We start from the raw sequence: 72,089 nt of genomic DNA, 5'->3' as shown, positions 1-72,089 counted from the left end.
AAACTGGAGGCAAAAACGGTTTTGCCTCTAGTTCGCTTTTTGAAACCTTGATCTCACCAAAGACAAGCTTTGTGCAGTGTGATTTGGATCTCACATCTACATTTTCTAAATTTTTGAAAAAAAAAATGACTTGTAAATTTGTTTTTATTTTTAATAGCTTAAGTGTTATCTTTATTTAATATTTTTGTTAATGGATTAATGACATGTTATAATCTAAACTATTGGTCAAAAAAATGAAAGGTCAAGATTCGAAGAACTCTATGTTGTATGGTATTCTAGAAATTCTAGAAGATCTGGGTTTTGGCTAAAATGGTCATCTCGATGGACCTAATAATTTCTCTTGAACTTGACTATTTATAAGCGTAGTGCGTTGGCAAGTTACATAGAAAATTAATAGTTCCAATAAATTTAAAAGGGTATAAAATTTGTAACTCTTAGGCTTTTAAAATACCAATTAATGCAATTGCATATCAATATGTTCTTAAATTAATGCATATTTAAAAACTTGTTACGTTCTACCCTGTAGTTATATTCGATAAATAAAACATAGATTGTAAGTTATATTTTTATAATAATAAAAATACCCCTCCCAACACTATATAAGCTCAAACCACAAATATCTTTTGCAATAGGACACATTGTAATTTTGGGTCCAATCCTGCACTTAGAAATAATGGCATCTTTCAAGTGCTTCATCTTAGCTTTGTTCATTACAATGTTCATTTGCAGCATCAATATTAGCTTGGCAGCTCGTCACCTTCTACAATTTCCTCAACCGGTTGTACCAACCTTGCCAATCATACCCACTTTGCCAAACCAGCCATCTTTGCCTTCAATTCCAAAGTTACCAAATCCCACAATTCCAACTATTCCCACTATCCCAACCATGCCTCAGCCCACATTGCCAACCATGCCACAACCCACATTGCCAAATCCCACTATCTCAACTCAGCCACAATCCATGATACCTTTCATACCAACGTTGCCCAAGTCGATTTTGCCAATGCAAATATCGGCAAAGCCCTCAATTCCACCCATTCCCACAACTTCAACCATCCGGCGAATATTACCTAAAGTTACAATGCCTCCACTATCTGGCGAGCCTAAAATCGGCATCGGCACTATCCCAAAGCTATGGTTCCACCATAACCGTTCCATCAATCTCAAAGATTTCTTTTGCTTTAGCTTGCGTATCAAATTATGTTAAAAATATTAGTATGAAAATCTACTTTTTTCTATCTTATACAATCACTTTTAAAAAACACCCACTCTAGATTATCCTTTCTGCTTATTTAAATAATCATTTTTCTTATTTGTTTATTAGTATCTTCATAGAGAGAGAGAGAGAGAGAGAGGAATTTGATGAGACAAGAGTTGAGAGAAAAAAAAATGATATACAAAGCTATAATAATAGTGTATATTTACCCAATTACTGTAACAACTTTGAAAATTTACACATATTTAGCTCAATTGATGTGGGTAATTTTGAGGCTTGAATGTGTAAATTTGATATATTTTTTTATTATACGCTTACCAGTGCAAATGCTTTTACTTGTCAACTATATTTTGGAAGCTATGTACTTTTTTTTTTTTTTTTGAAAGCCAGTTATGTACTTTAACTTTGATCTCTTATTGTTATTGCTTATTCATGTTAAAGTTTCAATAATATTATATCATCAACCTTCATAATTTGTCTTCTACTTTCAAATTTGAGATTTTCATTTTTTTTTTCTTTTTGGCGATTAGTGAGAATGATGTTGTTAATTTATTTTAGTGATTGTTTTGGTTTGTTTATTAGACCATTGGAATGACATATTTCAGTATTAATATGTTCTATTATTACAAGAGTATGTATATATATATATATATATATAAATTTATTGTGATTTCGTGAGGTGGATGATGATAGGATGGAATTGAAACTATATAATAAAATTCAGAGAATGAAATGAAAAAGAAGAAAAATTAAGGACCAAAACGTATGCACCCCTTATTTATTGGGGTTAAAAGTGATTTTTTGCCTAGAAAATATAAACATAAGTAGTACAACCATAGTTATTAAACCCGGATCAGACATTAGCTCGGTTTATGACCTGGATCACTAGGTCACTAGTTCAACTAGTGTCTCAATAGTCGAACTGCATGGTCAAGTAAAAAAGATTTTTAAAATTAAATATATAAAAAAGTAAATTTGAGAAATCATAACATGAATATGTAATTTTTAAAAAAATTAAACTTGCTATTATAATTCAAAATCAAGGTTTCCCAAGCAATAGCATTAGAAATTCTGTAAAATTTCACAAGCAAAATAAACGAATGTCATAAGATTGCAACAAAATTTTTACTAAATAAAATATTATTACATGTCTTAAAATTTTGTATATATAAAAATGCAAATCTCAAACTACATAAACAAAATAAGAGCAAAAGGGTTAGAGGCTTAAACTTAAAACAGTAAACAAATAAAACACAAAACATAAACAAAAGAAGAGAAAAGAAGGTTTAAGCATTAACTATATAATATATATTGATATACTTATACTTACATGCTAATTGGCTACATGAAATTGAAAAGAACATTTTTTTTAAGGATTTTCTCTTATTTAAATTACCATATTATCACATATGAAACAGTAAAAAATTTCAATGGGATGGACCTATTAATTTAATTTTACACAATTCATAAACCCAGTTGGGGTTATTAAAATCCAGTCAAGTCATACGGTTTGCTTAAAACCCGCTGAGTTTTATAGGTTCTGACTAGGTCCTGTGCACATCCAATCCAATTGATGACCTGGACTAATCTATGTGTCGTGTCACTAGGTTACTAGTCCAACCGGCCTGGCTTAGCTAGGTTTAATAACACTGAGTACAACTAATAGAGTACTTAGAGAATTCGCATCAACATCTTCAAATATTTAGTCTAATTAAAATTAAAAAGTCAATTCTTTTATTATGAATATTTCCCAAATTGTCTCCATCGTTTTCTTCTTAATTTAGACTCTACTTTCATGTCACACCCAATAGACAAATTTACTATAATTAACAATTTCCAGCATTTATCAAATAAGTCATTGCGAATTTGTCATCTTAAGTTTGCTTTCTTTTGTTTCAATTTGATAAGTTCTTTGATTCAACAAAAAAAAAAAAAAAAAGATTTGATAAGTTCTTTGATTTGTGTTGATACCCGTTTGTTCACTATATATTTATTTATTTATTTATTTTTTGGTGGGGAGTTCACATATTTATTGCTCAACAAAAAGTCCAAAAGCCCAACGAAGTAAGGCCTGAGGGCCTAGCAAGAAAGCCGTAAGTATGAAAGATCAATGGGTCAAGCCCAAAACAAAAGGAAATAAAAGCCTTAACTTGCACTTAGACTAAGAGATAAATATAAGAGAAAACAACTTACGGTAGAATAAATGGGACTCGAGGATGATATAGGAATAGAGCCAAAGAGATGACCTTTGTGAGATACAATCTTTCAAGAAGAGTAAATTTGGGTCTAGCATAGCCCAAATACCATGAGAAAAGGACAAAACTCAAAACAGGTTTGCTGCAGAACAACTTGGGTAAGATTAAATAAAGGGGCCCAAGACCCTATTGATCAAGCAGTGAATATTTGACCCATAAAAGCCCGAATCCTTTTGTATTAGGAGGATAAGAGGAACATGTGAAAAGCAAGAATGCATGAAGCAGAAGAAGGTCAAAATCCAAGCAACGCAAGCAAGGTTAGGTCTGGGCTCTGCCTTTCTGCATCGCAGCCATGTAAGGGGAGTAGAACTCATAACTATGGAAACCACGTCTCAATTAGATTATTGTGCTTTTAGTAGTCCGCCTGTGGACGTGTTAGAAATCTTTAGGAAAGACCTGGATGGCAGGTTTTGTAATAGTCTCTATCCTGAGGGAGCTGTGCGTGTTTAGTTTGTTTTAATGAATCATTTTTAAGCAAAAAAAAAAAAAAAAAAAAAGATGATGTTTAGCTTATATATTTGTAATATGGTTATTTCCTTTGTCTTATTTTGTTGCTTCCGCTTTATTCCACAATAAATTTCCATGTTACAAAACAAATACACACAATTAGAGGAGTTTCTCCAAAATACCTTAATTTTTTCAGAGAATTTTTTTTTTTAGGTTGAATAGAATAAACCAGATGAAAAATTGGTAGTTTTGGAATATTTGTTTTATATGTATTTGAAGCAAATTATGTCCTGATCGACATGGGAATCTAATGCAGATGTTGATGATATGAATATATAGGCAAAACTTGAGTAGGTTAAAAAGAACAAAAATATTACAACAAGACTGAACATAAAGGCGTACATCATGCTGTTAAGCTCTAATGGTATATATGAAGTTTCAAGTTTATGAGTTCTGATATATGATCCCAAATCCCAGTTATCTTACTTTTATTACATCATTTCGATTATTTTTGACCTATTCACGTACCGTTACTAAAATCTAACAAATTTTGTGGTAAAACTTCTAATAAAATTTGGTTAAAATTATATATTTGAGATCATAATTTCTAGTTGAATGTTTGTACATTTTATCTGGTAAAAAAATGTAAAATAGATACATTGACTACATAAATCAAATACTAAATTCAGATACTTTCATAAATATTGAAATGATATATTTGAAAGAAATCTAACCAACTTATCCTGAGAAAATTTTCTTAGCTATAAGTACGTTATAGTTAATGTTCTTCCAAGTATTGTTTGTGTAGTTAGTGTTTTTATGTCTTTAATTATATAATTTAGTTGGAGTGAGGCTGTGAGGGTATTTGGCAGGATATATCTGAACTTAAGTTTTTTTTCTTTGTATTAATGAAATCTGAACCTACGAGCTTTATTCACACACCCCACACCTTTACATTAATAAACCTTTTTATTTTTTTTTATTTTTTTTATACATTAATAAACCTCAGTTTCGTTTGATATTATTATGTTTTAATGGATTTATATATTTCAAGGTTTAATTAAAAGTTTATTATTATTTGTGGGTGAGGCTTAAGGTATAGTCTTCATATAAGTAAAATCAATCAATAAATTTTAAACGATTGTTTTAGACTTCTTTCTAGCATTCATTTTGTTCTTTTCAAACTATTAATTAGAATTTGCATAAATTCATGTCTTGTGAAAATTTATATCTTAATTTCTTCTAGGAACTTAATTAGCGTGTTTTTTATTTTTTTATTTAAGTAAAATATATATATATATATATATATTTGGAGTTGGGAAAACAAAAAAGCTAGAGAAGAAAAATATAATTTTATTTAAATTTCACAGATAATTAACTATCCGATAACAATTTTTTTTTTGTCCAAAGCAAGTTTAGTAACATAATTATGAACTATTTTATACTTTTGTGGATATTTAAAAAGAGAATACTAATTCTAAAAACTTAAGCCTCACCCTTCAAAAAGCTTAAGTACCCCTTTGTGAGTGTTTGGATCACGTCCATGTTTGGACGTTTTGTGTTTCAACCTTTGCTTTTTTTTTTTTTTGGACCAGTGCTTGGTGTACTGTTCATGGGACATGAACAATACATCAAGACATATGAATAATGTTTTTTAGTGTGAGAACAGTAATTGGAAATTTTTTTTTTATTATTTTCAACAAAATAAGCAATATTTAAATGCACCATTTGTCCTATTGTGCTTCACATGTTACCATGTTATTATGTATGCCTAATTAAGTTTTATACAAGCTTAAAAGAAAATTGTAAAATATTTGATTTTTGTGAGACATTTTACAACAATACAATAACAATATGCTAAGTTTTTTTCTCACACGAGGTTTTTAAAAAGCTCTAACGAAGTTAATTAAATGAAAAAAAAAAAAAAAAACTTTTAGCTAGGAATGAGTAAGCAGAAGCATTTAACATATGTATATAAATAAATCATTTTGCCGGTGTACTTTTGAAGCAATTGGATGACAACCCTAAAAAGTATAAAACCAAAGGGAACACATATGGGTCATGGTTTTCGAAGAAAGGGAGCATAATGATGTATTAATTGGACCATTATGTAGTACTTTTTCTTTTCTAAATGAATGAATTTGTTTGTAAGTCTTAAATTAGTTTGCTATAAAGTTATTTTGATCAAATAAACCATGTTAATATAGCTCTTGATACTTGTAACACTATGCTAATACTAATTTAAAATTACGATTAATCATTAAGACAAAGAGGGAAACTTAATTAAGGAAAACTATATTGAATTATTAAGAAAAAAAAGGCAGAGTTATGGGATCGGAGGAAAAAGGCATAGAATCAAAACAAGCTTTTCAGCCACAAGTGGTATTAAATCCCATCAGTTTCTAACCCCACATTATAGTTCATTACATAAAAATTAATATACCATCTACCAAGAAAAATAATACTAATAATTAATGGAAAAAGAGAGAAGAAGCACAACAAAGAAATTAAACCATATACAAATGCTATTTAATTATTTACAGTTCATCCCTCAGGCCATGTGTTCCTTAATTAGGATGGGAATTTATTCTTCACAAACAGTAAGATCTCTTTGGTTGCATATTTATTTCAACGCAAAATCTGACAATATATCACAACTCAACTCAAGTAGAGCAAATTTGATCAGCAATTCTTGTCATCACCTTTACCTGAGTGCTGAGGCACTTTATATAATGAAAGGTCTCATCTAACAAGCTGCATGTATCCATTGCTTCACCACCAGGCACTAGCTTTCTAAGCATCTTGGCATTGCCAGCAATACCTACCTCCTTTGTAGACTTTTTTCCATGATATATCTTTCTTTTTCTCATGGTAAGAGAGCTCGTGCTTCCAGCACGAACACCGTGTCGAATCTTTGCAAGCATAGCACGACTCCAAGCCCTCCTTGGACCCACAGCAGAAGCCATGGATACATCAGCAGCAAGCTTAACTTTTAGATATCGCTGACAGATCTCCATGGGGGAAGATGGGGTACGAGTTCTTTGCCTATTTATTTTCAAGAAGGCTCGAAGGAAGCGGCAGGTGAACCTAGATTTTATTGTACTAGAGGGAGGAGAGAAGCGCTTAGAATTCATAGTTGGGAAGAGATTAGGGTACAAAACTCAAAAGGGTATTGATATTGGGCAAAAGGGTCTCTCTAAAAACACTCTGTGAAGAATATTATGTGTGAAAACTAGTGTGGGTGATGCAGATATATTATGGTTGTACGTGTAACCAACTAGTCTAGAAGGGTTGCCTTTTAGGGATAGATCCAAAGAAAAACAATAGTTGGAGATGGGGATTTTCTTCTGACACAAAAGGGTCCGCTTGCTCAGAACTCAGGAGGACAAAAGGGGAATGTATTTTCTGACACAATATCTACATTGTAAGAGAGAGAGAGAGAGATTAATTAGGGAATATAGGATGAAAAAAAATGTGAAGAATAAGAAGAGATTGGAAATGGGAGGTGTTAAAAAGAGGGAGGAGACTTGAGGTCAGGGAATCAATGCTTTTTTTTTTTTTCTTTTCTTTTTTTAATTTTTAATTTTAATATATATATATATATATATATTTATATAATTAGAAATAATTGAATTAGAGAGGTTCTTTTCCTTTCGTTTTCAGTTTGAGGTTTTGGAGGGGAAAGGTAAGTCTAGTGGGGCAACATAGGGGCCAACCACCATATGATCGCACATGGTTCCATTTCCCACTTGGATTAATGTGGGACCCCTTTTCTCTCTTCATTTTGTTTTGTTAGGGTTCTTCCTATACTACCTACTTAGTAACTCTATGTATCAGCTATATATGTTCTATTTCTATCAACACTTTAATTTGTTTGAGATTTATTATATTACTTCATCTAATATATATCCAAATTAATTAGTGTACTAATTTTGACATTTTATATAAGTGGATAGTTTTCCATTATAAAGTATTAGGGTATGCACGTTAATGGCATTGTTGTTGATGAATAGCATTGCTCAGCTAACTCTTTCATGAGGAGAATTAACTTTAAATTCTCATATATGCTAAGAAGCCTCATGGTTCAATAGCATTGTTCAATTTTTCCATAGAGGAGAACTACTTTAAAAAAAAAAAAAAAAAAAAAAAAAAAAAAAAAAAAAAAAAACTATTAGAGTATATGCGATGTGCGCACTTAATCATTCAAATTTTTGCAATTAACATCATAGTTAATTAAATATCAATATGTCAATTAATTTACATGGTAGGATGGATATGACAAATTCACATTGAATTAAAGTGTTGAGTATAAGATTTTGTTGTTTAAAGTGTATATTGTAAATGTCTTTATGTGTAGTTTTAATTATATAACTTTATTTTTTAATGAATCATGGGACTTGTTTAAAAAAAAAAAATACATAGATAGTATTATAAATTTTCTTTTACATAGTGAGTTGAAGGAAATAATTAATAACCCAAACTAGTTTAGAACTAAACATGCATGAAAATACAAGCTAAAACTATCTTTTATTACTTTATGCATGTATGATTATCAGATTCGCCTCCATCCCCTTGGTCAGGACCAAATGGTTGATGCAACGGTGCCTATAGTATAGTGTATATCAATGGGTTGATGATAGTGGCCATAGTGGCAGCAGCCTGATACGAAGTGATAGTGATTAGTGAGGTAAAGGTTTGGTGGTGGCACGGGCAATAGTTGCTAATAATGAAGATGGTGGAGAAAATGGTGTCATCGTTGTCATAAAAATGTTATATTAATATCAATCTGATGAATTATATATATTCTCCACTCTTTGACCTAAAAAAAAACAACAAAGGAATTATATTCCATACTATTAATTTGCTCTACATCCAAAAATCAAAAAACAAAAAGTGTTCGGTGATATGGCCCTTCCAAAATATATAATTATCTCTCTCTCTCTCTCTCTATTACTCGCAAGGGGTCTCCTAGCTTTTGGTACATATAGCTAACCACCTCCACAGCTAGCTGTCTTTCTTTTATTCCAATGAAGTTTGAGCCTGCACCATGCATATATACGTTACCAAAATGTTGTTGAAATTCTTTACTCACAGAATTCTTAACACATATAACTAAAAAGAACTTCCCAAAACTTTAGTATTTAATTTGTGAGTTGAATTTTATTGGGACTCATTATTATGCTCAGTTTTCTCATAATCCTAGTTGACTGGAGAACTTTAAACTGAAAAAGAAGAAGAATAGAGTCATATATTTCATATAATTAATTAGAATACATAAACTCCAGTAAAAAAAAAAAATTAAGTAAAAATAATCAAATATATAATTAAAAAAAATTAACTCAATAAATCAATATAGATATAAATTTTTTTAATTTGTAATTTAATTATTTAGTAATAAATTAGAAAATAAGTCAATATAGGCGAATTGAGAGTATTATGGAATTATTAATGCTTGTATAATAGAAAAGTACCACATTTTAGTCAATTAAGCTCAAGATTCACTTACATTAGTCTATATATAGTTGTGTAAAAATACATGGTTATTATAGTAATTATGTTAATTTACATTGACACTATTTATTTTGCATTTAGTTTTTTATTCTTTTTTAAAATATTTTGAGGATGAAGGAAGAGAGTGATTGGTAGTTATTATGTGTGAAGAAAGAGAAACAATTAAAAAGATCATGAAAATTTATATTTTCATTAAATATAGTGTAAAATAGATATTCTGATGTAGGGTGTTTTGAAAAGTGAATATATATAAAATAGAAAAAAGTAGGTTCTTATGTTAAAATATACATGAATTTTTGCAGGAGCTTATGTGAATACTCCTACCCTATACTTGAACAGTTCTATCTTTGGTTCCACCCCCAATTATTCAAATTTTAAATTGTTTCATTCATAATCCTTAATAAGTTTCTATTAACTAAAAGTAATAGAAATTTACATATGTTGTGACTAAAACCTATCTAATGCAAAATATTATTTTCTACCAAATTAAGACATCTGATCTCTATATAAAAATTTTGAAATTTTGTAGTAATCATTAATTTAGTTATTGTCATCAAAACATTAACAGTAAAATTAATATTTTATAAGTTTTTCGTTTTGGCTTTTAGATGTGTGTTTTCTCTTAAGGTATTCACATCTTTCTTTATTCTTTTAGGGTTTTTAGATGGCTGTAATACTGCAAAATATGTAGTTCTGATGGTAAAATAGCTTGTGATATGTTTTATTTATAAGATTTTTGTACAAACCTTAAATCAGGGATTGGTCGTTGGAAAAGTTTGCGTAGAAAAATTCCAAAGCTCTAGGCCATTACGATAGAAAGTCAAATGGAGCATTTGTTGAGGTTAAAATAGAGTCTGCTTGTGCAAAGGTTTTGTAGATATGTAGTTGTAATTGTATTTTTTTAGTGAATTTTCTATGGGTTTAGATCCCCAAAATGGTTTTCCATTGAAGAGATTATTCATTGATTTTCCATTTTAGTACCAAACTTGTGTGTCTTTTTATTGCTTTTATTATTGTCTTTAAATTTGATGATTAATAACTGTGGTTGAGACAACAATTCATAATAATCTATTTGGAACAAATCATAACTTGATTATTAAATCCTTTGCTTTGGGTATAAATCTAAAAAAAAAAATTCAATTGGTTAATAAGCTAGAGCTCTTAGAACACATAGGGGTCTAATTCGAATATTTAAATATATTTAAAATAATATTGATTATTTATTTAAAATTATTTTATAATCTATTATAGTAATTTTATTTTTAATAAAAGCATGGGCTATATGATGAGTATTTTTCATGTAATTTAAAATATGTATGTTCTTTTATTCGATTATTTATTATGTTATTGAAATATTTTCTTTAATTTATATATGATTATTGATTAAATCATGAATTTATCACATGATCAGCATAATATTCCTTCATGTAATTAACATGAGAGAAATATCACTTTATTTTTACATTTTCACATTTCCTTTTTGTCCAAAATCAAAATGACAACGTCCTTCAAAATAATTGGCTTTCTAGAGAAGTAGAGTAAAATGTTTTTCTTTCTCCTTTCTTTGAGAAAGTTTAGCATATTCACTAATTATTTTAGCATAATTCTAACTGCTGGTAGGTATTTGTTCACATCATTTTCGGGTCTACTTTCAATTAACTCACTGTAGCCTTCCCTTCCATCTAAAATTCGTCTTTTTTGTTGTTGTTGTTGTTGTTGTTGGCATTGAAGCCCCAAAATCCAAAGATTTTTGTTTTTTTCTTTCCCATATTAAAAACGCATGGAATTGACAGCTCCCTCATTGAAAAGAAAGCCAAATACAAATTGCTATCAAGGATTGAGTTTGGGTTTATTAGCTAGGTGCTTTGAATATTAATAACACAATATAGATGAAGGAATAGGACCATTCAATTTATATCTCAGAAGAAGCATGTGATTCAGTCGCATAGCCAAGGTTGTGATATTGAATGAAGATTAAAGGACAAAGTTCACAACAAAATTGTAGGGGAGTTTTTTTTGTTGCTCTGGACAAGTGCTTGGTTGACAATGCATACTCTTTTGGTTGGGGCTAAAGCTGATATGGTTCAGAGAGTTGGGTCTAGTTCTCTTCATAGAATGGACCAATCGAACCAGTCTAGGCACAAAATAGCACACTCCAAAATCCAAAAGAACAATACAAGCTAATAATTGTTAGCTTACAACTGTTAGCACATGTATTCCCATTATCCCATATATATATTGAAAGTGCAAACCTAATGAATTAGGTACTGATTTAGACTCCTAAATTTGATTATGACTTGATTAATTAAGACTAATTAACTATTAATGTGGAATTTACGTAATTAACCAATTAATCAAATGAACCGCTCAATAATTGCATGGATAAACATAATTGAACAATGCAATTAAGATAAAGGGCAGAAGGTAAAGAGAATGCAAACCAAGATAACATCCAATGTGTAATTGAAGAGAAAAACCAAAGAATTCACTAGTAAATGAGTTGGAGTACAAGAATATACAAAGATTCTCCAAGCTTATGTTACCCAAAGTGTTTGAGCCATCCAAGAGCCAGCTACCAACAAACTTATCGAGTCTTGTCTTCACTAGACTCCTAGATCCCACAATGCTGACTGGTTGCACTATCAAGCCTCATCGGCTGAAAGTAGCTTGAAACCTTTCCCCCCTAGACCCCAAGTACTTTGTGTATGGTGAGTGCCAATTAAGCTACTAGGCTAGTTGCATATGGACAAATGAAAATATCACAATATAGATGAAGAAAGAGGACCATTCACATTATATCTTAGGAGCATGTGATTCAGTCACAAAGACAAGGTTTTGATATCGAGTGAAGATTATAGGACAAAGTTAACAACAAAATTAAACAAAAAACAGGTTGTCATACAAATGCAAGATGTGATTAATTTTATCTTTTATGCCTGGTCAATTTAATCAGTTGCTCTCAACAAGTTTGGCATCTATATACATCATTAGAACAGTAATTCAAAACTTTTCTTGAAGCTTCATATCGTCTACTTCAATACAAGTTTATTTAGGGCATTTTCAGTAGTTGAGAATTTTAATTCTGAAGAGTTATATAGGTTTTCGAGAGTTGAAATTCACAAGAATTAATATTTAAATTGTTTGAATATACTCAAAATTTTAATTTAATTCATATTATAAACAACACTACATTTAAAAATATATATAATTTGATGTTTAAGAAAAACTTAGATGGATTCATTTAGTAACTAAATATAAATGTTAATTCTGGAGAAAAAAATACCCTTGAATATTAATAAATATCTTTTTTAGATTTAAAAAAAAAAAAACAAACAAAAAAAGAAGAACATATTATTTTCTAAAACTAATTCTATATAATAATTTTTTTTAAAATGTTAATTAAGTGTCATTTTAGTAATTCTATATTTCCATCAAAGGCAGAATATGTGAGAACTGACATTTGCGACCTAAAATAATGTTGGAATTCAAATTTCCACAATTCATAGGACATGAGATGTTCATGTACATGAACACCTCATGTCCTATGAATTGTGAATTTTAATTCTCGATAATTTTGTCAAAAAACATCTGAATTTTAAGGGATTCTTAATAATTTCCATTCCAAATTCCTAGGTAAAGAACACTCCCTTTGGATTCAATTGGGATTTAGTGCAATTTAACTGATCTCAAGTAATTATAGTTATATGTTTCATGTAGGGACACGATTTGTAACGACCCGTGAATGACGTTGGGCTCGTATGCAAAAGGCCCCAGCAATATGATTTGTAGAGAGTGGGCTTGAAAGGTATGACCTTGGGCACAGGTGGGCGGTTTAATCGTGGCTTTTATGGAAGCTCTTATATGGGCGGGCTTGGCTTGACTAGCTAAGCCCTCCATTAGTACGGGTTGTAGGACTGGAGTCCTCGGACGTAATCCGAGGAGCCTTGCGTCCTCCCTTTTCTCCCTTTTGCAGGGATCCCCTTTTCTTCTGGGGGGTTCTCCCTTTTATACTAGTGTTCGTTTCCCCCTTTAGAGTCCACGTGTAAGTTTTACCTTCTGGGGTACAGACTTGTCCCGTCAACCCATACCTAGAGTGATTTGGGGTTGTTGAGAAAGTTAAAGGGCATGGTTTAGAGCATGGGCTTGTCAGATTTAGGGTTTGGTATTATGATGTTGGCAGCTTTTTTCCTTGCCTTGCCCCTGCACCCAGTTTGTCCCTTTCTTCAGGCATTTCGTGAGGTGCCGAGCATGAGGCCGTCCTCGGCAAAGGCTCCCCTCGGCTTGGGCTTTGGGCCCTAATGTAGAGTGGGCCTGGGTCGTGAATTCCCTGGCCCCACATTTCATATATACAATTAAATTATATAAACGTTGAAAGAATAACTCTAAATATAAATGTGATAATATATTTGAAAGTTTTCAAAAACTTTAAATATGAACTAATTTATATAATAAATTGTACAATATCAGATCTTTCTTTCTTTTACCTTAATATTTGTTTTGTAAATATTCAAAAGCTTGGTTATAATGGAAAACCCTAAAAAGGGTATTGAGGTTTGAGACATGGATTTCTTTTATTAAAAAATAAAAAATAAAAAGAAGACAAGCGGGTTAAGGGGGTGTTGCATTGTTTAGGTATTATTACAACACCTTTTATTTATTTATTATATTTTTTTTTATATAATATATTTTTTTTTATATTTATTTTAAGAGTTTAACCTAGCCCACTATATAAAATAAAAGGGGAGAACTTCCATGATTTAGGCTGTTGCTGTTGGCGCATATGGGCTTCCGGTTCCATGGAGGATGGTGGTTTCATAATAATTCTTTGAACTATAGTGTCAACTTTATGATGATTTCTTATTACTATCAAATGAAGATGTTAATTAATTTTGGTATAGGTAAGGTTCGAATTTCAAATTTTTTATTCGATAACAAAAAAAATTTTATATTTGATTGAAACCACATAAATTTTTAAAAAGTGAGAGGAGAAAAATTCCAAGAAAATGATAATCACCTAAAGATTAAAAAAGAAAATTTTGATTTCAATAATTTTTTAAAAATGTAATATTTTTGAATGCCGTATTGCATAAATTATCATTATTTCAACATATTGTTTAGTATTTTTCAATAATGCAAGATGGATTTTTCCTTTGAGTCTTTATCATAATGTACAAAAGACATAATTCCAAGACCTCAACATTGTCAACTCCAACCCTAATTGGTCTCTAGAGCAAGTACATCTATGAACATGGGATCTCAATTAACCGACTTGAAAAGTCATCATGCTTTTAATTCTTTCAACCTATCAAGAAGAATCTAAATTCTCATAGGATGGACGGTCGTCAAATAATCAAATTTTAGAAAAATTGAAAAAGTGTAACATGCATATAATTGCAATAATATAAAATTGTTTAACATTTCTAGGAAGATTTTTACTTACGAAAAGGAGCAAAATGACAGACATAAATGTCCAAGACACACACAAAACTTGAGTTGTATGCTGTGGATGGGCATCAAATAGCAAATGAGGAACATGGGTGGGGTCTGCCTTGCATGCCTTATAGTTTCAAATCCTCAAAAATTGGATTTAGACACTTAACCAACTCATAAAAAAAAACACTCATAAGTTTGATTAGTGTTTCAGATAAGCAGCCCCCATTAGGGTTAGGACCACTCAAATGGCTTCTGACTCAGCAACAGGTGTCATCTTTTTGTGAGAAACTTGTACAATCTTGCTGCTGTCTATGATGGATATAATTAACTTTATAGGATAAATTACAAATATCCTTATGTATATATATATATATATATATATACACATATCCTTTCATGAAAGACTTATTTTACGTTGCAAGCAAGCTCAATTGGTACATTTTGGTGTTTCTAATGGAGATATCAAAAGTTTAAATCCTCTGATCAAGCTATATATAAAGAGTTATTTTGTGCTTTATTTTATGGTATTTACCTCTCATTTGGTTATGTGGTTAGTTTGGAGAGAAACTCTTTAAATTCTCTGATTTTATCTTTTTATTGGATGTGAATTTTGAAAATCTAACCGTTGGTTTGTATGTTTTTATTATATCCTCTATATTAGAAAATTTTCAAGAAGATCAGGGATCAATAGTTATATCAATCAAATGTTTAAATTTCAAGTTTTTGTAGTCTAAAAATATGCATAAAAAAAAAGTTTATTGATTGAATAATAAATAACATCTAATTAGAATGAAAATTTACATATGTATTAAGAACATAAAAAAAATGTAATCCAACAATTAAATCTTCAAAGTTCATCTATACTATCTGTAAGAGACTTCATCTCCTTGATCTGGATTTTTTTATGGTAAAATAATACCCTCATCTAGTATCTAATAACTTCTCTTACACATGTTTTAGGAATAGGGTCAATAATGTCACACTATTCCCCCCAAAAAATCTCTTTATTGAAGTAGACTTTTATGTGATTCAAAAAATACCCTTATATAAATAGTGATCTCTTAGAAATAGGGACAACAATGTCGAATAACAAATTTAAAACACACATTTTCTACAACTACTATCGTTTTGAGGGTGTGTTTGGCTACCATTTATTTATTGAAAACTGAAAATTTATTGCTGAAAACACTGTAGCAAAATAATTTTTAAAGGTGTGAATAATGCTGTAAGACCTAAATTTACTTAGAAATCTGTGTTTTGTTGATTTTTGTGGGTCCGTGAACAGTATCCATGAGACCTACTAAAAAAACGCAGACGCACGGATTGAGCAAAACGCCCAATCCAAATGCACGCTGAATTCAAAAAGAGAATTCTTAAAATTTTAAGCCTTTTTTTTTTTTTTTTTTCCTTTTAAGTTCATCTTTTTCCCCCCCTAAAATTTAGCCATTTTTTATTCCTAATAAAACACCTCCGGTTAATTATAAATTTTAAAAAAAAAACTAAAAGAACTCCTCAAATTTAGGCTTCTCTCTCCTAACGTTCATCTTAAAATTTCTAAAATTTAGCCTTCGTTATTCATTTTTCATCCAAATAAAACACCTCTCCATGTGATCCTTCACATTGATCCTTTTCCCTCCCTAAAATTTAGCATTTTTCATCCAAAATAAAATACCTCTAGATTAAAAAAAAAACATTCTACTAATTTAAAAAATAATTACTTATCCTTATCCCAATATTTTTTATATCACTTTTGTTATTAAACTAAAAAAAAAAAAAATACATTACTTTTATTATTATTACAGACCCTAGTATACCACTTTCAAATATACATTTAAAAATGAAATTATAGTTACTGTTTATTTCTAAAGTTTATCTTTTTTATTTGTTTGAAAATATATATATATATATATATAACGTTTATCTTTTTTTAAAATTCTCACATCACACATGAGTGAGGTGTGACGTGAGATAATGTAACAACCCCAAATTAGTATATATGAAAATTATATATATATATATATATATATAAATAGAAGAGCTTTTGAGTATGTGCAACATGCATGCTTAGAGGTTAGTATCTAATAAAAAGATATAAAAGAAATTTGAATGATATAAAAGAAGTTTGAATGGTTAGTTTGGAGAGGAATATTTTCTTCAAATAAAAAAATGTCAAGATCATCTAGCGAGAAAAAATTAAAGTAAAGAAAAGGACTATTCTACTCAATTGTAGTGTTCGTTTGGTTCGACTTTAAGGGGCCAAAATGCACGTTTTTCTAGCCCAAAACTCAAAACATGTGTTTGGTAAATTTTTTCAAAAGTGCGTTATACAAAATTGCATTTTCCAGCTCAAAGGATTTCTACATTTTGGCACGGCAGCTTTGAGTTGTAGTTGCAAAACGCACAAATGCGTTTTCTCAAAACAAAAATATTTCCATTGGTGGGGTTCTCTTTTTCCTAAATTGCCCATAGTTTTTTTTGCTCCTCCATGCTTCTGTGCTACGACATCTTGCCTTCTTCTTCTTCTTCTTCTTCTTCTTCTTCTTCTGTGCTGCTTCTTCTTCTTCTTCTTCTTCTTCTTCTGTGCTGCTTCTTCTTCTTCTTCTTCTTCTCTTCTCTTTTTTTTTTTTTTTTTTTGATTTACGTCTTACATATCTAATCTTAAAAAAAAACCTTTTGAATTCAGTAGAGTTTTTGATAAATGGAAAATATGGAGTAGAGGGAGAGAGAGAGAGAGAGAGAGAGAGAGAGAGACTTGTGTGTGTGTGTGTGGGGTTTTGTGTGGAGGAAAGTAAAAGAAAAAGAAAATAAGAAGATGAGGAAGAAGTGAGCGAGTGGATGAGAAAAAAGTGAAAGAAAAAAAAAAGAGTTTTTGGGTTTGGGTAAAGCAACGTGGAAGAAAATATAGGGAGTATGAACACAGATTATTTCACAACTTCTTTTTCACAACTGTGATGTTATAGAGTATGCGGTGGAGAAAAAATTGTAGGTGCATGTATAATCCTAGAACAACTCATTTAAAAGATAAGTGTTAATAAAATTTTATTTTACAAAGATTAATTTTAAATTAGTATTGTGAAAATATTGTGACATTTTATTATATCTCTAAACCTTTTAAATTAGTACTATTTTTCTTTAGGAAAAAAAAAAAATAGTACTATTGACAGAATATTTTTATAACAATTTCATAATAAAGTTTACACAGTAAGTTGTTATTAGTTCTCATCTAGACCTACTAGTAACATTTTTTTTTCCTACCAATAACAACTTGTTATATAGACTTTATTGTGAAATTTTTGCGAAAATATTGTGTCCATAACTTGCATTAAGAGAAGTAATTAAAACAAAGAATTCTCTTTATATATACATTGTTATTTTTGGTCATTTACTTCTTAAACTGCTACTTTTATAAGTGCTAGCCAAAAATTTAACTTTTTCAAAAAGCACTTTTTAACAGTTTTTATCAAATACTTAGTTTTTACAAAAAACCCAGTTTCATACCGCACTTTTTAAAACTCTCACTTTTTCAAAAAGCATAATATCCAAAAACTGAACCAAGCTTACCCGTAGTGTTTGTAATACTTTTAAGTTTATGCGCTAATTTGACCAAACACTGCTTTTACGTTAAGTTTAAGGTTTTTGTTAGTTTTGTTTTGTTTTTTTTTAGGCAAAGAATTACGTTGAGGTTGAGGGACGTAAATTTGACTTTATTTCCGCAATAACCTTTTAACACATGCTCAGTTTGCCACATCTATTAATTTTGTTAAAATTTAAAATGGAGAGGAAACGAAATGATGACATTGGCTTAATTTTAACACTTGAGGAACTAAATTGATATAGAGACCAAATTGAACTTTACCTAATAATTGATAATTGAGAGACCAAATTGAACCTTACCTAATAATTGGAGGACCAAAGTTTGAATTATTAATTTGGTCATTCAATTATTGGATAAAGTTCAATTTGACCCCTTAACTCTTTACCTAATAATCGGAGGACCAAATTGAACTTTTTTTTTTCACTCTCAAAAAAAAAAAAAAAAAAACTCTTTATTTTTTTGGATAACTCGATAGTTACAATAGGGTAGGGGATTTAAAATCTTGAATATTTCTGTTGGATAAACCGATAGGTGTCAGTTGAGTTACAAGTTTTTTGGTGGTCCTTAACCATTAGTTGTATCAATTTTCTTTATTAATTTTTAAAATCAAGTCAATGTCATCCTTTAGTTTCCTCTCCATTTATTTATTTAAAATTAATAGTTGAAATTGACTTGATTAAAAATTTTACACTTCCACAATAACCTTGTAAGTTTTAAGGTATGCTCTATCCATATCTGTTAATTTTGTTAAAAAGTTAAATCAAGTAATGCCATCCATTGGTTTCCTTTCTATTTTTTTTTTTTTATGAAAAAAAAATGAGAAAGGAAACCAATGGATGGCATTGACTTGATTTTAAAAGATAGACTAAATTGAAACAATTAATACTTAAGAGATCAAATTTAATTGGAACACCAAATTAATAATTTATAAAATTAGTAAATTAAAATTAAAATTTAATATATGTATGAGAGAAAGATGAAAATTTGTGATTTTTGGTACGAGTCAAAAAAAAAAAAAAAATCTCTAGCACATTTTCAATAACATATCAAATATTGCAACACAAGTAATTTTTCATTAAAAAAAAATTATAGTTGAACACTTTTTTTTTTTTTTTTGGCAACAGATATTTTCCGTCAAAACAAATAAAAATCTAAATTGCATTTGTAGTTGTAAGTTGGAATGGGAAAAATGAAAGAATTGAGAAGAGACGAAGGAATTGGGTTGGGCCTAAGTTATTGGGCACTGCCCCAACCACAAGTCCAGGGCCAAGTCCAAGTCTGCAGTACCCATTTCCATCTCTACTGGCTTTATCACTATTATTATCTTTGTACAGGCAAAGACAGAAGCAGAGAAGACACCATTATCGTCTTACATCTTAGAAAGAAAGGTATATATATGTTCTGTTTGCTCTATCTATTTTCGATATCTAAGAATACCCTTTTAATGTTTTTGTGTTTAGTTTCCGATTCAAAACTCTACTTATACATTTGTTGTTGAATTATCCTATTAAAGATTACAATTTTACTGTAATAAATTGCTTAAAATCACAGTTTCCCATGGACCCAGTATGGTTTTTAGCATGTTTTTGAGGTTTCCAACAATGCCTACTAATTTGACTGAATGAGTGAGTTAGCGTGTGCTCTGCTCAGCTTCACTTTTTATCTAAGTTAGTCAGCTCTTGCACCTGTGTTGTTGTTAGCTATAGTGTTCTTTGAGAGTTTGTAATTTGTGAATAAGTCCTTTCTAATCGACTGGTTTGAATGAGTTGAAGTTAGTACTCAACTTTAAGTGTTTTTAACTTTATATGGAGGTGTACCACTGGCTTGAGAGTCGCTGTTTCAGGTGTTGAAAGACAAGAGGGGTGTTTTTTTTTTTTTTTTGGGGGGGGGGGGGGGGGTTAAATTACACTAGAGGGTGGGCTTGGTGGGATGGCAAGTGCCTTACATTAAAAGCAATAGGTCACGAATTTGAGTCTGGGAATCAATCTCTCCAAAATAAATTAAGGCTAAGGTTGCCTACGAATTACCTCTCCCAAACCCTGCCAAAGTGAGAGCTTTTTGCACTGGCTATGAACTTTTAGGACCTTTTGGTAAATACACCACTCTCCTTTGAGAAAATGTCAGACTCCTATTTTCTTGAACAACATTTCATCCTTGGGGTTTCGATATATATAACAAATACATTCTTACAACCATTTATGTGCCATTTCAAATTGAGTCGAAATATACAATTTTCAAACTAAAATCTTATCCAAAACAGCCACAGTTAGTGTTAACTAGCCAAACTAGTTCTATGATGAGAGAAAATCAAGAAAAATAACATAAAAATAATAACAATAACTTGAGGGCGCTAAGTGTCATTGAATATAGGAGTAGGCTTTTGACATTTGCCTAAACCCCGAGGGATGTTAGTGCAATTTACCTGTTTTTTGACTAGTGAGCCTTGCCTCAGATGGCACTTCCTTTTCTTAAAGGTGTGGCTTGAAGGTGAGGTCGTGGGTTCAAACCCACTAGGTCCTTCAAGGAGGGGCTATATAGTGACCACAAATAATCTTTTGACAATATGAGGTAGCAAAGTTCCTAGGACCCTGCTTGTTTATACTAGAAAACTAGCAACAACAATGGGGCACTAGGGGTACCTTCTTGAGGTTATGAGTTCAAAACCCAATACGTGTGCAGTATTAAATTAATAATAAGAAAAAGTGAAAATATATGATTGACCCCTAAAGTTTGGGTTAGGTTTTATTTTGGCCCTTCGAACTTGTAAAGGTTCATTTTTTGTCCTCAAAAGATTGTAAACGTACCAGTTTAGTCATTTTGTAACCTTACTACTATAAAAGGAGCACCACGTAGTACAAATTATAATGCCAAGGCTACAAAAGGACTAACTTGGTACTTTTACTATTTTTGAGGACTAAAAAAGAACTTTTTAAATTTCACACAATAAATTAGACCCTGACCCAAATTTTAGGGATTGGAAATATATTTGTTGTACCCAGTGCACAAAGTTTTCATTTTTGTGGGGGTCTGGGAGAGGTTATGGTAGGTAGCCTTACTACCAATTGTTTGGAGAGGTTTATTCTTGGATTCAAACCCTCGACCAATCTCTTTTGGTGGAAGGCACTTGCCATCGCACCAAGGAGATTTGTGCTAAAAAAAATTCTAATGGATTAGGAGCCCTAAAGGGAGGGGTGGAGGGGGGAACATTTTGAACCAATGACTTTCATGAGGCATGGTCTCTAACTGAGTGTGGTACTCCTGGTGAGATGCTATACAGCTATTGCAGGTATTCTATTGGCAGTGAGGTAGCATAGTTGCTAGGACCCTGCTTGTCTTCACTAGAATACTAGCAGCAAATTCCTCTCCCCCCCCCCCCCCCCCCCCCCCCCAAAAAAAAAAAAAAGAATACTAGCAGCAACAAATGGACCTTGGGGGGGGGGGGGGGGGGGGGGCTTCAAGTGGATAATTTTTTTACTTGCTATCCACCTCAAGAGGAGATGAGGTTAGATTAAGAAAATGGGATGGATCAGAATCATTTACATTCTTTCAAGAATTAAGGACTCAGAAATTGGGCATATAAGATTGGATCTAAATTGGTCTCTATGATCATGCTTAACCTAAAATTACACAAGTAGATTGCTTACCTACCAGATTATTATCCCCTTCGATAGAAAATAAATATTTGCAAACTAGGTCACTATAGGGATATTTATCCGATACTGTACTAGTTAAAATTTTTTTATTTAGTTTTCCTTCAAGAGGATGGGAGCATGAACTGGTCCTTCTCTGTTTTTGTACTTTGGTGAAATAGATTTCTTCAAATGAAATTTTCCTTGATCGTTGATGACTCTTTAATTGTCTATTTACTGGTATATGTTTTTGTTTTCTCAGGTAGAAGGAACACCAGAAAGGCCAAAGTTTTCTCTAGTTCCAGCAAGCATCTCTATGTGCAGGTAATTGATGGCACCAAGAAGCACACTCTTTCTTTAGTTGGCCTTCCTTTTGCTTCAATTATTGAGTTTTTTTTACTGTTTCCTTTGCTTAATTCTTTTTCTTTTTCTTCCCAGTTATTGCAGAAATGTTTTGAAATTTGTTGTTATGTGTCATTGAGAATCTGAGAGAAGAAACGCAATGCTGCTGGCAAAAGCCCCTCCAACTCCAATACCTATAAACTTGAGCCTCAAAACTAAATCCAGACTCCGTGAGCCGAACTGGAAGTCATCCCACCATTGCAATGAGAGGGGGGTCAGATTGGTTGTTAGAGCTAGGTATACTCGCACCCCCATGGAAACTCCTGGAGCTTATCAGCTTATCGACAACGACACTGGTGAAAAGTTCATTGTTTGGGGAGGAAGCGATGATGGTCATCCTGACTCTCCTATTCCTTCAAAGGACATTCTCTCTTGGCAACCCTCCATCACCACAACCACCACTGTCATTCCCAATAATATGGATGATGGTAGAGATAGCACAACTTCCATCAGTAGCAATTATGCCAATGAAGGTGCTAATTGTTTTTTCACACACACACACACACATATATATATATATATATTCAAATTTTCATATTCTGCTCTATTGTTCAGTTTCTAGCTACTTCCACCCTTTATTTCCAATTAAACTGGAATCATCTTTTGATAGAACTGAAAATCTCAATTGAATGGACCCCAATTGATTTGATCTGAAATTGAAACCTCCTTTTTGGAGAAAAACTTAAATCAGCTTGCAGAAACAATTATAATCTGTCACCATCGAATCATTACTCTTGTTCAACTTATCTAGAGGCATTTATATTCAAAATATCAAGGGCATATGTTTCTAGCTTCAAAGAAAAGACCTAGACCTAGAGATAATAAAGCTTAATAATTAAGAAAATTTTCTCTATTAGTATCTGCTATGGAAATCATATTAGTAGATCTTGTATTAAAGCAAATCATGAGACTGATGGGTGTTGATTAGTGAGGAGTGGATTAGCTCAACTTGCCATGCCATGGGCATGTGAAGAAGGGGTTCTGGGTAGTTCTGACTTTTATTATCCCAATCAAAATTTCTTCTCTTTGGCCCCAAAGTGAATTGAATTCTATTGGCCTTATGTTCCAAATGTATGGTTTTGAAAGAACTCAATTGCAATTGAATTTTGCCTCATCTAAGGGAGGGCTCCAAAAAGGCTAAATGATTTAGTTAATTCACATGACTTGTTATAATTGATCCTATGGATATTGATACAGATGATGCTACTTCTCCTTTAAAAAAAAGAAAAGAAAAAAGATGGTGTTACCTCATAGGATATTCATTCTACTATCTGGAATGTGCAGAATCTGACATTGATTACTAACTAATATGCCTTATAATTCATATTCAATAATCAGACCTCAATGGTTGGACTCCAAAAAAAGAATTAACCAGAAAAGAGTCCAAAAAGGTCAAATCTTTGATGATTTTATTGTGCATGATAGAATTGTAAAAACTTCTAGAGAGGTACCCTATGCATTGAACTTGGAAATGTTACTGATGAACTAGTGATTTTCTCATGCATACCTTATTCTTTAATATTTATGCCATGAAACCTGTAAGACACTTCTTCCCCATTCCCCTCCTAATAACCTCACATTTGTTCATTTAATCCCATGCTCACATAGGTTGTATTGGTTTGACTGACACTGGTTGTGTGCCAGCTATTACAACCAGTGATTCTCCAAAAGCAAGCACCAGGGGGTTCAATGGAAATTTTGGAAGATTAAAAGCAAAGAGAGTGAGTGCTCTAGTCAAGAATACTCAGATGAAGCGAGATGTAAGCAAAAATGATAACAAACTATTTGTAGAAGATAGTTCATATGGCAAGTCTATCAGTTCACACCCTAAACTTAAAGATATTGGGAGAAAACAGAAAGAAAATTCCTTTCGACATAAAGAAAGAGTTCCAAGAGCTTCCCAATCACAAGAAGTCAGTGACATGGTACAAACAACAGGTACAGCAGAAGATTTTGATCATTCTGACATGACCCCGAAACATGGTTTTGAACAACGCTTAGAGCATCCGACCACACCAGGTAAACCTTACAAATCTGACACTAAAACTCAGATATCAGGGATTTCAGTTCCAAGGTCTGCCAGCAACTTTAGAGGTTGGGGCAGGGGAGGATCCACACGCAACTTCAAATCTGAAGTGCCTGACCTTCTAAAGCAAAGGTGGAACTTATCCACTGACAGTGGCTTCTTTAGTAAAAAATCCTTTAGAGACTTGGGCTACAGTGAATTTATGATTGAATCTCTAAGGGGGTTGCGTTTCTTGCGCCCTTCCCATATACAGGTACATCAACCTCATCTTCATGTTGACCAAGTTTGAAACACACACACACACACACACACACATTATCTTCATTAGAAGAATTTGGTTGGGCCATAATTCAGGTCCTATCCAATTCCAGAATTGTCAAAATTGTAATATTTTCCCACAAATTTACTTGCTTATTGTGAATGATCTGGTCTATGGATTAATTCTGCTACCATTCTTGTACTTGATAGTTTCTTACTTGCAAGTAACATTTATCTGACCTTATGGTCAGCTGATCTGTTGACTTGCCACTTTGATCGCCTTGTAATGTGATATATTTCATGATGTTTTTATTCTTTAGCAATAGACCTGGATTTTCATAATTTTGGTTGTTGTAGTATTTGTAGGCAAGCAGGTATAAAGAATAGTATTAGTAGAGTTTCTCTTGTGTAATTCTGTAATTGGATTGCACCCACCTTGGCCTTTTATTTAAATTCACTCATCACAAAAATCTTAGTTTTTTCATAAATGTCATGTTTGTATATTGTCTTCTGGTATTCTAATCAACCGATGGAAGCTAATAGTTTTTTTATTTGCTTAGATCTGTGTCTATGGTGATAAACTGGTAATCATATTGCATTCCAGTTTCTGGGAGGTTGTCATGTCAGACTTCTTGCATCCATCTAGATACCTAATCATACGACTCTGGGAATGACAACTTCTGCTTTAGGTTCAAGTAAATGGGCACCTCGATTTTTATATTTCAAATAGTAGTTTGTTAGGTTGGTCCCTCTCATTTTTAATGCAATATTATTATTTTTTAGAACATATGATAAACATATAATATTAATTTTTTTTTGATAAGTATAAACATATAATATTAATATAATTGGGATTAAGGCTCTGTTGAGTTGAATTGTATATGATACACATCTAATAGACTGGACTATGAACTTTATGTTGTTCTTGTAGAAAGTTATGTCCTAAAGCAGATTTTCTAAAGTTTGAGTGCAACTTATGCCTGTGTAATTATCTTGTTTGACAGGCCATGGCATTTTCACCTATTATTGAGGGAAGGAGCTGTATTATAGCTGATCAAAGTGGTTCAGGGAAGACATTGGCATATCTTGCACCAATAATTCAGCGTCTAAGGCAAGAAGAACTTCAAGAGCTTAGCAAATCCTCATCAAAAAGTCCTCGAGTTCTCATCATGGTACCAACTGCTGAGTTGGCTTCTCAGGTCAGTGCTATTGTGTTCAACTCACTGCTTTGCTGCATCTTTTTTTCATTTTAATTTATTTGGTTTTTAATGTTGTTGCTAATTTCTGTATATTGTTGCTTAGATGACAGCTGACCTATCATCTCATGGTTTATTGCCAGCTCTTCATATTGTTTTACCTCGTCTCACTCTGTAAAAATAGTATACTGGTGCCTTTTGTATATGCAAATTATTATTTTTGGATAAGTAATGAATTTTATTGATGCTAAAAAAAAGTTATGTTCATGATGATGAGCACAAAGATTCTTTCAAAAATTACAATAAATTAGATAGAATATCTAAGAGAGTTTTAAAAGTAAAAATGGATTTACAATATGTAAAACACTAAAACACAAACCTGAGACCAGTCTAACAGGGTATGAATGAACAAGGGTCGAAGATAATCCAAAGATCTTAACATTGTCAAACATATAGCTATTCCTTTCCTTTCACACTTTCCATATCAAACATGCTGGCAAAAGGTTCCTTATATTTGAGGAGTGTTTCCCAAACCAATTTCTCTAGCCAATTAATAGACCTTCAACAGATGATGGCATTACCCATTGAATCCCAAACATCTTCAAGACTTCACTCCACAAAGCACAAGCTACAAAACAATATATTCTTCATATACTTTTGTATATTAAATTTTTTGTCTTTGCACCTTTTTTATTGGTCGTATACACTAGAACATTCTCCTTGCACCTTCCATCACTCTTACGGACCTCTGGAACATGTAGGCTGACAATAAACTTTAAATCTTGAAGGAAAGAAGTTTGCAAATTTTAAGCTTATAGACATGAAACAGAATCATAACCATGACTTTGTTAATGTTAGATCTGATTTCTACCTCATTAGCCTGATTAGCTACCTTTCTCCTTAAACTTATTGGACAGTATTTCTTCTCTAGTAAATTAAGCGATTAAAGTTTCCCTAAACCCCAAAACAATACTATGTCATTGCTTGTGCTGGAACTGATTTCCTACTTCCAGGTGAATGAGGGCCACACAGCCATAAACCCTCCAAGTGCTTTCTAGATCCAATATTCTGGTCTCACAATAGTGAGATTTGGGAGGCCATTCCTCATTGTTTGATGTGTTGTATTTTGAGGGAGAGAAATGCCAAAAACTTTGAAGGATGTGAGAGGTCAACCTTAGATGTGAAATTTAATTTTCTGAGGACTTTGTCTGAGTGGTTATTGGCCTTGGGGAAGTTTTCTTTCTCAAACTTATTGGAGTTTATTGATCATTGTGCTTTTAAAGCTTAGATGTATTTTTCATCTAGTATACCTCTTGTGTACTTGATTTTCATAATTTTCTAATAAAACTTATTACTTATGTAAACAAAATAGTTCCAATATCTAGGTCTTTCATTCGCTACCTGAATGTATGGACTACTAGAAATTTACCAAAGGTCATCCCTGTCATTGATCAGATAGGGCTGCCAGGATGAGTGGAAATCAAAGGACAGGAGATGGGGTTTGGCAGATGGAATGACTCTGGATAGGGAACTTAACAAAAAGAGTGAAAAGAAGCCCTAGATACGGCAGACTTGGGAAGTGGAAGTCATGAAGCTTTCCCAAATAATAGGGACAAAGACATATTTGAGATTGAGACATCAAAATAATGGATTTCATCCATTACCGAGATGATACTCCAGTATTGAATATCATGATGTGATGTGATTGTGTAATATAATAGTATGTTGTTATAAATGTGTAGAGTTATTGGGTTTGTTATGTAGAATCCCTAATTCTATTTCCTTATAAGAGTATCACATGCCGCCTTGATTTTAGTGATTTTTTGATTTGTATGAATCATTTGTTGGTTTTTGCATGTAAGGATTTCATTGCAGTACAGTCTTCGTTCACATTGCACTTTTTTCTATGTATGTTCTGTAGTGGCATTAATTATTAAAAAAAAATGTTTTGTAGTGAACCATCTCAATATCCTTCTAGTGGAAATAGAAATCTTAAGGCGTATATGTTGTATTAAGTTCTACTATGGGCCCTTTGCTTGTAGGGCAATTCAAGTTATTCCATAAAAAATTGTTAAATAGGTAATTGAGAACCAAGACATGAAGAGGTTCACCATTTACAAATGCGATATGATGCTTGTTTTCATTTGAGATTAGAAAAAAAATTGGATATTTGGTCTCATTTCATCCCTCTAATACAGAATGGATGTTAATAAAAGTGAAACCCTTTGCAGGTTTTGAGTAATTGCAGATCGATATCAAAGTCTGGGGTTCCATTTAAATCTGTGGTTGCGACAGGTGGTTTTCGACAGAGAACTCAACTGGAATATTTACAACAAGGTGTTGATGTTCTAATAGCAACACCTGGTCGTTTTATGTTTCTGATTAAAGAGGGCTTCTTGCAGTTAACAAATCTAAGATGGTAACCTATTTCCCTTTAATTTACTACGAATTTCTTTGTCCTGTAATCGTGCCTAGTTGAGAGTTTTGAACATTATAAGCCTTATATTCTGAACCTTTGTGCAATGTATGCCTTCCCCATTTATCTTGTATTGTTTTTTGTCATCTAGGTTTATAATAAGCAGCACCATAATTTGTTAGTGCGTGGAATGGGCAAGCAAGTTAACTAGCATGTTTTAGAATAGTGTAGCGTATGTTGCAATGAGCAATAAAACAGTAGTGTAAAGCTTTTTTGAATGGAGAATAAGTTTTCAATGCAAAAGTATACATGGATTGCATAGTGTGGAGTATTGGTGGTTAGGATATTAATGTGGAGTGGATGATGTAGTTTGAGTGTTGTGTGATTAATGAAATATATGCATGTGGATATACACACATAGATATATGTATGCAAGTACTTATATATCTGGAAGTTTTAATGGATTTAGAGTTTGTATTGGAAAATGGTTAAAAAGGGGTTGTGGAGGAGACTGATGAAAATGTAGAATAAACTGATGAAAATGTAGAATAAAGAACTGAGTGACGTTGAAGATATCCTGGGACTGATCATGTTCAAACTAAATTCTTACGATAATATCATTACCTTTCTATTTTTAATGTCCTTTTATAGTCCCACTATGGTCATGCATGCTGCTTCAAGCTGGTAATTGTCTACTTTCTTTACAAGCATAGCCCCCAGTCTCCTGTATTAAATATTAATTTCAACCATAGGGATATTTATATATACATGCCTTCCTCAGGACTATTAAGAAATGAAAACAATTCAACTTATGTTTTTTTTATCAAACAATTCAACATGTGTTATGTTATGTGCGTGGCATGCTGAACATGATTAGGACATCAAACACTCTGGCTGATTTGTGGTCATACTAATCTGACAATAGCTAACCAACAGCTGTGCTGAATGTGCCTCATGCTTCCTTTAGTGCAGCAACTACATTGCTATCATCTTTGGGAACAAATTTTGGTGTTAGGAACTCCTAGGGTATGTTTGGTATGCTGTAATAGCTTCTGTAATAGAATAGTTATTCATATGTAATAGTGATTCGGTCATTTGGTTGCATCTTTGTTACATGAATTAGTTATTACATTAGAATAACTATTCCTTAAATTGAAGAATATCTATTCCTCTTTAAAATGGATGTAATAGCTATTCCTTAGTACATATAATAGGTTTTAAAATTAATATATTTCCAAAAATATAAAGTTTCCTTATACATCATCATTTACAAGTTTTCCATATGTAACAACCAAACTTATGAATAGTAATAGTTATTCCATTACAATGTTTTTTATCCCCAGTAATAAATATTACTATTTCTAATGTAATCTATATTCAGTGTACCAAACGTACCCCTAGTTGTGATCCATCAAATGTGGTCTTCAACAACTCGTTTCAATTTTATTGCCTATGTGTGAGTGCGCCTTTTGCGCATGTGTGTGCATCAATCTGCATGGCACAACTATGTTTTACAAGACACTTACCCAGCACTAAAACTAATTGAAACCTTGCGTTGCAGTGCTGTGTTGGATGAGGTCGATATACTTTTCAATGATGAGGATTTTGAAGTAGCACAGAAAACTTTGATAAATTCTTCACCTGTTACCACACAGTATCTATTTGTGACTGCGACTTTGCCAAGAGACATATACAACGAACTAGTTGAAATTTTTCCTGATTGTGAATTGATCATGGGACCTGGTATGCACCGTATGAGCCCTGGCCTTGAAGAGGTTGGTTTCAAGTATTATCTCCACCCCTCCCCCTCTTTCTTTCATTATTATTATAGGGGGGGTCCTATTAATGAGTGCCTTTAAGGCATTTGTTAGTAGACCAATTTTAAAAAGTTTTAATACCACTTTCATGGAAAATATAAAAAGCTGTCAAAAAAGTCATTTGCTTTTTTCTTTGCCCATACAAATTTTCTAAAAAATTTTCCTAAACCAATGCCCTTAAGGCATTTGTTGACTTTTCCCTTATTATATTGCTATTAATATCATTATGCTGCACACAGACAAGTATAATGAAAAAAATGAAACCTGAATAATTTTGTAATCTGTGTTCTTGACTTCTTGGTAAATTTGTAGATAAGTGACGAAGGCTCTTATGTTGGATCAAGATCCTCTCTATTTCTTATCAAAAAAAAAAAAAAAGATCCAACTTGGCATTTTAATGTTGAAACAGGGACAAGAAAACAGAGATTCTCTAAAAATAAACTAAGTCATACATGTTGGTAATCTACTAAACATTAATTAGACCTGAAATATTCATCGTCGTTCGTTGACAAAAGGGTACATGAATAAGATTTGGGACATATGATTCAAATCTCTCCTCTGTTGTCCTTTTTTACTGCCATTCTGTTCTCCTTGTTAACAATATTATCACTTTTGCTTGTGTTGATAAATTTTTTAGTCCAACTTTCCCTGAAGTCCTGAATACTGAAGCTGAACATCTTCCAAAATCTTTCCCAAAGATGTTACCTAATCATTTGGCGAACATAAATGTCCATGGAGAACTTTCTACACATTTTTATAAGTGATCAGTAAATTCTTCTTCTACCTCCATCCTTTAAGCCCTTGAAATACACTTGCACCTTGAAATTAGGCTTAGGTTCAATTCTTATTCCTTAAATTTAAAAAGTTCTAATTTCCCTTGTAAAATTTAAATGGTAGCAAGATTGTCCTATCCATGAACTGAATCCAACATTAGAGTATAACTTTGCCACATCAACCTTCTGTTAGCCATGTGTACAATTCAATTCAAAGTTGATGGACAAAAGGATAATACTGTCACCTTTTAAAAAATTCAAGGACAAATTGTAACTTTTTAAATTTGAGGGATGAAAATTGAATTGAGGCCTAATTTCAAAGATTGGAGAATTCCCACAAGGGCAAATTTTATTAGGAATAAGAAGTTGAAAGCTCTATATCAACTGGAGGATGCAGTTGTGGATAATCTTATTAAGTGTAATGTTGTCATCGTCAGTTGTTGTTGCGCGTGTATGTAAGGATCAAGTTGTGGTTTAGGTGTAATTGCTTAGGTGATGGAGAAATATGATTGATGATGGAACTGAACAAAGGTTGGATTTTGAGAAAATCGCAAAATCGATGAGTGTGATAGTTTATTAGCTTATAGAAGAAATGAGAGAGAGAGAGAGAGAGAGAGAGAGAGATCCAAAAAAATTGCATCATTATTCACTTATCAGTTTAGGAGTTACAAGTTGAGCATTTATATGAGGACTTGCTCCATTCGTATTAGTTGTTCATTTAGCCAATGGCCAATTTCAAATATGGTTATTCCCATATTTAACATGTGTTTTATTAGAAAGAAAAACAACCCCAGTATATGCTCAAATAAATTTAAGAAAGAAAAACAAGGCAGAGAAAGAAAGGTAGCATTCAAATCCAACAAAGAACGAAGGAAGAAGGCTTTAAATTCAAGGATAGTTTGTTCGCTTCCCTTGAAACTTCTGGAATTCCGTTCTTGCCAAAGACACCACATAATGCAATGTGGCACAAGCTTCCAAATAGCTATATTTTATGCTTGCCGAAAGACCCTTGCCAAGCTGCAAACATATCAATAACTTTCTTCTGCATATCCCAATGGAGTCCAAATAAACAAATGCCATTGTCCGTAGTTCATAAGCTATAGGGCAATGGAGGAGAAGATGATCCATTGACTACCCCCATATTTTGCACATACAGCACCAATCCAAAATAAAAAAATGCCTCTTCCAAAGATTATCAGTAGTTAGGATATTCCCTAGAACAGCAGTCCAAGAAAAGAATGCAACCCTAGATGGGACCTTCGAACTCCACACCAACTTCCAAGGGAACATGTCATTGGGCGATATAGGGAATGATAATAACCACACACCTCAAAACCCTGACTCTTGGCAGGTTTCCAGCAAAGTCTATTTATTCCCTCACCCCTAACAGCCTCAGAAAAGATAAGATTCATAAATGAAACCAGTGATTCCAACTCCCAATCTTGGACTGGTCTAGAGAAGCGAACAACCAATGAGGCACCCTATTAGAGAGTCGTATAATGTCAGAAATTGAGGAATCCTTAACAGAACTGATGCAAGAAAGCTTCGGGAAAGTCTCCTTGAGTGGACAATTACCACAACATATGTCATGCCTGAATTTCACTCCAGAACCATCACCCACATCGAACTGAAGGTGCTGGGAAAAAGTCATCCATTCCTGCCTTACAGACCTCCAAAGACTTACATCATAGGGACTCAATACACTTTTAGTGCACCATTCATGTGCTTAAATTCCCATGCATGTGCTACAATTGGCTACTCTAACTAACTTCCTAATTAGCCTTGTTATATGAGATAACCCCTCTAGGTTTCTAACTGGAGTTGCCAGCTGTTAATGAGTGCTTTTAGTCTTCAAGGAGCTGCTGTTGAAAAATGGAAGCAATGGGTTGATTGGCACTCTTGGACAGGATGAAAGTGCTGATTGAGGCTTAGTAAGTGGTGTTTGGCACTAATTTTCTGGACCAAAGAGCTGTTCGGCACTATTGGTCAGAACCTCCCAGTTGTGCCTATTTTGGAGTTCCTCCTTGGTTGCTTGAGCTGGCAGGAAGTTGGTTTCTGGTTTGAGTTCCTTTAGTGCAAGTGTAGTTGTGAATCCAGATCATCTATTGGTACATTGGTTGCTCACTAGTGATTTGTGGTCTTTTGTATTTTCTGCTTTTGGGATACATTAAAAAAGTCAAAGAAGGTAATACATGTCTACTACTGCTGGCAAGGGCTGTCTGGTCAACATAACAACAGCCTCATTTTGAAATGTGACTCCCAATTGCATTATGTGGACAATTTGAGAGCAAAAATTTGATTTTTTGAAGGTCTTGAGTAATCTACTATCAAGACAAAATCTCAAATCAGTTCTCTGGGGTTCTTTGTTTCAATGCCGATTTTGTTTAGATCTTAAATCTTAGGCTGGAATTCTTTAGGATACTCATATATTCTATGTATATTTTGAGTTCTTTCTTCAACAAAATTCTTTATTACTTAAATAAAATGTATTTTTTTCAGCCTTAATCCAACATCTAATTCCAAGGAAGGCTGTTTATAGAACATTGAATCTTAAGGAGGCATCTCTGTTGATGTTAATTGTTAGGATTCTGTTGTTGGCATGGGTGTTCAGGTAAGGTAAAAATCAGGCGGGTGCTATAATTATTAAATGAGTTTTACTATTGTATGCCCTCAGGGCATCTATTAATAAACCATTTTAGGAAAATTTTATAGAAAAATGAAAAAGTGAACTTTTTTGACAGCTTTTTAAATTTCCTATAAAAAAAAGTTTTTAAAAATGGATGATTAATGTATGTCCTAAGGGTGGTTAGGGTATACATTAACTAGACTCTTATTGAATTATATAAAAAATAAAAAAATTTACAAACTCTCAAATAATTTATATTAATCATTTGTTGCTTTCTCAAAAAAAAAAAAAAAAAAATCATTATGTTGCATTTCCAGGTTCTTGTAGACTGCAGTGGAGAAGATGGGATTGAAAAAACTCCTGAAACTTCTTTTTTGAACAAGAAATCTGCTCTTCTGCAGCTGCTGGAGGGAAGTCCAGTTTCAAAAACAATTGTTTTCTGTAACAAGGTACATTTGAGCTCTTAAGTCTCTCTTGTGAAATTCCAGAATAGCTGGCTTGTGCATCAATGCTTTTATGTTACATTCTTAGTATCTTACTCAATCAACATGTATAGAGAAAGTTAGAGCTCTAAGAATGAATTATTCTTGTAACATTTACTTTGTTAGCTCTCATCAAAACATTTACTTTGTAAGTTATTGGAACCTTTCTTATTTTTGTTAGTATAACACTCAATTTGCAGATTGACACATGTAGAAAAGTTGAGAATGTATTAAAACGTTTCGATAGAAGAGGAACTCGTGCCCAAGTTCTACCCTTTCATGCTGCTGTTGCACAAGAATCAAGGCTTGCAAATATCAAGGAGTTCACCAGTTCTCAGTCTGACGAAGTCTCTCAGTTTTTGATTTGCACTGACAGGTTTTTTTTTTTTTTTGCTTTTTATGCAGAACTTACCTGTATGCTTAGACAGCACCAGTGTTATGTCCAGGTTATTAGCCTTACAATCAGATGAGACTCATAATATGGTAACTTCCATCTCTGAAAATTTTTGCAGAGCATCACGTGGAATTGACTTTGCTGGGGTGGATCATGTTGTGCTATTTGACTTCCCACGTGATCCAAGTGAATATGTGCGCCGCGTTGGAAGAACCGCTAGAGGCGCTGGAGGGAAGGGTAAGGCATTCATTTTTGTGGTTGGCAAGCAAATTTCCCTCGCACGAAAGATAATGGAAAGAAACCAAAAGGGTCACCCACTGCATGACCTTCCATGTTAGCTGCTAAGTAAGAGAGTTGCTTGGATAACAAAAACTGATGCAATCACTGACTACTGCTGTTGAAAGAGCTGATGACTTAAATGATCTGACCGGAAAAGAGGAAAAACTCATGTAGTTGTTGGTTATAGTTATCAGATAATGATGTGGATCACAGAATGCATTAAAATCTTCACATTTTTTTTATTTGTTCTCTCAGCTAGGCAATATTCTAGAAGTGCTATCTGCCTTTGTTTACCATCTGGAAAAATAAAATAAAAAGTAAGAACAACGCTTGCATAACTCTTTTCATCTGTGTCTCTAGATACATAGAGTACTAAGTTAAATTTATCCACTTAAGCTGAAGCATATGTCTTCAATTCTAGCAACCCTTCTTTGTGAGATGCCATATTACATATTGCCATTTTCGATCCACCAAAAAGCTGCAACAATCTTTGTTGTCGCTGCTGCAAACTTTCTATTTTGAAAAATCTAAGATTTACCCCCATTGTTTTAATTTACGGATTAATCGTAGCTTATGCCTAGAGTTAACAATTTTGAAATACAGTGCAACCATAGTAAAAATCACTATGTTCTAAAGAAAAAAGTTTACTTAAATCAATTAAAAGAAAACATCCGGTGGTAAGGTGGAAAACTTTTGAAGAATTTTTTAATAGAAAAATTCGCTCCGAGGGTATCCGTTCTTGTAGGAAAATTCACCATAGAAGAAATAGTAAAAGGGTTGTGTTAATAGGCACCTTAACAACAACTTTTTGCAACATCCTTTTTGCTTTTTGTCATTTTTGACAATTTTTGACAACATTTTTAATAAATTTTTATCATTTTTATTAAGTGAGACTCATATAGGGAAATCTTAACAAGCACCCCACGGTGCTTGTTAACATTTCCGTGGGGTGCTTGTTAACATTTCCCTAAAAATCAATCATTTTTCATGAAACTTTGTAGGCTAAACTCGACATTTAATCTCAACAAACAACTTTTACAAACTTGTCTACATCAACTCAAAATTTTGATACTCCAAAGACAGCTTTTGAAAGATTTCTACCAATGAAAATGGTGACTGGTAGAGGTTTCAGAATCTCTTTGATTTGAAATAATCAAATAACTCATTGTGTGAAAAAAATGGTCAATGGGAAACTCAAGAATAAGCTCATAAAGAGAGAATTAAAAATACACTTACAGTCACAGGGAGAGGTTTTGAGACGGTTTAGGCTCAAGGAATTAAGGCTCTCTCAATGGTATTGAAACGACTGTCTTCCCCGCAAAAATAATGCGACAAGGGTAAAAATTAGGTGAAATAGTTGGTGTTCTGTATCTCCTAATCTTGCCCAAGCAAGGGTCATGAAATTTTTGTCTACCTTAGATAATTCCCTGAGTGAGTCCTCTTAAACTTGTAGTCTTCAAGTGGCTTCTGACTCAATACTAATGGGTATGATGCGTGGAACAAAGTTGAGCGCAAACCCTTTTCTTTAATGTAAATCAAAATAACATGTTCAACACAGATTAATTTTGTTTGGAAAATCACACTAGGAACATGAAAAGTGTGTGAAGTTGTACGAGTACAACTGCATGTACATGGGCTTGGGCCTAATAATGGATTGGGCATGATATTCTAACAGATTCATTGAGATATTATTCTCAACTCCATACAAAGAACCAAAAAAATCTTCCAACAATAAAACATTACATTCAGCCCCCCAAAAAAAAGAAAAAAAGAAAAAAAAGTAAATGGGAACATCAAATACAAAAGAAAAAAAATTACGGAAATTAAATGTGGTACAGTAAATATATTCAAGAGGTTATGTGGACGAACTGTTGGGGTCAATTAGCTCTCCTAATGTGATCATGTGTAAAGTGGTTGGTAAAGGATTAATAGGATATCTTTGAGCCGATAACTTGTGTAAAACTTGTTGCATGGTTGGACGAGAGTGTGGACTGACATGCAAGCATGCAAGTGCTATCTTTGCCATAAAAACCACTTCTTCTGCAACTTCATATGTAGGAAGTGTTATGCGTTGGTCCAACATATCTTTCAGTAGCATATGATGGGGGTTTGTTGATGTTAATGATGACAAAGATGCAGACAAAAGAGAGATCAAGATGATATCACTTGGATGCCTTCCCATAATTACTTCCAGTGTGACTACTCCAAAGCTATATACATCACATTTGTCATTAACTTCCATTGTGTATGCAAGCTCTGCAAAGAAAAAAGATTGACACTCAAGAGTCATGTTCTACTTTTGAGAGGATGATGGAACTTAATTACCTTAATTCTCTGGCTGCAATTGATGTACAATTCTTAAATTTTATAGCTGCTGATTAGTAAGAAAATATTTAGACTTCTATAATAATGAGTCTTTATATATGTACTTTGGAAAGTTCCATACTGTTTAGAAATAGCGAGCAACAATTTTGAGTTTAATCTTTCAAGCAATTTCTCCAGCGGTTGCAAACTCTAACATGAATATATGTGCCCTTCTGCAACCAAACACTATAGTTTTATAGAAGACCCTGTGAGGTGTGAACTATTATCCTAAATCATCAAAAACAATAATGTTCATGGCATGAGAGTTGGGTTGTTTAGATATATTTACTAGGAAACTGATTCTACATTTGTTATTCATCTACAAACTTCTCGATCCAATCATTCCGTTGGAATGTCTATGGTTGTTTATGATTGTAGGGATCTTCTAGGTCGACAATGGGGCTTTAAGCTGCAACACATCTACCGTGAAGCTAACGGTGTTGCAGATGAGAGGAACATATCAAGCAGAAAGGATAAAAAAATATGCTCGAAGTCCATCTTTTGTCAAGTATGCTCTAATGTTTGAGAGGATGGGTTGGGTGTAAATAGACTTTAATTTGTCTTCCTTTTGTGGTAGATAATCCTGGTGGCACTACACCTCTTTTGATGTAAATAAACTTGGTTTGGTTTTGTTTCTAAAATATAATCCTATTTTATTTAAATATATATATATATATATATATATATACACATATACCAATCAAGATGCCAATTCAAAGGAACATGTGTTCTCACTAAATACTAGGAGTAATCTAGTGTTGGAGTTTTGACTGATGTGATAATTTGCACCAATAAAAAAAGTCACCTATTAAAATAATATGATATAAACCAAAAATGCTCATATGAAAAAATTTATATTAAATGGTTTGCTTTTATTGGTTTAGAGTACCACATGAACTATCCTCTAGGATATCTAATAATTTTCTACTAATTATTAGTTCACTCCAACATATATATGATGGGCTCACACCCCATTTGGCAACTGCACAAATTTTATTATTAGAGGCTACATAAATATAAACCATGCATGCCAACATAAAATATCATACCTGGAGCGGCATATCCAAAGGTGCCAGCAAATGAAGTCCAATTGGATGTGTCAGGTCTCAAGATCCTCGCTGTGCCAAAGTCAGAGATATGAGGTTCATATTCTGAATCTAGTAGAACATTCTTAGTGGATATATCACGATGAATTATAGGAGGTGAGCATCCGTAGTGCATATAAGACAAAGCACTTGCTATACCTTTAACAACATTTATCCTCTTTAGCCAATCAAATTTCATTGCTTGTTCCTCAGTGTTTAGTATGTTCCATAGGCTCCCACCTTCCATGAACTCATAAACCAAAAATGAGTGTCGTTGATGCGAACAAAAACCATGAAGCTTCACAATGTTACGGTGGCGAATTTTTGTTAAAGCATGTATCTCACTTGTGAAAGACTTCAGATTGGCAATGTTGTCATCACGTAGTCCATGAAGTTTCTTAACAGCAACAACTTGACCTGTTGGTAACTCAGCTCTATAAACGCTTCCATAGCCGCCCACTCCAATACACTGTTTATCATCAAAATCATTCGTGGCTTCAATGATGTTTTCATACACCATTTTTCCATCAAAGCTCCACACCGCAAATGGATCATGTTTTTGTGCTTCTCTTGGCTTGTTTTGCACTTTCCGAAGTCTTCGAAAGAAAATTAATGAAATTCCAACAACAATGAATATGACAATGCTCGCGGCAAGGACTGAAATCATTATCACAACCTTATTGTCCTTCTTAACCGGGACAATATTGTGGTTAACTTTAGAGGGGCAAGCCTTCAAGCCAGTGACGTTGCCACACAAGCCTTTGTTATTTCTATATGCGTCCATTGATCCTTTGCTGCCAAATGCTGCAATGTTTGGAAGAGGACCCTCCAATTGATTGTAGGACAAGTCAACAGACATCAAGCTGGACAATCTATCAAAAGTGGGTGGAATGAGCCCTGAAAGCTTGTTGTGGGAAAGATTTAGAGTTACTAAGACTTGTAATTGCCCAAGCTGTCGTGGCATCTCCCCCGTTAGACAATTATGACTCAGATCAAGAAGTTGGAGGTAGCGCAAATTACCAATTTGAAGTGGAATGTGTTCACTGAATTTGTTTTTGCTCAAATTTAAGAACAATAGGTTTTGAGATTGAATCAATTCAGGAATTGGGCCACTTAGATTGTTAGCTGCCAGGTTGAGCTTCTCTAGTTTGGATAGCATTCCAATACTATGAGGAATTTTGCCAGAAAGTTTGTTATTGTCTAGATGAAGTGTTAGCAATGATGTCAGCTTTCCAAACTCCTTTGGAATCTCCCCATTAAAATGATTTGAGGAGAGGTCAATTGCATGTAATTGAATTGCATCCCCAAGCTCAGGAGGTATCCGACCCGAAATATCATTGTTAGATATATCTAGGTTTGTTAGGCTATGAAACTGTCCCCAATTCCTTGGAAGCTTACCCCGAAATCTGTTGTTGCTCAAATTCATATAGTCCAAACGTGGATATATGCCCAAATCATTTTCTATATTTCCTATAAATTTGTTGTTATCAAGCCTAAACCTTATCAAGCTAGTGCAATTTTTCAAGCTCTTTGGTATTTGACCAGTGAAGTGATTGCCGCTAGCGGTAAAATTTTCAAGCAATCCACCAAGGCATATATTTTCTGGTAAATGACCGGTGAATTGGTTGTAAGATAGTTGAAGAAATTTCAAATGTGTAAGACTGTTTATTTCAGGGGGAATGGTGCCTACAAGTTTATTTGAGAAAAATCCTAAAGCAGTGAGGTGTTTAAGTTTTCCCAATGATGGAGGAATAGAGCCAGACAATTGATTTTCACAAAGCACTAGCATGGTGAGTCTTGTTAAGTTTCCAAGAGAAGAAGGGATAGAACCCGTGAGCTTGTTTGTATATAAAAGAAGTTCACTCAGAGAACTTAACATTCCTAATTGTTGAGGTATGGGACCAGAAAGATTATTCTCAGCAAGTTTCAAAATGTTTAAATTGCTCAGGTTTCCAAGAGAAGTAGGGATATAACCTGTAAGATTGTTAGATGACAAATCAAGTTTACTCAGAGAACCTAGCAGGCCTATTTCAAATGGGATTGTTCCGGTTAATTGATTGGCCGAAAAGTCAAGATGGGAGAGTTTAGAGAGGTTGACAATGTTTGAGGGAATGGTTCCATGGAGTGAGTTGTTAGAAAGGTCAAGACCGAGTAAATTGGGGAAGGATACAAAGCTGAGATTGTGAAGCGTACCTTTGACACCAAAACTTGAAAGATTTAAAAAGGTGACAGCACTTCCAGACTTTTCGCAACTTATTCCGGTCCAATTGCAAGGGTTGCTTCCACTCCAAGAAGAGAAGAGAGGCTGGTTCTTTACTTCAAGGCTGGCTTTCCATTTTAGAAGAGCCTTTGCTTCCTTCCCTTGTGCTACTTCATTCTCAGAATTGGCAGAAAAAGAAGGCAAAGTTACTGAAGAAGAATAAGCATATTGGGATGAGGAAACCAATGCAAGCATGAGGACATGGAGGAACATAATGATCCGTTAAAATTGACTATACTGCATGCAAAGAATGATGGATGGTTGGAATGATGCATGGAATGGTTCTAATTGGACTGATATATTTATAGAAGGAGATAAAAAATTTTGATTCTGAGAATCTCAAAATACTTGCTTGAACTATTTGTTTGAATATTCAGTCTTATCTGCACCTTTCGTTGAAAATCAAGGGGACTAGAAAGAGAATGGTCATCTAATTACGAAGAACTAGTCTACAAGACCTTCTGGATATTGTATGGAGCCCGGGTGGTACGTTGGATACTATTTAACATGAATAGTCCTATATTTGAATTCTCTTTGCCATTATTATTTGCCAATCCCCGAATTCAGAAAAATTTACGTAATTCTCATGCTCTTTTGTTTAAACAAAATTTTCTTTTAAAAAAACCCAAAAAATGGTAGATTATCTCTTAAATATTAGAGTTTTTGGTATGTTTCATTTAAATCTTAAGGTTTTTAAGAACTTTTACTTAAACCTTTTATCATTTTTTCTGTTAACCGATTTAAATATCATGTGATCAACTGGTTTAAATGAAATTTAGTTCAAACTAGGTTTAGATGAAATTTATGCAAAACTCCAATGTTTAAATAAAATTATATGGAACTATAAGGTGTAAATGAATAGTATTTAAAAACTTTGAAGGTTAAATGAAATATTTTAAAAGTTTAAGGTTTAATTGAAACATGTCCAAAAGGTAAACCTTAGAATTTAATGCATGACAAAAAAAAGCCTAAACATTTCAATTTTGAACGTACTGTAGCAATTCTTCTTGACCGTTGATGGGAAATAGGGTAGTAAAATTCAAACATGGAAAATAATAATCTAATTTCGACTAATTTTTTTTTTTTTATTGAATGGGGACTTGGAACAAGCACATTTTAAGCCGTGAAGAAGTTTGTTGATAAAGGAATAGACATGGACTTGTTCAACCTGAATACTATATTCGCTAACACCATTCCCTACAAAAGACTAAATTAACGTGTAGCGTTCTAGTCTTGTGTTTACCTAATCAACGATCGATTTGCTGCTCTATAGTGATGTGCTTTTTTAGTCAAAGTCCATACAAATGACATACCACGTGCTAATGTCATGATCATTTTTTTGTGTACGGTAAGTTGGTATACCAATAATATTTTCCTTTTTGAATGATGATTTTTTATTTATTTATTTATTTTTTGAATTAGAAGTTTTTCTCTCAATGATTTATAGTAATTTCATTACAATTATTAATGTGACCATTCATATGATTATCACAAGATTATTAAATTATAGAAAATACTAAAGTTATGAAAATAATAAAGTTATAAATTATTTTACAATATATTTTACAAGCTGTTCAATTGACTATTAGATCATGTAACTAAAAGTAAAGTATACATGTCTTTATAACTATTATGTTGAAATAGTTTGGGGAAATTAATTATACTTTATCCTTATAAATTATATTACTTTTACTTTTATCTCCTAAACTATACATTTTTTTTGTGTGTGCACTTACCACTTAAATTATAAGGATGCACACTTGCTTTTCTTAACTATTACCCATAGGATAAGGTGCAAAGTGTAATGGTTTAGGGAGGGTAAGTGTGCACTCTCATAATTTAAGTGGGCAACTATTACAAGAGTATTAGTTTAAGGAAATAAAGTATAATTTTCTCAACAATTTCTAATCCAAACCAATTTGGAGAAAGCCTATCTTTTCAAAGTCACATAAAATTCTCTTCACACTTTTTCGTTGAGAGCTTTTTTTTTTAGGTGGGCAACTATTACGAGAGTATTAGTTTAAGGAAATAAAGTATAATTTTCTCAACAATTTCTAATCCAAACCAATTTGGAGAAAGTCTATCTTTTCAAAGTCACATAAAATTCTCTTCACACTTTTTCATTGATTTTTTTATTTTTATTTTATTTTATTTTTTTATTTATTTAATGCGTCGTTATTTTGCCGCACAAAAAGAGTTTAATATATACCCACTCAAATTCCTTTGACCTCATTTCCTATGATTGAACCTGACTTATAATTTGGGGTTGCCTTCAAAACCGTTTATGTACTATTTGAGCCCCTATGTCATTAAAATTTGGAGAAAGTCTATCTTTTCAAAGTCACATAAAATTCTCTTTCACACTTTTTTTTTAATGCCTCGTTATTTTGCCGCACAAAAAGAGTTTAATATATACCCACTCAAATTCCTTTGACCTCATTTCCTATGATTGAACCTGACTTATAATTTGGGGTTGCCTAAAAAACCGTTTATGTACTATTTGAGCCCCCTACGTCATTAAACTTGTCGAAGTAACAAATCAATCAAAACAGGTTAAAAATAACATATCAGATTTTTTTTTTTTTTTGGAGCAAACATATCAGATTAATATAACATAGGAGCATTCATATCTAGTTTCTACAAAATATTCTATTTTACCATCTCAAAAGTTACTTTATTATTTATACCATACCATTTTATAATACACCTAACATCCCAACTTTTATTTTTCTATTCAATTCATTAAAATAATATTTACTTCCAAATAAAATAATATATTCCAATCTCTCTCACCCCTTCTCCCATATCAATTTGTTTATCTTTTCCCCATGGTCTCTCTTTTTCAACCACCCATCACCACCACCTTTGCCACAAGAAACCCACCACTATCGTTAAGAAATCCCACCCCTACCACCAGGAACAAAACCCATAAAATCTACCACCACCTCGATCCACCCACAAAGCCCACAAACCTAGCACAGTAACAACACAAAAAATCAAAGAAAAATCCACTAGCACCACAGCAACAACACAAAAAAAAAAAAAAAAAAAAAAAGAAAAAGAAAAAAAAGAAAAAGAAAAGAAAGATCCACCACTACCACAGCAAATCCACGGCAACAACACAACCACCACCACCATGGACTAAAACTCACAAAAAATCAAAGAAAAATCCACATCAGAACTCATCGGAAATCAAACCCATCAGAACCCATCTTTGCCACCATAACCACACCAGAACCAAAACCCAACACCACAGCCCCCCAACACCACCACCATGAGGCACACAACCACGGAACTCAGCCACAACCACACCTGTGCCACCACTGCACCTTCACAACCAAAACCCCCATGCCATTACAACCCATTACGACCTAGACCCACCACGCCGCTGCCACCTACCAACCCAAAACCCACTCCCACACAAATCAAAGCCCCACACCCACACCACCAAACCACGTCAAAGACCACCACAAAACCTAGATCAACCCACACCACGAACCATCACAAACCCAGATCAACCCACACCATAAACCCAAACCAACCCACACTACAAACCTAGATAGACCCCACCATCATAGACCACCCCAAAAATCCATGCCAGCCACCAGAGATTACAACCCACGCCGATGCCTACCTCTGTTGCTACCACCACCACACGGGATTTTGGGTTTGAGAAAATAGGTTTTGGTTTTGAGGAGAGGAGAGAGCAGACCAAGAACCAAAGTGAGAGAGAAGAGAAGGAAGACAGAGAGAAATGAAAGAAAGAGAGAAAAGAGAGAATTAAATATAATAAAAATTTTTACAAGCTTGCTACAATGCCATCATACATTTAGGATGGCACTGTAGCATAATTGCAATTACAAGACTTTGCAAGATCGGGTAATGGGGGGTTTTAGGGCTTTGATGCTAAATTGAACCAACATATGACATTTGCAAGACCTAATGTGAATACTCTTAACATTTTCCATTTTGATTGAAAACGGCTAAACTACCACGTAGAAATAGTATTTTACGAGTAGAATCTAAAAGACAAATCCACTTTAAAAAATGGGTTATGTTTATTGCACATAGTGTGTGCGTACACACATTGCCTGAAATAGTTTGAAATTATGACTTAAAGTCACAATTTCAATATATGTCAAGCAGTATATATATACACATTGATGATGCATTAAAAATGTCAGTGAGCCGACGGTCCAAATGAAGAGCTCTTGAAGACCTACAAGGATAAACACATTCTTGGAGAGCGTGAGTGTGGGGTCGGCCTACTAGCCAATGACCTTCTGATGAATAAGTCAGTACCTCATAAGATCTCCAAAACTCTCGAAGCATAAGAGATTTAGAATTGTGTTTTTGGCATACCTCAAAATTGGGGTGTCTTGATATTTATATAGGGGTTTGTGGATAACCACCATAATTGAACTGCAGGGATTTGGGGTTATCCCTTAGTTGACTTGTAGTAGATGAAAGTTGTGCCTCAACAGACTTGTAGGAGATGAGAGTTATCCCTTTGCCTGTAGGTATGCAAATGTAGGAGAGTCTTAAATAATAGCTACTATGCGACCGTAGTAGTAAAGCAGGCTATGCCTATCTTCACCCGTTCTTTAAAGCTCGCAAGTGCTTACTCGTTCGTTCTTGTATGTGACAAATGAGTACTGAATGACGGACTTGTAATGTCCTTATAAGTCTTTGTAGGTGAAGGACGACTCATTGGAGTAGACATGATAGGTTATGTTTTTTGTATTGAGTCTTCCATTTCTGAAAAGTCAGTATTTTTGGAAGACGTAGCTTATTTCGGAAGGTTGATCATGGAGTTAGCTAAAAAGTTCCCTATCAACTGTCTCCCATTTTGTGGTTGTCCCTCTTTTTTGGATGAGCCACAGAATCTCAGTACCATTCATTGTTTTTGTTGTTCTTCTTTTCTCTTTTTATCTCCCTTTTTTATTTTATTTTATATAATTTTTTGGACATGTGGTAGCTTTTGATTGGCTCGCCATCTTGTTGTTTGGTGTTCCCTAGGTTTTTGCTTATAAATAGGTGAATTTCCCTTTCAGACCTCACTTATTTCCCAAATTTTTGCCTAAGCCCTCTCAAGAGCTCCTTTAGTTGCCTACTTCTCCCTCGTTCGATTGTTGCACGTCTGGTCTTTTTCCCATCCGAATTCTTGCCTCTTCAAGTTCTTAATCATCCGAACCTTGTTTGTCGGTATTGGTAAGTCATCTCGACCCTTCTTTATTCCATTAATTAAATAAGTCCCATAAAGTCGGACAAGTAGGGTGGACTTAGCCTTATTTTGTCATTGTAGGGGTAAGGATGAGTGAGTTCGAGTCTACCAGTAGCCCCTCATCGTCCAAATGTAGAAAAATGGATGACCAAGGGTTGCGTCCAAGTGTGAGCACATATTCAATTGATGATGTCCTTTCTTTAGAGTCATCACAGACAAGTCTATCTGGGGCTGAGTCAAGAGAAGACTTATCTGATGCTAAGCTAAGGGAGAGCTCATTGTCTAATGTTGAGTCATTTGAGGCAATTCTTCTGATGCTAGGTCATCAGGTGCCATCCCAATAGATGAAGATGGTGGCTCCTCTTCATTCGAGGGTCTTGATTATCCCTTTATCTTGCCTGAAGAGTGGGAGGTAAACAAGTATTGCTCTTCCCTTTCCAAAACAAAGTTGAGCAAGATATGATCAAACTTTCAGATTCCCCACAATGTACCTACTAGATTAGCTGAGGTTGGAGAGAAGAGCTATTCTTATGACAGTGAAGGGACTGATTTGTATGAGGCTTCTTTCGTAAGTGGATTGAGAAGACTAGGTGTAGCCATTTCTCAATTGACACCTAACAACTGGCGTGCTTTTGTTGGAGCTCAAGTGCTACGGAGAATCATGAATGATGGTAGAGAGCCTCTCCTTGGATGAGTTTTTGTATTGCTACAAACTGTTACTTGTGCCTTTAGCTAAGGGGACGTACTATTTTAAGTGTAGGAAAAAAGAGTACAGTCTAGTCACTGAAATTCCATCTTCCAATAGAGATTGAAAGGAAAAGTTTTTCTTCATTTGTAGTGCTGATTGGTATGTGGACCAGAGGAGGTTGGCACCGTACAACTTGTTGATTGTACTTGGGGGGTGATGCCAAAGTTAGGTGAGTTATCCGAAAAGTCTTGTTTTATTTATATAATTATATAAAACTAAAATTAATGTTAAGTAAAAAGATATTAAGAGTTGAAATAAGACTTGGATCCATAAAAATTATAACTCTAAAGGCCTAAGTTTTTTGGGAGATAGTTCAATAGTTAAAACTTAAAAGTGTGAGGATTTGAAACACCTAAGTTACAAGGTTCATGACATTTAGGTCAAAATTAAATTTAAATATTTTGGATCAAATGACCAAATGAGAGGCCGCCTAACTTTTATTTTCCCATCCTTTTTAATATAAAGAAGTGATGCACAACTTTTGATAGAATTATTCTATTCTTTTCCTCTGAGATACCTTGAAAGACCAATGAGCTTGACTAGCTCACTTTGATTTGCTGTAATTTGTTAAATATATAATGGTAAATTGTAAAATACATCTTTGAAATTCAGAGTTCTTTGAATTTTTTCAACTTGAATTTTCAAAATTTTGATTTGACTCTTAACATTACGTATTGTTTTGATAGTTTGACTTGAATTTTCAAAATTTTAATTTGACTCCTAACATTACGTATTGTTTTGATAGTTACACATTCTGTTAGTTTCTTTTGCTAATGTGTCTGTTAAGTGACACATCAATTTGTCAAATGGACTAATTGATCCAATAAAAATACATCTTGTGTATTACAATATTCAATATAATTAAAATATTTTAAAAATCTTTGAAAAATAAAAATAAAAATAAAATTTTAAAATCTATTAAATTAATCAAATTAAAAAAAATTAACTTTTTAAAATTTTATCACATGAAGAAATTGGATATTCTCCCCAGAAAAGTTTTGAGCATTCAAAATATTTCCAAGAACAACAAAATTTCTTTCCTAACAAACACTAAAAGAAAAAAGAAGAAGTAAGGGCTTTGATTATAGTGTTCCAAGAAAAGCAATTTGGTTTGGGCATTTGGTCGAACACCTTTGTACGTATTTTATACACTGTGATTGGAAAGCGCACAGAATTTGAGGACTTCGACAGCAGCCAGTGGTAGTGGATTTGGGCAGTTTTGATCACATGGGCATGGACTTGATTCAAGTCTTAGATGGTTTTGCAGAGTGTGATGCTTGAGAAGGGTGAGCATGGTTGAGATGGTGGCATGGTGGGCTTGTGTATTGTGGAATTCATGGATCAGAGGTTGAGAGGAGACTTGTCTGTTATTGGGTTGTATTCGTTAAATCTGACCACATGCCACATATACAATTGTATCCAAACCCAGATTATTATTATTATTATTATTATTATTATTATTTTATAGTCAAAGGGTCAAACCAAACCCATATTTGAATATAAATAGAAGAAATTCCTGTTTGGATGCTAAGAAAATGCTGTAATTTTTTGTAATCACGTTTTTAATTTATGTAATTTTGTGTTTGTATGAGACACTTAGGTCCAGAACTGTTCTTGGTGCTGGGTTTGATTTTGGACTAATTTATCTCTTAGAGTTTTTTTTTAGGAGAAAGTTTTGAATGCTCGTAGTTTTCCTAGAGAGAATATCTAATTTGTTCATGTGATAATTTTGTTTTTTTTTTTTTTTTATACAATGTGATAAAATTTTAATTTAATAGATATTAAAGATTTTTTAAAATTACTTAATTATTTATACTACTAATAATAGAATTCCTTCTTTGAATTTCATCATTTTGTGTACTAAAATATTCTTATACAATTTTTGTTTGGGGGCTGATTTGTGTTACTAATTTATTAGTCTAGACAAACTTCCACACATACATACACACACACACAGAAATTAGTATCTTTCATAGTGAAATCCTTAAAATTAAATATTTCATAGAATTAAATTCATCTTCCATAGTGAAATCTTTAAAATTTTTATTTTTAATATAAGTTACAAAATTGTCTACCATTGTGAGTAAAAAAAATTCAATTAAATTAATAAAGTGTTCAAAGACATGAATAATCCAAAATTTTAAGAGATAAGAAAACACAATTTACAATAAAAAATGAATTTGAGAAACAATATATTCTTTATAACTACTAGACTAATTAGACAATTTTTTTAAGAACATTGGGGGGAAGTCCTAATTTTGGGAGCTAATTATTAAATTATTAAATATTTCTATATGGTATATAGATATTTTCAAAAATTTGATCCCCCAACCCTAACATGTAGCTTCACCCCTGTCTTCATGAGAGTTGTAAAAAAAAAAAAAAAAAAAAAAAAATCGAGAGTTTCAATTTTAAGTAGTTTCTTCCATTCATATTAGTAACTAACTCACGTACAAATAACTAATTAAAAAAAAAAAAAAAACCTCACGTAGAGGTCTCTATCTCACTTTAAAACATTATGACACTAAACTTAAAATAAAAAATAGAAAAAATAGCCTTATGACACGCGCTAGTATTAGATAGTGTAATACATGTGTTAAGATAATGTGTCACTTAATGGAAAGATCAACAAAAAACTAACGGAGGGTGTAACTATCAAAATAATATGTATCTTTGGAGGTCAAATCCAAATTTTGAAACTTCAAAATATAAAATTTAAATACTCCAAACTTCGGGTTTGTTTGGAATCCACTTATTTTGCTGAAACTGAAACTTTTTGTTGAAAGTACTATAAATAAAAGTAAATGTTAGTTGAAATAGTATAGTGGAACTCATAAATAGTACCAAAAAGTGTAGTAGGACTCATGAATAGCAAAAATAAGTTGGAAAAAAAATAAGCTAGTCAAACAAACACTTTCATATGTGAATTTTGCAATTTACCCAATATATAATGCTTTATTTATGTTTTGAGATTAAATTCTATAAGGATGTGATGTAAAAACCAAGCTTTAGACCCTCAAATCCCAATATGACACATCATCATTTCACATATTAAAGTATAGACACAATCACACTCAATTAATTCTAATTCTCATATGAAAATCCAACTCAACTAGGAGTTTATTGAGATTTTATTAGCTGTATTAAGATGTATTGAGTTTTAACTAAAAAAACTGATATGATAATCTCTTATTCGATGGTATAAAACATGAGTTTTACACCTAATTCTTACCTAATTTGGATTTTTTATTATTATATAACTTTGACTCTCTTTTTCAAAAAAAATTGTTTAATTCGCAATGGGGTTGAGTTTTATTTATTTTTATTATTTATTTATTTATTTATTTTTTTAATGGCTTTGCCTTTTATTTTTATTTTTTATTTTTAAAATTTTTGTTGAGGCGGTGAACTACGTTGTTTTTGCTATTTATTCACGGTAACAATCTCTTTTTCTTGTGAGCTATGCTGGTGCCACAACTCGCCAATGTGGCGAGTTGTGATTGGTAGAGGAGTGTCCTCGCATGGACTCCCATCACCCCTCTACCAATCACAACTCGCCACATGAGCGAGTTATGGCATAAGTTGTGGCACCAACATTGGTCTTTTCCTGCTCTCTTGTTCTCTCTCTTTCATAATGACAATACAAGTTTTAGTCCGTGGAAGGAACATGTTACGGCTCCGAGATTTGAGGTTTTGAATGGAGAATCATGGAGTGCTCTTCCTGAGCCTTTTGATGATGATCCTGAGTTTTGGTGCGTAGGAAAAGATGATCGTTTTAAGGTTGAAGCATATGTGGTTCATGATGACCCTATACTCTTATTGTCAACACCGAAAGGTATATGTATGTTTGATGTAACCGAGCCTCGTGCCGGATGGAAACATGTTGATGGGTACTTGCCTTTCAGTAAAGAGGGTGTTTTAGTTGATAGTGATGGCGGTCTATGCTTTGGTGTGCTGCGAGATCATCCAACTGACCTCCTCATGAGTGCCTGTGTTCTCTCGAAGGATGATGGCTTGGTCAACCCAATCAACATAGCATATGACAAATATGCTAAGCCCCTGTGCCAAGAGCAATCAATGGTAGCCAAGGATTACAGGCTCTGCTTAGCTCCTCTTGTTGCTGGATTTCGATTTGGATCAAAATTTAGAGTTCATGATTATGATGATGATGATGATGGCAACAAAATCAGTTGTGTGAGATCCGGGTGTGATTCAGATTGCCATGAAGCTTCTATTTTGATTGATATATTTACCATTCAAGAGTTTCACTGGATGAGGGAGGAGTACCGTGACCCTGATTTTCATTACTTCGTGCTTAGCCTGCCAAAAGATCATCGTCATGGCAAGGTCCTGGCTTGTTACCCAATGTAAGTAACTAGCTTTTTTTGTATATTTTATTAAACATTTCAATTCAATTTGTATTTGTTAATACAAATAAATCCCCATTTGATATTCTGGCTTCAATTTGTTGAGAAGTAGAGCCAATCTTTTTTTCTGTAAAGAGTGAATTTGTTCTATTTCTATTTTTTAGTTTTGTTAAACAATATTGTTTTTAAGTAAAATGGTTCATTAATGTGTTCACCCTCTAATTTCATGTAATTGGTAACAATATTCCTTGGTTGGTTCCATTGTTAACAATATTGTTTTTGCAATTAGTTACGCTCATTCTTTTCTTAGTCCATTTTGCTTATTGTTGCCTATGCTTGGTAAAGGAGAAGAGTATCTTTTGTGGGATGTGTAGAGAAGAGGAGCTTCTGGTTGGACAATTTGAATCCTCTAGATAAACTTCTTTATTTTATTGTTTTAGTTATTATCATTGATAGTTACAGCAAGGATAGTAGTAATATGTTATGTATATATGTATGAAGAATAATTACAGATTTCTATCTAATATTATCTTTTGAGTTTAAATCGAAATGCTACTCCCTAGACTCTTTCTTTTTTCCTACAAAATTTATTTTCTATTTTATGATGAGAATTGAAATAGATTTGTGCAGTGCTTGCAATTAATACGGATTTGGGGAAGACTCAGGTTGAAGCTTCCATTAAATGAATCACCGATTGTAATTAACACATAATTGTGCTTGATCAGCAATTTTAGCTTCACACTACCAAACCTTTTATGGATATCCAAAGCAGTTTTATCAGAATTAAGTTGGACATTATACCTTTTTTGTTTATAGGTAAGAAAAAATATTATTGAAGAAGGAATAACATGAAAAAAATACACAAGGTTCACGATAGTGAACAAAGAGATAAAGGAAGAAAAAAAGAAAAGAAATGAAAAAAGACACTAAGCTATTCTAAGAGACAAAAGAAAATCCATAAGTGTAGAACAATTCGAGAAACCCTAACACCGAGACCAATTAAATAGGGTCCGTTGGCATAATCTAACAACTAAGCCAGAGATTTCCTAGTATCCTCAAAAGAACACCGATTTCGTTTAGTCCAAATAGTCCACATTAAGCGTCCCGGAATCAAATTCCAAATATCAGAATTATGTTTCCCAAGCCAATGATACCAATAAAAAAAATAAGTTTGCAACTAAACCTGGCATGACCCAACTAATCCCAAACAATCAAAGCATACATCCACAAAGAATGAGCTACCGGACTAGAAATTCGCAAGTGATCCACAGATTCCTCATTGCAACAACACATACAACAACAATTTGCCAAAGTGCGACCACGGAGCATAAGATTATCCAAAGTTAGAATTTGGCCATGAGTTGCTGTCCACATAAATAATGCCACCCTTTTAGGAACTTTTACTTTCCAAATGCCCTTCCAAGGGAAAATAGAAAGAGTTACATTTTGAATCTTATGATAGAAAGACCGAACGTCAAACTTCCCACTTCCATTGAGGCGCTAACAAAGCCTATTTACTACTTCCACCCCTAGGAATCCGAGTTTGAATGAAGTGAAGAAGGGAGTAGAAAGCCGCTAACTCCTAATCATTAAATTCCCTATAAAATCTTAAACTCCATACTCTATCATTATCATCAACTGGAGGACTTGACACTTCAGAAATACAAGCTTCCTTATTGGCTGAACACAAAAAATTGAGGATAAAGAGTTTTAAGAGAATTATCCTCAATCCACTTATCATGCCAAAAAAGAATATGAGAACCATGCCCCACAACAAAAGACAAATTCTTAGAAAAAACTTTCCCACCCTTCACTTGTACTTCGCCATAAACCACAACCATGAGCCCTTCTCCAAACTCTAGTGCTCCACCCCACAAATTCTTAGAAAAAACTTTCCCACCCTTCACTTGTACTTCGCCATAAACCACAACCATGAGCCCTTCTACAAACTCTAGTACTCCACCCCCCTTTCGCCTCCCCATATTTCATGGCTATGACCCTTTGCCACAGATGAGTAGTTTTGTGGCCATACCTCCAAAGTCATTTCCCTAATAAAGCTTGGTTAAACAACACCAAGTTGGACATTATACCTATTTAATCTATTAATTCTATCAACCCATGCCACGAGAGGTTGTTTTCCTTGTGAATTTGTTCATTTTATATATTATGTCATATATAATATATTAAAGTCGAAGCACATTTTGAATCCCAATTAAAATTCCAAAATAGGTTTCATCATAGCATGATTTGCACCAAAATGTCCATTTTAATTTTCTTAATTTTGATGCCAAGCGACTTATTCACAACTCAAGACTCTTTTTCTCTTTTTGTTTGGTTACATATGGCACTCTTTAGTTTAAATTCATAACTCTCTCTGTCTATCTGCCTATCTCTAGAGGACAAACTTTGCGGATTATGACTTTTTGTTTAATGTCATTCCTCTTATTCAAACTTTGTTCTTTCAATGATTTCTATAAATGCATAACATATATGCAGCAAACCATTTCACGAATTCACATGTAGATATTTTCCCCTCTTGTTCCAGTTAAATAGTTAGCAATCAGACGAGATGTTCAAGCTCATGCCTTTGAACTTTGGGGACTACTACCTAGTTTTTGTTGCCATCGAACGATCGATACTTACCAAAATATTGGATTTTTGGTTGAAATGTTAATTACTTTTCCAATGTACTATGTATATATTTGTATATATTTGTCTCGTGTTATAAATATCGATTTTCATTCATTTTTAACTAATTATTGTAGCATTGAACATAGTAAAGAAATTTAGCAATCGCTAACTATTTGGTGTATCACATAAGTTAATGACTAGTAATATCTAAATGTCAAGGTGCAGTAGTTCCTCTTTGTTGGGTTAAAAATAAATTGACCCCTTGCAAATTACTTAATTACCCAAGTTAATTAATTAGGTTCAATTACATGCAACATGTGGTAGAACAAACAAATCACCAACTAACTAAATGCAGCGGAAAATAAATTTGACACAGATGATTTGTTTATAAATGGGGAAAACCACCGAGGCAAAACTCCATCGGGTGATTTTAAGGTCACCACTCCCAAGAATCTACTATTATCAATTACAAGCGGTTACAAGTATAAGGAATCTTACCAAACACTTTGGCCTATCCTGAAATACCAACCTGCAGTTGAACCTTTACCCCAATACCTAATTGGACTTGTATTGTAACGGCAATCTTTCCGTTCAATGCACGAATCCCAGTACGTGACTAACCAATGATGCACGGATCCCAATATATGACTAACTCCAGTAACTTGAAGAGGTTGTTAGCTGCAAAGTTCTTCACTTCATCAGCGATGAAGATCAGGAAGCTCCAAGGTCATAAAACCCTTGACGTAAAGATGTAGTAGCTTCCTCAGAGAGAATAATGTACTAGTGCACTTTCTGCATGCGCGACGGCCTTTAAAATAAGCCTTATATATGTCTAAGGTTGTGAAAAAAGAAACCCTATACAAATATTTCAGCATGGGGCGAAAATCAGATTTGGAATTTTTGATTTCGTAAGTCTCGACAGAAACAGCTTGTGTCAAGCTTCTATCGAGCTTTGACTTTAAATCTCGATAGAAGTCTTTTTGTAGAGATTGCTGTTGAGTTTTAATGAACAACTCTTCTTCACTTGTTTCTTAGTCAAATCTTCATGGCTTTAACACTTTACTTAAACAACATGTTTCTTGAAGTCTTAAACCCATTCTAGATCTACCCAATTACAAGTAAAGTGCATTTGTCAAAGGATTAGCCAATTACATAACCACAAAAAAACAAATAATTATGAGAGAAGTCTTAAATCACCCAACTCATAACCACTTGTTGTATTATAGAATAAATCTATCCCTACTACAAACTCTTGAAAATTTTTGCAAGAAGAGAGTTCATGGCAAGATAGAGTTTCACAACCTATCTTTTTGAAACACTTAAACAAAACTCATCAAGGCATCATGTGTGACATAGAAATAAAGATTGCATACATAAAGAAACATGTGTACAAAGAAAGAAAATAAACAACACATGTAGAGGTAGGTGAAGAAAATGAACATACATCATCATCATATATAAGAAAATAAAGTACAATGTATGTCATAATAATAATGGTCACAAGACCGGTGTACAAGAGGCTAATGTAACTGAAAAGAAAGAAAAGTACATTTAAACCTCACTACATCCCTTAAACCTATACACACTCCCCCTAACAAAAAAGTCTTATACTAACTCTCTCTCTAAGTACAATACTACTCTCAAACCCAAAATTACTCCTCATTTTTGTCATGAATGACAAATGGTAAGTCATTGAGAAATCGTCATCTTGTCATTACCGGAAGAACCAGCATCATCCTCACCATCTATAGAAGGAGAGGCCATGGGAAAATCACCCTTTTTTCTTAGCCTAGGATTGGTAATAAAATTAACTAGTCGCTAACCCGTGCGATGCACGGGAAAGCAACCAATTTTTTCCAAATGATTTGACATTAGCTGTTGGAATTGAACATCAATTCTCTAGTAGCACGTTCTTATTTTTTAATTTCATTTATTTCCTGCCTTCTATTAAATATTCAATGCATTCATTATATTTAAAAAAACGTTGAAGTTTAGATATTGTTTTTCAGTTCCTCTTGATTTTAAAGACACAACTATTGAATCTCAACAACATACCAATGCAAATATTAATTACTTAAAATTCAAAATAAATTATTTATACATGATAAGTTACAATTCAAACAATATTGAACACTACAATATTTAGAAATTAAATGTATATAGACAAACAATTAACGCTATAGTAAAAAAAAAAAAAATCCTCAAATAACTAAATATAAGAGTTTAATTCCTCTTTGTTTCAATTTAAAACCAAATTGTGCATAAAAGCAAAAAAATTTCCTTTGTTCCAATACGTCTTTAGTATTAAAATCACAAATTCATTAAAACCAAATTGTGCATAGAAAATCTTAGAGATTGAAAGACAACTTTAAAGTGTTTTTTGTATCTTCTTCCTTTGTTGGTTTGTAGTAGTCCCTGAATATGCCATTTTGTTTTCCTTAAGTACAGATGTTGGTATAAGTTACACATTGGTTTGAACATCAAGTTTTTGAAATTTTGTACAATCACCATCTTCTTCAATTGATAAGTTTTTGAAATTTTGTACAATCACCATCTTCTTCAATTAATATGTTTATACCAAAATCAAGAATAAAATGAATATATTAAACAGGCAGTAGCAGGACGTAGTGAACAATAAACACAATACTACTACAATCAAATCATGCCCAATTTCCTTCTCAAAAAAAAAAAAAAAATCATGCCCAATTTCTCTGTACAAAAATTAAATACTATATTTATTTATGTAAGCTGTGTCAAAAAATATTTAAACTGTCTTATAGCTTTAGTTAGGATTCAAGGCAAATATATTATTTTTGGGTGTTTTTTTTTTTCCTTTTTGATAATGCCGGTTTGAAATTTTTGGGTGTTTTTTTTTTTTTTTTCCTTTTTGATAATGTTAGTTTGAAATTTTTGGGTGTTTTTTTTTTCCTTTTTGATAATGCCGGTTTGAAATTTTTGGGTGTTTTTTTTTTTTCCTTTTTGATAATGCCGGTTTTTTTTTTAGTCTTAAAAAGTTTTTTTTTTTTTTTTAATATTGTGTTGACGTGGAAAATTGTGGGAACTTCAAAAGCTTCGGTTTTATATATATATATATATATATAGACTAGAAACAGGTGACCAATCACATCTTAGAAAAACCCAATGATTGGTGGTGACTCCACTTACCTTTGGTAATCCCTGAAAATTTGACCCAGATTCCTGCCATAACGCCAAAAGTAGACGTACCTTCCTCTACCTTGAAAGAGAGCACTCGAAACTTCGTGTGAACAACACGCATATACATCAAGAGGGGCCTCCAACGAGCCCTGCACGCGCGGGAGTTGTTGCCACGGCGGGTGGTCGAACGAAGGCAAGGTGGCGGCAATCTTTTCCATTTAGCCGATCAAGGCCAGGCATCGACAACAGTTATTGGCCCATCATTGGTAGGCCCATGGGCTGTAGGTCGGATAATAGTTCCCTGGCGGGCCCAATCCATGATGCTCGACGGATTGGGCCGAGGATTGTTTAGTTCTTGGGGTCTAACCTTGCTTGAGGCCCACTCTAGGGTATCTCAGTAATGCCTTAAGGGATGTCGTCACCGAGCAACATCTGGCGTCTATAGCAAGTCCCAACAACTGACACACTTGTTTCCAAAGTAGGGCCCATTTTTGCTAGGAATAATCCTAAAGGGCCCCACCTGTATGAAAAACCATCTAACGTAATCATAACCAACCCATTAAGGAAGCCTACAAATAGAGAAGGAGAAGAAGAAAGGGGTTAGACACTAGAGGGAGAGGAACCAGAGAGTTAGAGCAAGTAAGAGAGAAACTAAGAGCAAGCTTGCTTGGGAGGACCGGTTAATTGCACTTTAGGTAAGGATTTTTGCCCTTAGGAGCTTCCCATTATACGATATCCATACACCCATTACAACAAGTAAATTGTGAGCCCAACAAAACAGTTAGCCCATTAATCAAGGTAAGGGCACGCACAATTCGCAAATTCTGTGAGCGTGCTCAAATGCCGAGACGTTTTAATCAACACTGTTCATTTCATATGATGGTAAGGCTAACCTCATTTAATACATCTTCCATTACATCTAGATGATGTAACTGTATAGTCAGAATGACACACTTATGTGCAAGGTATTTCCTTCCAATCTTTGAGCTACGGCTTTATGATGGTTTAATGGGTTAAGGAAGGGGTCAATCCACAGTTTCAACGAGTTAATTCAGAGTTCGAGGCTCAGTTTATGACTTGTAGTCGAGTGCCCTAACTTGTTGATGCACTGCTATATATAAAGATGGGGGTTGGAGAAACTTTTCAAAGCTATGTTAACAGATATTGGGAACTGTATAATGAAATAGGGGGAGGCAATGAGAAGGTGGCTACCAACACCTTTAGATTGGGACTTCCACAATATTCAGAGCTAAGAGATTCGTTGACCATGAGGCCCCCCGAGAGTATGCATCAGCTAATAAGGTGAATTGAGGAATATAAAATGCTGGAGGATGATCGGCAGCAAAGTAAAGGCAAGGCACCCGCTACTTCATAGCATGCAAAGGATTCACGGCCAGGGGGCTTTTAACCGAGGCCGAGGAGGGAATTGAGAATTCAAGAGCCTAACATTCGAATCAGGGAGATTAATGTGGTGTTCAAAGAGCCCGTTCATAAGATTCTGGAGTTGATCAAGAACGAACCATACTTCTGGTGGTCAAGTAAAATGGGAGGTGACCTAGCAAGAAGGAATCAAAGCTTGTATTACACATACCATCGGGAAAAGGGACACACTGCCGAACAGTGTAAGGTGTTTAAGGATCATTTGGAGCAATTGGTGAAATCTGGGCATTTGAAGGAGTTTATGGTGGCACCCATGGGCAACACTACAGGGCAAACATGGAGAACCTAGGGGAACTCCCACCACCATTGGGGGTTATCGAAGTTATACAAACGACTTCAATTGGCATAAATTTAAGTCGACGCAAGGGAGTTTTGAGTGTGGTTTCGGTGGAGAATCCCGAGGGCGACACTCAGCGAGGAAGAAACCAAGATTGAGTCGGGGGCCAATTAAGTTCGGAGATGAGGACTTATAAGGGATGGCCTAACATCATAACGACACTCTTGTAGTCACTACAAGAATTGGTGGCTTTGTAGTGAAGAGAGTGTTAGTAGATTAGGGAAGTGGGGCCGAAGTGATGTACCTCGACCTGTACAAGGGGTTAGGGTTAAAAATGGAGAACTTGCCTAAATATGACACCTCCTTAATAGGATTTGATGGTAGAGTGGTGATTCTTGAGGGACAGATCTCCTTGCCCATTAATACTAATGGAAAAGAGGTAATGGTAAACTTCATTGTGGTGAATTCCTTCTCCCCATACACTGCGATCCTCGGTCGGCCTTGGATCCATACCATGGGAGCTGTACCGTCTACCTTGCATGTGAAGGTGAAGTTCCTCCTTCCAAAGTTCACCCTTGCTAGTCTCTGCACTCATTGGGTTCTCCCTGTGGTCATTGATGATATTGTCTAGGATCTTGTCAACCTTCCCATGAATCTTCTCCAGTTTAAATTTCAACCCACTAACCACATGAAGAAACTTTTTCGAGGGGAACAAATCAGCTATGTCAAAATCCCTAGCCAAGGCTGCAGATTCCCTGGCCAACAATGTAAATTCATCTTCATCTTTACATTTGGTACCGAATGCTGCTCTACATCTATGAAGCATGGATGCGGCACCAGAGGTGCCGTACTTGCGTCGAACGCGGCGCAACGCGGCGACGCTGTTGCCCGCACGTCGGGCCACGTCATGCCACGAGGCTTTTTTGTTTTTTTAGCTGACTCGCACTGACGCGGCTCCGACTTGGGCTGATTCGCGCTGAATCGGGCCGACTCAAGTCGTATTGGCCGAAACCACCGAAACGGCCGATTCAGGCCGAAATTCCAAAAAAAAAAAAAAAAAAGGGGCACAAAACGCACTGTTTGAGCCAAATATTAAACCCTACTGAAGGCTCACTTCACAAAAACACACCAAACTTAGCTCTCTGCCTCTCCCTCATTTTGTCTCACTCGTCTCTCACTCTCTCTATGCTTTGATCTCTGCCTCTGTCTCTGCTTGCTGTGAGACACTCAGCCAATGCCGAGTCAATCACTTGACTCACTTCAGCTCATTCTTTCTTCAGCTCTCTCTCACGCATTCTTAACTCATGTACCTTTCAATCTTTGTTTGATCTTTGATTTCAATGATTGTGATTTGTGAATCTGTGATACTGATTTGTGAATCTTAGTTTTCAATCTTAGTTTTATTTAGTTAATAGTTATTACTTATTACTCATTGTGAATCTGTTTTGTGAATCTGTGAACTTGGGTTTGATTTATTATTAATTTATTTAGTTAATACTTAATAGTTATTATTTGTAGGTTAAATTGAATCTATTGAATTTGCAGTGGATGAAGTTACTAGCACAGAAAATTCTTCTCAAGAAGTGCCAAATGCTGAATGTCCTTTTTGGCAGTATGTGACTAAAGTAGAAAAACCACCTGGTGCTACCGTTAAAAAAAGGTGGAAACACATACTTTAAGTGCAACTATTGTGGTGTAGTTTATTTGGGATCCTATTCTAGGGTTAAGGCTCATTTATTAAAAATTCTTAATAAAGGTATTAAAGCATGCCCTAATGTGACACCGAGCCATAGGCTGGAAATGTAGCGAATGCATGATCAAGTTGAGAATGATAAGTTAGAGAGAGAACAGAGAAGTTGAATTCCCTTACCCCCACCTCTCCTAGGCCGTGGGCCTATACCTATTTCCCCATTTCGGAGATAGGAAGGGAGTGATAGTACAAATCCGATTGATGGTAAGAGGAGGAAGGTGACTGGGATTTCTCCTATTGAGAAAGCATTCTAGAATACTGCTAGACATGAATTGGATAGTAGAATTGCTAGGATGTTTTACACTAGTGGGCTTCCATTTAACTTTGTAAGGAACCCATATTATTGTAATTCCTATGCATATGCTGCTACCCATAGCATCCCAGGTTATGTTCCTCCTAGATACAATGCCTTGAGAACAACACTTTTGCAAAAAGAATGAGCTCATGTTGAAAGACTCTTGAAACCAATTAATGACTCTTGGCTTGAAAATGGTGTAAGCATAGTTTCTGATGGATGGTCAAATCCACAAAGGATGCCTCTTATTAATATTATGGCTGTATCAGATGGAGGTCCAGTGTTTATTAAGGCAATTGATGGGTCAGGTGAGTTCAAAGAAAAACATTATATTGCTAGGGTGTTGAAGGATGCTATAAAAGGAATTGGACATGAAAAAGTTGTCAAAGTCATCATTGGTAATGCTAATGTGATGAAGTTTGCTGGAGCTCTTATTGAAGGTGAGTATCCTAAAATATTTTGGACACCCTGTGTTGTCCACACTCTCAATCTAGCTTTGAAGAATATTTGTGTAGCAAAAAACACTGAAAAGAATGAAGTTACATATGAAGAATGTAGTTGGATTACACGTATTGCTGATGATGCATCCTTCATACGTGTTTTTATTATGAACCATTCAATGATATTGGAAATGTTTAATGAATTTAGTCCATTAAAATTGCTCCAAGTTGCTGATACTAGATTTGCTTCGATTGTTGTAATGCTGAAAATGTTGAAGTTGATAAAAAGATGCCTTCAAGCCATGGCTATTAGTGAGCAATGGGCTTCTTATAGGGAGGATGGTGTTGGAAAAGCTCTAAAGGTGGAAGATATGATTCTAAGTGATCTTTGGTGGGATAAAGTTGATTATATCCTTGAATTCACAGCACCTATTTATGATATGCTACGAGTAGCAGACACAGATAAGCCTTGTCTTCATCTTGTGTATGAGATGTGGGATTCAATGATAGAGAAGGTGAAGGCAATAATATATCGGCACGAAGGCTTGGAAGATGATGAGAATAGCTCATTTTAGAGTGTGGTGTATGATATACTCATTGATCGATGGACTAAAAATTGTACACCACTACATTGCTTGGCTCATTCCTTAAATCCTAAGTAAGTATATTTATTTTCTATTTTCCTTAGTTCCTTCTTCTAGTAAAACACACGTTTTATCTATATTTGTTTTTTAATCTTTAACTAGGTATTACTCCATTGAATGGCTTTCGGAGAATCCAAAACGCATATCTCCACATCGGGATCATGAAATTTCCATGGAAAGGAGCAAGTGTTTGGATGGATACTTTGAAGATGAGAGTGAATTAAAGGTGGTGAAGTTCGAGTTTGCTGCATTTTCAGGAGGGAGTTTTCCTTCACCAGATGCCTTGATAGATAAGTGGGACTTACTACCTTTGGTTTGGTGGCAATACCATGGCTCCGCATTTCCAACTTTTCAATCTCTTGCCTTTAAACTTCTTGGACAACCTTGTTCATCCTCATGTTTTGAGATGAATTGGAGCACATACAAATTCATTCATTCTTTAAAAAGAAACAAAATGGCTCCTGCACACGCTGAAGATTTGGTATATGTGCATTCTAATCTTCGACTCTTGTCAAGGCGCAATGAGGAGTACGTAAATACATCAACAAAGATGTGGGATATTGCAGAAGACTCTTGGAATGAGAGCGACATACATGGAGGAGCTGGAATTCTTGAGAATGCAGCCCTTACACTTAATGAGCCAGAGTTGGAGGCCATGGATATTGGGAATGTTAATACTAGTGTTACTACTAGTGAAAGTGAAGTTCGAAGTGAAGCTATTGATCTTGATGATGATGATGCTAGTATTTGATTGTCTTGCTGATTGTCTTGTTGATTATCTTTTATTTTGTTTTAGTTTCAAACTTGCGAGTTGTATTCTAATTTCCGAACATCATGGAATGTTTTAGTTTCAATCTTGTGGGTTGTATTTAATTTATGAACATCATGTTTTAGTTATTATCTACTATTGCTCTTAAATTTGGTATATGTTTTTATAATGTGATCGAAGTATGCTTAGCAATATATTAAAAATATAAATAAAAATATTTTTAATAATTTTTTAATCGCCGAGTCCCGCCACACCCGCACCCACCTTTTTCAAAAATTGCCGAGTCCTGCACTCGCGCCCACACCCGCACCCGCACCCGAGTCTCGAAACGCACCCGTGCTACATAGCTCTACATACAATGGTACTTGTCAAAGAGCAATTTTTTTTTAGTAAAATTGATTGGTGATCCTGAAGATGAGTGGATTGACTCAATGAGATTACTAATTTCTTCTTCTCTAAGAGAAGAGAAGGATTTGACCCTCTTGGCACTCAAGAGTTCCAACATGCAAACCTTTCGCATTTGCCTCCAGTAATCACCATATGGAGAAAAGGCAATGTCTGAGCCACGAGGTAATGTGCAAAACAGCAATGCAAAAGAATTGTATATAGTTAGTTAGGCAACGTTTGAAACAATAAAGGAAAGTAGCATCTCGAGTTTTAGAAACTCGAGATCCATATGAGAAAAAGGCCCCATAGATCTCGAGTCTTTAAGACTCGAGTTTCATGCGAAAAAAATTTCACCTATAGTGGCGTTTTTAAGCCTTTCAGTGACGTTTTAAAGCTCTATAGCGGCGTTTTCCTGGAAATTTTTTTTTCTTAAGTACAGATTTATGGAGTCCTATAGTGGCGTTTTTAAGCCCTATAGCGAGGTTTTATAGACCTATAGCGGCGTTTTTATTCAATTTATCGAAATCGATTCTTTAAAACTCGATTTTCAGCTTAATTTTTTTCCACTTTAAACTAATCCACATACAAATTGAGACTTAAAAACTCGATTTTTATCTTGGAACTCGAGTTTTAGACACTCGAGATGCTAGTTTTCAATATTGTTTTGAAATATGACAATTAACTAAATTTTTTAATATTTATTGTTATTTAGAAAAAAAATTCCTGAGCCACCGTAGCTTATAATTTTAGGCGCAAGAATTTCTGGTCTCTGCGCAAAGGCAAGATCATGTGTCTGCATGACCTCTTTGGCCAACCTCGGTGATGATACCACAATTGCAGAAATTTCGCCCAGCTGTAGGTGCATAAGGGGTCCATGTTCCCCTGCTAGTTGCTGCAGAGCATGGTGTGGTAGTGAGCCAATTAAGTTGTGCAAGTTTCCTATTAGTGGTAACTTTCTTGGCCCTGGTGGCAACTCCTGAACTTTGTTCTGAGGTTTAATTCTTCTGCATACCTTTAATAGCCAAAACAAAGAGAGTAAAATAAGAAAGGCGGTAAACACCAATGAAAGTTGAAGGGCCATGACAAAAAGAAGAGAAGTGATTTTCTAAAATTTGCATTTCAAAATATATAGAGTTAAATTTGTGCTATTTGCAGATGGACCTCATAAGCCTGTATGTACATACATATGTTTTGATATTTGATTTTTTCTTTTATTTGATTTTTTTTTTTTTTATTGAGACCATTCTCTTTGAATGGTCAGCCAAAGCTTAAAATGACAAGAGTATGGTTGACTTGAGATTGGAGTATCTCAACATAGAACATATAAGCAAAGACATGTTCGTCATCAAAGAGTGATATTCCTAGAAGTTAGGAGACTGATTAAGATACAAAACACAGCATCTCTTTAAACATCAATATTAATAATTGATGCAAAAACGTTCACATTTTAAAATATAAAAGTGGATATGAAAAAAAGAAGAAGTGTAAAAATATCATTTCTGAGATAGAAAATGGTAGTTTTCCATCATTTGGTTTTATGGCAAATAGGAAGGAAAAGTGGGTGCTTGGACTTTCCACTTGAGCCCACCAAAGACCATCCTCCCAAATTGGGAGTAAAGGTGGAGGAAAAAAAATTCCTTAGAATTTATTATGTTGCCCAATCTTTTCTCTACCAAACGGAAAATATAAACATTTTCATACTTCCACTTTTCTGTTCTTTTAACATTTTTAATATGCTCACATTTTTATCTTTCCAATCAAACGAACCTACTATTTGAAGAGGGAGAAAGAAAGAAAGGGGATAGGAAAATGAAAGAAAGAGAGCAGCAAAGGTAAAATATTTTTTCAAGCTGGGTTTTGGACCTTTTGGTTAATGTGAAACTGGGTTCGGCTTTGCCAGAACTGGTTGGTGGGGCTTTTAAAATGGTGTTGATGGAATTGGGTCGGGTCAAAATCCAACCCAACCCAAATAATCCAAAAGCAATCAGAAGGGGACAATCAGATTGGAATTCAATCTGAGCCCCTCATCTCTTTACTCTTTTCCTTCTTGCAGTGTTTCCTCTCTCCCTTGAACTCCTCTGAATCTCTTTCATTATTTATATATATGAAATTGCGAGATTCAATAAATAAAAGTCACATGACTGAGTGAATGTAGAGACAATGGATAATTACAGCTAAGCTGGGAGAATGCTCAAATATAATAATGTAGATGTCTGATTAAATAAAGCATAAATTTAGACAATTTAAGTTCTTGCTAAGTGTGTGTGTTAAAAATACTTAGTGTTCTTAAAAAAAAAAAAGGTTCTTGCTAGGTGAGAAGATGTGGGTTTTGGTTAGCTCATCAGGTAAAAAATTTTGTCGTCAAATAAGATATTTAGAATTTAAAACCCTTCTTCACCAAAAACAAATTACTTTTTTTGTTATAAGACAAAAATAAAGTGCTTAATTAGTGTCTTAGTGTGATGATAAAAATAATTATTATGGAGTAGATACTGTATTTTAAATTCCACCATATCTTAAAATATATATAAAAAAGAAAAAAGAGGTTGGAAGCCCGCAAGTTAAATATGGCACATTCCTAACACAAATTACTTTTTTTTTTTTATAAAACAAAAATAAAGTGCTTAATTAATGTCTTGGTGTGATGATAAAAATAATTATTATGGAGTAGACAATGTATTTTAAATTCCACCATATTTTAAAATATATATAAAAAAAAGAAAAAAAAGGTTGGAAGCCCGCCAGTTAAATATGGCACATTCCTAGGCCAAAATGGCCAAATACCATCTATTTTTGAAATTTTTAGCAATAGAACACTGTTTTGGAAATTATTGGGGATCTACCACTTTTTCTGATACTCGAGCTTGGTGAGCTCGAGTACCATATTTTTTAATCCACTGTGGCACGATGACATGGAAAGCTGGAATTAAAATATTCCTCTTGGTACTCGAGCACCTGAAGCTCAAGTACTGGTTGAACAGTACTCGAGTCCTACATACTCGAGTACCATCTGTTCATTTGTGCACCACTTACTGACAGTTGTAGTACATGCACGACAAGTTTTGCATTTACCAAAATCCTGACAAGTGTAGTGCATGTACTACACCAGGTTGTGTAGTACTACATCAGGTTTAAGAGAAGCCCATGCGAACTGACATTATGTTGCAGGTATAAAAAACAAACAAACAACAAGACAAACAAACAACCTTTCAATCTAATCAATTCTTTTTTTCAAACAATTATGTTTTATTTTTATTTGCCTCTTCATTTTTTTTTTTTTTAAGAAAAGGTATTACAAGAGAGAATATGGGATCCACGAATGTAAAATATTTATTTTGTGATAAGATTTTTTTAAAATTAAATTTAGGGCGAAGATGAAAAAACAATGGTAGAATAGAAAATAATGAGAAAAATAAAAAAGTGAAAAAATAGAAAATGTTTTAGTTTTCTTTGTGTGTATTTAGTTGATGGTAGAAAAATAGAGAGATTAAAAACTCTTTTTTTAGTAAACTATAATATTTATCAAAACACACAAAAATAATAATATTTGTATTTTAAACCGGATTTATAATAGTGACTTATTAGACATCAATAAAAAAAAGTTTAAAAAAAAAGTATTAAACTTTTTTTAATCACCACGAATACCTTTGAAAAGTACACGTATTTCTCAAAGTTTAATATCAATCCATATCAATTTTATTTGTGTTTTGGTGCATATGTAATTTTCGCTTTCAGGTTTCAGGTTTCTTGTGATTGCGTAGTGTTTTGGTACATATGGTTGTGCAATAAATGTTTTGCATGTATAATATCAGGTTTTGCTACACAAGTGGGTGTGCAATAAATGAACTACATCTGTCAGTAAGTGGTAAATGCAAAACCTGATGCAAAACCAGGTGTAACCTGATGTAGTACTACACAACCTGGTGTAGTACATGCACTACACCTGTTAGTAAGGGGTGTGCAATAAATGAACAGATGGTACTCGAGTATGTAGGACTCGAGTACTGTTCCAGTACTCGAGCTTCAGGTGCTCGAGTACCAAGCAGAATATTTATTTCCAGCTTTCCATGTTATCGTGCCACGGTGGATTAAAAAATATGGTACTCGAGCTCACCAAGCTCGAGTACTAGAAAAAGTGCTAGATCTCCAATAATTTCCGAAACAGTGTTTTGTTGCTAAAAATTTCAAAAATAGATGGTATATGGCCATTTTGGCCCACATTCCTAACCCAGATGATGTGTAATTTCGGTAAGAGGCGCAATTTTTAATGCCTCTTTGTCTTTGCAAATCACAAGGAGGAAATAAAACTTTCCCATAATATAAAATTCCCGCAACTTCAAAATGGATCTGATGGAGTCCCAAATAAGTGGGACAACACTGATTTGATCTGAGAGTCTCTAAATAGTAGATAGTATTTTTTTTAAAAAAATTTATGAAGGTAAATACGAAATAGCCTTAAGTTTCCATAAATCAGCTGATTGAACAAATCAAAATGAAACTTTACAGCTTGACAGCTACGGTAGATTTGGTTCTGTGAACTAAAACTAAGCAAATGCCTCATAGTAAGTTTTATTGAGGTAAATAAAATTGTAATTTATTCTTCTCAGAAGAATGTCTTACTGAATTACCATGCACATGAAGATATCGGATTAAAACACTAGTTCAGCTGATAGATTTGAATTTTACAATGCCTGATTACATGAAATATGAAAGGACCTCAGCTTTTGGATTGTCCAGCAATCAGAATACACTTAAATTCAAGAAAATATTTGCTGGTGTCGACTTACTATATTAGTACATTGATTAAAATAGTGAAGTGGGAATTCCAGAGGTATCTGAATGAATTTTCTGATGTTGAATCTCCATTATTCTGAAGGAGAATAAGGCGCAGCAACCAAATGCAAGTTGTTTTTCCTTCGAACAACTATACCAAAGAATTCAGTCATATCCAGATCCTCTGGCCTCATACTTCCTGGAAGCTCCCAATCAAAATGATAGAGTAATTGAGCAAGGGGAAGTTCAATATTGGCCATACCAAATGTTATTCCAGGGCACATCCTTCTTCCTGCACCAAAAGGGATATATTCAAGGTGAGTCCCATTGAAATCAATTGAACTATTGGCAAACCTCTCTGGTATAAAACTCTCAGCATCGTGCCAAAGTGCAGGATCTCTTCCAATTGCCCATGCATTAACAATGACTTTAGTTTTGAGGGGTATCTCATATCCATCAATCTCGCATGGCTCTCTGCATTCTCTTGGGAGTAGCATTGCAACAGGAGGGTGTAACCTTAGAGTTTCTTTTATAACTAACTTTAAGAAATTTAGGTTCTGAATATCTTTCTCATAGATTCGTTTCTTTCCATCAAAGGCTTGTCTTATCTCAGCTTGAGCCTTCTCCAGCACTCTTGGTTGTCTCATCATTTCTGACATAGCCCAATCTATTACGGTTGATGAAGTATCAGTTCCAGCACCAAACATGTCCTGGAAAAGAATTGGAATGACTCATAGGTTATTCTTAAGAGAAGAAAAATATAAGGATAGCAATAAAAGTGGATTGGTCCTAGTAATTGAGAATTAATTGCTTTCGAATGAGCTGTATTTATAGAAGGAATACAGACCAATATGACTGCCTTGATGTTGTTGGTTGTGATGGGGAACTCGAGGCTACCACTTTGCTGAAGGCGTAAAAGAACATCAACAAGATCCTCCTTCCAAAGTTCACCATTGCCAGTCTCTGCACTCATTGGGTTCTCCCTGTGGTCATGGATGATTTTGTCTAGGATCTTGTCAATCTTCCCATGAATCTTCTCTAGTTTAAATTTCAACCCACTAACCATATGAAGAAACTTTTTTGAGGGGAACAAATCAGCTATGTCAAAACCCCCTGCCAAGGCTGAAGATTCCCTGACCAGCAATGTAAATTCATCTTGATCTTTGCATTTGGTACCAAATGCTGCTCTACATACAATGGTACTTGTCAAAGAGCAAATATTTTCAGTAAAATTGATTGGTGATCCTTCAGATGAGTGGATGGACTCAATGAGACTACTAATTTCTTCTTCTCTAATAGAAGAGAAGGATTGGACCTTCTTGGCACTTAGTAGTTCCAACATGCAAACCTTTCTCATTTGCCTCCAGTAATCACCATATGGAGAAAAAGCAATGTCTGAGCCACCGTAGCTTAAAATTTTAGGGGCAAGTAGTTCTGGCCTCTCTGCAAAGGCAAGATCATGCGTCTTCATGAACTCTTTGGCCAGCCTGGGGGATGATACCACAATTGCAGAGATTTCACCTAGTTGTAGGTGCATAAGGGGTCCATGATCCCCTGCTAGTTGCTGGAGAGCATGGTGTGGTAGTGAGCCTACTAAGTTTTGCAAGTTTCCTATTAGTGGTAACTTTCTTGGCCCTGGCGGCAACTTCTGCACTTTGTTCTGAGGTTTAATTCTTCTCCATACCTTTAATAGCCAAAACAAAGAGAGTAAAAGAAGAAATGTGGTGAAAGCCAACGAAAATTGAAGGGCCATCACAAAAAGGAGAGACAACTGATTGTCTGAAATTTTCTTTCCGAAATATGAATGGTCAGCCAAAGCTTAAAATGACGACTTTAATGAAGAGAGAATGGTAGACTTGAGATTGAGGTATCTCAATTATTGCATAGAAAATGTAAACAAGGACATGTTCGTCATCAAAGAGTGATGTTCTTAGAAGTTAGGAGATTGACTATGACACAAAACACAGTATCTCTTTCCATGTGTCCCCACCATGGGGTGGTAACAAAAGCATTGACCTACCACTCTGGAGCTAATTTACTTAACAGCACGACTTCTTAATTTCAAGATCCATTTTTCTGAAGTTAGAAGGGTCAGTGGCTTGCAGAGACGGAACTAGTAAGGGGCTGTGGGCCCCACCCCCCCCCCCCCCCCCCCCCCCAAATTTTTTTTTAAATAGTAATACTATACACATTTAATGAATAGTTTAACAATTGAACCCAACATAATTATTTTTGGTCCCCTCCTTACATTTAATGAATAGTTTAACAATTGAGCTCAACATAATTATTTTTGGTCCCGTCCTCCCAATAAGTTACAAATTGGCCCATGAAAATTATAAAACCCAACTGACAATAAACTATACTACAACATCTATGTTACTGTGTTGGCTATTTCTTACTCTTTCTTCTTAGATCCAAGCTTTTTTTTTTTTTTTTTTTTTTTTTAATGAGTGTTAAGATTGACTATTTGAATTTTCGTGAAAAAGATTGACTATTTTTGCTGAAAAAAAAAATGCGCAAAGAAAAAAAAGAAGAAAGATAGATGAATACAAATTACAAACCAAGTTAATGTACTTGTAATGAGTAAGAGTGGGGTGCGTGGGTGGCCATTAATCAGTGTGTGGGGTGGGGTGGCAGGTGTGTTTGGCTATTAATTCTTTAACTTAAAATATTTAATTTTTTTTTTAACTTACTACTTACTAGTTGGTTGTTTATTAGTAAATTAGTTTAATTTTATGTGGGGTATTATAGAATTGAATAGTTGCATTAATATATTGGTGCTAATGTGTAGTGTACAGTCTTTAGTATTACAAATTTTATTATATAAATTTTATAAATTCATGTATCATTAATCAAAAGAAAATTAGGATTGAAAGGGAGATTGTTGCAAAGTTTAATACAAAATCAACTATAGATGATTTTTGTTATTTAAAAGAATGTTGAATTCTATTTTTAAATTATTAATTTAAAATGTATTAATAAACGGTTATTTTGTTTCTCCTCTCTTTTGTTGATATTTTCATAACATTAAATATATGCTAATTTGTATTTTAAAGAAATTTTTTTATTGAGGTTTTGGCCCCCCTTAAATTTTGATCCTAGTTCCGTCCCTGGTGGCTTGTAGAGCCAATTAAGGTCAAGAATACTAAAAAGACTATTATCCATTGCACAAAACTCCCACTTTTGTGGGGTTTGGGAAATTAAGGTGATTGGTACATAAACTTACCTTCAATTTATGTTTGGAGAGGCTAATTTCTGGATCTAAAATGCTATATATCAAAAATAAATTGAGCCTGAATACTTGAGTCATACCCTAGATTAACCATGACACACTATTTTCATTTTTCTTCTCCATTTTTGTACTAAAATAATAAATAGCCTCCCTAAGTTGTAAGCCTTTTGGCATTGGACCTCACTTCTCATCATGGAACTTGCCTCATGCAGTCAAAAACGTGGTATGTGGTTCAGTCTTTACTAACACCCTTACACAGCAGAATTTGCAGAGGAAATCATGAAAACCTGAGAGCTCACATTCAGAACTAAACCTCACTAGTGCTGAATTTTCCCAAAATTAATTCTTGAAGGTTGAAGGGTGTTCATATGAATGTTCAGAGTGTAAGGATTTTGTGTTGCAGTCATCTAGACCACCTGAATGTCATGAAATTGTTTCATTTTATTCTGTTTTCAAAAAGAGCAACGAAAAAGAGAGTTATGCAATTGGTTTCAATTTGTATCCATCAATAATAACATTGTCCATCACATCCGATCTCATACTCTCCTCACACTTATGATGCTATACTGATTTTAGCGATGTAATTGTCTAGTTCGAGAAGCCCGACATCCCCAATTTTGTTCTATGACAACTTTGGGAGAAATAAAATATATGCCCAGTGGCATAGCCACATAAATGTTTTTGGGGGCGGGTGGTCCTCCAAAATTTTTAATTTTTTTAAAATACAGATATATTTTATAAATATTTAAAGGTTATATGAAAAAAAAAAAAGGAGTTCCCCAAAAAAAACATTGATTAACTAATCTAGTAATCATGAGAGAGAGAGTTGAGTTGATATCCAATTGCAATATAATAAAATAATTAGATAGTAAATTTTTTGAGTAAATAGTGGAACCATTAATTTTTAGCTCAATATCAAATTCTATTAATGGGTTCAAATCATTCAACATTAATAATATATGTAATTTGGTTAAAATTTTCTATTCTCAAGATTCTATTAAGTAACCACCGCACACTCTTAGTGTGATGGTCACTCCACAAATATAAGTGTTTGTGAGATGTGGTGGGTAAGGGCCGAAGTTTAAGTCTTCAGGAGGAAAATTTACATACATATACACTTAAATTAGGTTAGAGTAGAAATTTTATCTTGTATAAAAAATTAAAAAATAAAAATAAAAAGATTTTATCAAGTAAAAAAAAAAAAAAAAAAAAAACTCAAGACTTCAATTGTAACATTATGATTTTGATTTGAGTTTATCTTGACACAATAGTTCGGCCCCAACTCAAAATTCCTAGCTCCGTCAATGTATATGCCTATATATTCAAATCTGTAATTCTTTTTCTCAAATCAAGCATGTATAGGAAATTCATATATGTATATATATATATATACACACACAATAAACTGGATAATGATCACTTAATTAATCTAACAAATGGATTGTGGAATACCATATTTATGGTACATGAACTATCCTCCAGTTTTATTATG

The 72,089-nt window shown here is 33.9% G+C and overlaps 5 protein-coding genes across 8 annotated transcripts; 2 read left to right on the top strand and 3 right to left on the bottom strand.

Moving 5' to 3' along the window:
- Positions 1 to 6,270: 6,270 nt before the first annotated feature.
- On the bottom strand, positions 6,271 to 7,399 carry LOC126698841 (transcription factor IBH1-like). Its single transcript, XM_050396337.1, has one exon. The coding sequence runs from the start codon at positions 7,050 to 7,052 to the stop codon at positions 6,582 to 6,584; it is 471 nt and encodes a 156-aa protein (XP_050252294.1). The 5' UTR covers positions 7,053 to 7,399; the 3' UTR covers positions 6,271 to 6,581.
- A 12,312-nt stretch (positions 7,400 to 19,711) lies between these two features.
- Positions 19,712 to 35,093, top strand: LOC126698840 (DEAD-box ATP-dependent RNA helicase 50). 4 transcript variants are annotated; one of them, XM_050396335.1, is made up of 10 exons: positions 19,712 to 19,845; positions 22,349 to 22,410; positions 22,525 to 22,916; positions 24,097 to 24,767; positions 25,777 to 25,971; positions 28,200 to 28,387; positions 29,946 to 30,159; positions 33,918 to 34,049; positions 34,283 to 34,458; positions 34,595 to 35,093. In XM_050396335.1, exons 3-10 carry the CDS (start codon positions 22,589 to 22,591, stop codon positions 34,812 to 34,814), a joined length of 2,124 nt encoding a protein of 707 aa, XP_050252292.1. In that variant the 5' UTR covers positions 19,712 to 19,845; positions 22,349 to 22,410; positions 22,525 to 22,588; the 3' UTR covers positions 34,815 to 35,093. The 4 variants fall into 4 exon arrangements, with proteins under 4 accessions (XP_050252292.1, XP_050252289.1, XP_050252293.1 ...); XM_050396332.1 differs by having other exon boundaries at positions 22,525 to 22,961; XM_050396336.1 differs by having other exon boundaries at positions 19,713 to 19,845; positions 24,133 to 24,767.
- Positions 35,094 to 36,342: 1,249 nt separating this feature from the next.
- LOC126698839 (MDIS1-interacting receptor like kinase 2-like) lies at positions 36,343 to 40,733 on the bottom strand. Its single transcript, XM_050396331.1, has 2 exons — positions 38,169 to 40,733; positions 36,343 to 37,011 (listed from the first exon to the last, which is right to left on the bottom strand). Exons 1-2 carry the CDS (start codon positions 40,675 to 40,677, stop codon positions 36,611 to 36,613), a joined length of 2,910 nt encoding a protein of 969 aa, XP_050252288.1. The 5' UTR covers positions 40,678 to 40,733; the 3' UTR covers positions 36,343 to 36,610.
- A 19,875-nt stretch (positions 40,734 to 60,608) lies between these two features.
- LOC126701141 (uncharacterized) lies at positions 60,609 to 62,187 on the top strand. The gene is made up of 2 exons (XM_050399269.1): positions 60,609 to 61,327; positions 61,539 to 62,187. The coding sequence occupies exons 1-2, from the start codon at positions 60,609 to 60,611 to the stop codon at positions 62,185 to 62,187; spliced, it is 1,368 nt and encodes a 455-aa protein (XP_050255226.1).
- Positions 62,188 to 67,236: 5,049 nt separating this feature from the next.
- LOC126698836 (premnaspirodiene oxygenase-like) lies at positions 67,237 to 69,266 on the bottom strand. Its single transcript, XM_050396329.1, has 2 exons — positions 68,213 to 69,266; positions 67,237 to 68,075 (listed from the first exon to the last, which is right to left on the bottom strand). Exons 1-2 carry the CDS (start codon positions 69,116 to 69,118, stop codon positions 67,458 to 67,460), a joined length of 1,524 nt encoding a protein of 507 aa, XP_050252286.1. The 5' UTR covers positions 69,119 to 69,266; the 3' UTR covers positions 67,237 to 67,457.
- Between the last annotated feature and the right edge of the window lie 2,823 nt (positions 69,267 to 72,089).

The sequence above is a fragment of the Quercus robur genome, chromosome 9 (genome assembly GCF_932294415.1).
Source record: "Quercus robur chromosome 9, dhQueRobu3.1, whole genome shotgun sequence".
NCBI classification, from domain to species: domain Eukaryota; kingdom Viridiplantae; phylum Streptophyta; class Magnoliopsida; order Fagales; family Fagaceae; genus Quercus; species Quercus robur.
This window is presented reverse-complemented; position numbering and strand designations above follow the sequence as displayed.

Coding starts and splice junctions, on each gene's coding strand:
- LOC126698841 (XM_050396337.1), bottom strand. CDS start 7,052: ATGAATTCTAAGCGCTTCTCTCCTCCCTCTAGTACAATAAAATCTAGG.
- LOC126698840 (XM_050396332.1), top strand. CDS start 22,589: ATGCTGCTGGCAAAAGCCCCTCCAACTCCAATACCTATAAACTTGAGC. Junction 25,972..28,199: donor CTGCTGAGTTGGCTTCTCAG/GTCAGTGCTATT, acceptor AACCCTTTGCAG/GTTTTGAGTAATTGCAGATC. Junction 34,459..34,594: donor TTTTTGATTTGCACTGACAG/GTTTTTTTTTTT, acceptor AAATTTTTGCAG/AGCATCACGTGGAATTGACT.
- LOC126698839 (XM_050396331.1), bottom strand. CDS start 40,677: ATGTTCCTCCATGTCCTCATGCTTGCATTGGTTTCCTCATCCCAATAT. Junction 37,012..38,168: donor CTTTGGATATGCCGCTCCAG/GTATGATATTTT, acceptor TTTTCTTTGCAG/AGCTTGCATACACAATGGAA.
- LOC126701141 (XM_050399269.1), top strand. CDS start 60,609: ATGGCTGTATCAGATGGAGGTCCAGTGTTTATTAAGGCAATTGATGGG. Junction 61,328..61,538: donor GTGAAGGCAATAATATATCG/GCACGAAGGCTT, acceptor ATCTTTAACTAG/GTATTACTCCATTGAATGGC.
- LOC126698836 (XM_050396329.1), bottom strand. CDS start 69,118: ATGGCCCTTCAATTTTCGTTGGCTTTCACCACATTTCTTCTTTTACTC. Junction 68,076..68,212: donor ACATCAAGGCAGTCATATTG/GTCTGTATTCCT, acceptor ATTCTTTTCCAG/GACATGTTTGGTGCTGGAAC.